Source organism: Oncorhynchus keta, unplaced genomic scaffold (assembly GCF_023373465.1).
Source record: "Oncorhynchus keta strain PuntledgeMale-10-30-2019 unplaced genomic scaffold, Oket_V2 Un_contig_21974_pilon_pilon, whole genome shotgun sequence".
Lineage (NCBI taxonomy): Eukaryota > Metazoa > Chordata > Actinopteri > Salmoniformes > Salmonidae > Oncorhynchus > Oncorhynchus keta.
In genome coordinates, this window is record NW_026282699.1 from 1 (window position 1) to 72,089 (window position 72,089).

The 72,089-nt window shown below is 46.8% G+C and overlaps 3 long non-coding RNA genes and 2 pseudogenes across 10 annotated transcripts; 3 read left to right on the forward strand and 2 right to left on the reverse strand.

The window, feature by feature from the left end:
* Positions 1–1,103: 1,103 nt before the first annotated feature.
* LOC127921308 (ETS-related transcription factor Elf-2-like) lies at positions 1,104–15,859 on the forward strand (annotated as a pseudogene).
* Positions 4,457–5,006, forward strand: LOC127921310 (uncharacterized). The gene is made up of 3 exons (XR_008108676.1): positions 4,457–4,500; positions 4,575–4,706; positions 4,872–5,006. It is a non-coding gene; the product is annotated as an uncharacterized LOC127921310 (long non-coding RNA).
* On the forward strand, positions 13,351–14,276 carry LOC127921309 (uncharacterized). 2 transcript variants are annotated; one of them, XR_008108674.1, is made up of 3 exons: positions 13,351–13,486; positions 13,802–13,927; positions 14,239–14,276. It is a non-coding gene; the product is annotated as an uncharacterized LOC127921309 (long non-coding RNA). The 2 variants fall into 2 exon arrangements; XR_008108675.1 differs by having other exon boundaries at positions 13,403–13,549; positions 13,865–13,927; positions 14,239–14,271.
* Positions 15,860–20,326: 4,467 nt separating the features above from the next.
* Positions 20,327–23,771, reverse strand: LOC127921306 (uncharacterized). 7 transcript variants are annotated; one of them, XR_008108672.1, is made up of 4 exons: positions 23,482–23,771; positions 21,595–23,233; positions 21,183–21,499; positions 20,642–21,083 (listed from the first exon to the last, which is right to left on the reverse strand). It is a non-coding gene; the product is annotated as an uncharacterized LOC127921306 (long non-coding RNA). The 7 variants fall into 7 exon arrangements; XR_008108669.1 differs by having other exon boundaries at positions 21,441–21,499; positions 23,398–23,771; XR_008108668.1 differs by having other exon boundaries at positions 21,295–21,499; positions 23,398–23,771.
* Positions 23,772–24,511: 740 nt separating this feature from the next.
* LOC127921307 (nocturnin-like) lies at positions 24,512–41,309 on the reverse strand (annotated as a pseudogene).
* Between the last annotated feature and the right edge of the window lie 30,780 nt (positions 41,310–72,089).

A 72,089-nucleotide genomic window follows, 5' to 3' on the forward strand; every position in this document is an offset into this window, starting at 1 on the left:
GCAAACAGTTTAAAGCCTGTAGTTAGTTGGACACGGTGGAGTGAAAAACACAACAAACCAAAGCATTTAAGATGTAAAAAGGAAGGTATTTATTTAATTATTTTTGAAGTGTTCTCTTTGGAAAGGAGTGTTGTCCAGCCAAGTAAGCAGACAGACAACGAACGGTGTGTTCTTCTTCCCTCAGCGTTTCTAAAGGAGCCGACCTCTACTGTAACGTCCTAAACTTATTTTAATTTTTTAACTCCTTGTTTTTCTTCCCTTTTTTAAAATTCCGTCATTAGTTGCTGACACGATGACTTGTTGTGCGAGTCGCTGAGTGCTGTCTGGGGCGTAGACTTGGTGTGAGACTCCAGTCAGAAAACTAACCCATTAAAGTGGACGATGACCTAAGTACCTACATGCTCTGGCATCGATATAAACATTTCTGCACTCGGTACCTCAGCAGACTGTTTCATTTTTAGTTACTTTAGTGAGAGATTTTTTTTAAATCAGGTTTTCCTACTTAGACTAAGGTCTTTGCCATAATGCAAATGAAGACACGTTTATATGCTCTTAAAATCTTTATTCCTTGCGCTGAATGTTCATTGTTAGGAATGCAATACATATATTATATTAATGGTGTCTTAAAATGCTCTGTTATGCTTTTTAAAATGTTGAATGCACGTGCCTATTATGGATGAATTGTCCTTTTTTCCTGCTTTGGTTGACGTTCGATCGATGCAAGAGCAGAGCAGAGATGGAAAAGAAAGCGAGACATCTCACTCGCTCCTTTTTTTCCCTCCTTCATATACAGTCAATGGACTAAGCGAATCAGACCCAGCTGCTAATTTATTGGTGCCTATGGGAGAGCCTCCCCTTAAGCAGACAGGAACTTTAAAACATGGTTAACGGCCTGAGTGGGACATCTAAATGTATCCACCATCTTTGGCAAGAGCTCAAGAGAGAGCGGAGGATTTCCTGTGTTTATAGCGCGGAAGGACACCCGTCTGCCGCGGTGTGGGGGTTGTGAAGCGGTCTGGATGAATTTGAGATTTCCTCTGGCGGCGGAGTGATCTGAGCTTTTGGCTGCCTTTGCATTTCAGTGTGAAGTCAATACGAATCTGCAACACGGGAAGAACATGGCGACTTCACTTCATGAGGGCCCGCTAACCAACTCGATCTGCTCATCAGAGCAGGTAACGGAATTTATTTTTAGAACTCGTTCTACCGGCGACCGTTTGACACGTTGTGTGTTTATTTTAGCGACCGCTGCGCCCCCATATCCGTTAAGTAGTTTCGTGAAATAATGGAGGGCAAAGCAGGAAGTGATCACCTTGCTTAGTAACCTGCATGGCGATGTCCGCTTTTCTTCAGTCGTTCTTAAAATGTTTAAAATTACTGTTTGGATTTGAGCACTGGAGGATTAGACCGCAATCTGCACGTAGCAGCGCGTGCATATCGTGATTTATAGTTTCTTCGTCCATGTGTATCATAATAACTAGTTATTCTGGCAGAGGGAGCCCCGCTGAAACCAGGAAGTGGTGTAGATGTGTTGTCTTTCCTACGTCTTTGCCACGCTGTCTGAGTCGGAAGGGCATGTGGATTTATGTTTATTCCGCGTTTATCATGGCTTTAAATACACAATCTGTTTATATCATCTACCTATATTGAATCAGTTATGTTGTGATTTTATCCCTGTATTGAAATTTAGTCTATCGATATATTTTTCCTTGTTGAATAACACATACAGCCAGTTTGTTCAAACATTGAATGACACGGAAGTGAGTGTAAACATTTAGTTGAAAGCTGTATTCTAGTCATTTTGTGACTTTTTCCCCCATCTGTTTTCAGTCATGTACCGTTTTTCTGAGTCCGATTCGGACCGTTATCTAAGTGTGGGCCCAGTGGTTTATCCCGTGAAGTGTGTGGCTTCTAACGGTGCACTCAATGTTGGCTTTTGCGTTTACTCGCTCGCGATTTTTAAGTGCAAATCGTGTCTCGTTTAAGTTCAGTTCGCCATACAAAGGTTATTATTTTTACATTGGCTAGAGTGTGTTGCATTTTCTTCCTTGATTTAACGATAATTTAAAAAATATTTTTGGATCATTTCGATGGCGGAAGCATTGTTATGCATCTAGGCGGGTTGTGGCTTGATTGACAGGTCCATTTGACCAACGGCGCTCGTGAGGCGTTCGAAATCCTCCCACCAGCCAATGAGCGCTGCTTGACGGGTGGGCGTAGATAACTGAGTTATCCAATGGTGTCCGGGGCGGGGAGTGAGTGACGTGGGGATGGAGACCGTCTTCACCGTCTTCGAAGAGAACTGGAGGGAAAGGCTACGCGAGTGTAAACACGGAAGTCATAGGGGACTGCACTACTTTGTGTCGGACTTGCTATTATTGGCTCGGTCAAATAGTACCAGCTTTTTCTTTCTTGCTTGTCGAGAAGTAATGATGAAAATCATATTTATTCACACGCATTTTGTACTTTTGAAATATGCTGACTTTTAGCCTCAATTGCTTTTTACAGATGTTAATTCATTTTCTTAAATACAATGACTGAATAAGGTAGTGCAGCAGTACTATTTCAACCCAAGTCCGTACCCAACCAAATATTCTGATAACCAACCTCGCTTATTATTATTAACCAAACACTCACTGTTGAACGAATCCCTAGAAATATGAAAATGCATAACATTTTATTTCACTTTTACAGTTAAAAGTTTACTTTTTAAATATTTTTTGTGTTAACACTTTGACAGTTAAATGTATAATATGCTTACAGATAAATGCATCTTAGTATGTATGTCAAATGTCTGTGTTTATTTCTAGCCTATGTATCGGTGTCAAAGTATCCCGTCTATGTGGCAGCTCGGCCTATCAGGTGCCTATAGTAGTTCTGCTTGTTTATGTGTGTGTGTGTGTGGGGGGCTACAGTTTGTTTGCGCTTGGGACGACGGGTAGTGTGTGTGTGTCAGGGTCTGAATGAGAGGGATTGGGGTGTCAGTCTGTCTTCCTAAAGATAACCCCTCTCCCCTACCCTGTGCCTGCCTCGTAGCCAAACATGGGCAGGGGTGATGGTAACCAGATACGTGCTTCCCAGAGAGGGACAACAACAGGTGCCCTGGGTTTAGTCCCAAATGGCACCCTATCCACTATATAGTGCACTATTTTTGACCAGGGCCCAGAGCGCTCTGGTCAAAAGTAGTGTACTGTAAATGGAATCCCTGGGCTTAGTCTGTCTCCTAGTTCCTCAGAATGACTGCATACCCCATACTAATAAATTGCATAATTTTTCCTTGTCTCCTTTTTTTTTTTGTGAAACAATTCCTAGCCCAAATGATTTACCATGACCAGATGAGCACAAGGAAACCCTCTAGACCCCTTGTTGTAGACAGCCCGTAATGAGGAAAACAGATTGGGTCATTTTACAAGGGAAAACCTCAGGGCCCAAAGGAAAGGAGGAAACCATGACTTCTAACCAATACTTATTATATGGTTAGTTAGTTATGGGTAGTTAGTTATAGATGGTTAGTTATGGTTAGTTATAGATGGTTAGTTAGTTATGGGTAGTTAGTTATGGTTAGTTAGTTATGGGTAGTTAGTTATAGATGGTTAGTTATGGGTAGTTAGTTATAGATGGTTAGTTATGGTTAGTTAGTTATGGTTAGTTATGGTTAGTTAGTTATGGTTAGTTAGTTATAGATGGTTAGTGGGTAGTTAGTTATGGTTAGTTATAGATGGTTAGTTATAGATGGTTAGTTAGTTATGGTTAGTTAGTTACTTGATGCTCTGTAACATCTGTTTTAAGGTCAGTCTGACACTGTAGGTCATGGTGGTAAAGAGAGACTTTTATTTGCAGCTGATCCTACATCAGTTATGCCATAGTAACTGGAGACGGAACGGTTGCTAGGGGGCGCCAGAGACAGGATGTCAGCTTGAGACTTCAGAAGTCCTGTGTGTTTAGTGTAGTAAACAAGCCATTTGAAGTGTCTCAACCTTTTAGTTTGGTAGTAAACTGTTAATGGTGGAACACCGACAGTGTTTTCACGATTAAAACCAAACCGTGGTAACAGTCTTGAGGTAACCAAACACCACTTTTATTTCCAGTAGGATGCATCAGAACCCCTCTGTACTGTACAAGTGATGAAATGTCTACAGCGGCTGTACAGACCTGCAGCGGTGCTTTTCACCTTTACTAACGTGTGTTTTCTGTGTTTCAGTGGAGGCGTCCGTCCATTACCAACAGTCTGGCACCAGCATCTACTGTTCTGATAAGACCATCGAGGCTGCCGAGGCTCTGCTGCACATGGACTCTGTTACCAGCCTGAGAGGAGACCGCAGCCCAGGTATTCACCATGACATATTCCATCCATAAACAGGTATTCACCATGACATATTCCATCCATAACCAGGTATTCACCATGACATATTCCATCCATAACCAGGTATTCACCATGACATATTCCATCCATAACCAGGTATTCACCATGACATATTCCATCCATAAGCAGCAGCCCAGGTATTCACCATGACATATTCCATCCATAAGCAGCAGCCCAGGTATTCACCATGACATATTCCATCCATAACCAGGTATTCACCATGACATATTCCATCCATAACCAGGTATTCACCATGACATATTCCATCCATAACCAGGTATTCACCATGACATATTCCATCCATAACCAGGTATTCACCATGACATATTCCATCCATAACCAGGTATTCACCATGACATATTCCATCCATAAACAGGTATTCACCATGACATATTCCATCCATAAACAGGTATTCACCATGACATATTCCATCCATAAACAGGTATTCACCATGACATATTCCATCCATAAACAGGTATTCACCATGACATATTCCATCCATAAACAGGTATTCACCATGACATATTCCATCCATAAACAGGTATTCACCATGACATATTCCATCCATAACCAGGTATTCACCATGACATATTCCATCCATAACCAGGTATTCACCATGACATATTCCATCCATAACCAGGTATTCACCATGACATATTCCATCCATAACCAGGTATTCACCATGACATATTCCATCCATAACCAGGTATTCACCATGACATATTCCATCCATAACCAGGTATTCACCATGACATATTCCATCCATAACCAGGTATTCACCATGACATATTCCATCCATAACCAGGTATTCACCATGACATATTCCATCCATAACCAGGTATTCACCATGACATATTCCATCCATAACCAGGTATTCACCATGACATATTCCATCCATAAACAGGTATTCACCATGACATATTCCATCCATAAACAGCAGCCCAGGTATTCACCATGACATATTCCATCCATAAACAGCAGCCCAGGTATTCACCATGACATATTCCATCCATAACCAGGTATTCACCATGACATATTCCATCCATAACCAGGTATTCACCATGACATATTCCATCCATAACCAGGTATTCACCATGACATATTCCATCCATAACCAGGTATTCACCATGACATATTCCATCCATAACCAGGTATTCACCATGACATATTCCATCCATAACCAGGTATTCACCATGACATATTCCATCCATAAGCAGGTATTCACCATGACATATTCCATCCATAACCAGGTATTCACCATGACATATTCCATCCATAACCAGGTATTCACCATGACATATTCCATCCATAACCAGGCATTCACCATTCCATCCATAACCAGGTATTCACCATGACATATTCCATCCATAACCAGGTATTCACCATGACATATTCCATCCATAACCAGGTATTCACCATGACATATTCCATCCATAACCAGGTATTCACCATGACATATTCCATCCATAGACATATTACATCCCAGGTATTCACCATGACATATTCCATCCATAACCAGGTATTCACCATGACATATTCCATCCATAAACAGGTATTCACCAGACATATTCCATCCATAACCAGGTATTCACCATGACATATTCCATCCATAACCAGGTATTCACCATGACATATTCCATCCATAACCAGGTATTCACCATGACATATTCCATCCATAACCAGGTATTCACCATGACATATTCCATCCATAACCAGGTATTCACCATGACATATTCCATCCATAACCAACAGCACCAGGTATTCACCATGACATATTCCATCCATAACCAGGTATTCACCATGACATATTCCATCCATAACCAGGTATTCACCATGACATATTCCATCCATAACCAGGTATTCACCATGACATATTCCATCCATAACCAGGTATTCACCATGACATATTCCATCCATAACCAGGTATTCACCATGACATATTCCATCCATAACCAGGTATTCACCATGACATATTCCATCCATAACCAGGTATTCACCATGACATATTCCATCCATAACCAGGTATTCACCATGACATATTCCATCCATAACCAGGTATTCACCATGACATATTCCACCCATAACCAGGTATTCACCATGACATATTCCATCCATAACCAGGTATTCACCATGACATATTCCACCCATAACCAGGTATTCACCATGACATATTCCACCCATAACCAGGTATTCACCATGACATATTCCATCCATAAACAGGTATTCACCATGACATATTCCATCCATAACCAGGTATTCACCATGACATATTCCATCCATAAACAGGTATTCACCATGACATATTCCATCCATAAACAGCAGCCCAGGTATTCACCATGACATATTCCATCCATAAGCAGCCGAGAGACAAGAACAGAGAGACATCATTGATGTCGTAGATCTCAGATGATTTCATACGAATGTTGGTGTTCACACAACGTCACATCCACCAGAACACACACTGTTTCTCTCTTAACGTTTCCCTCTTGTCCCACTAGATGTGTTCATCCCGGCAGGGTGTGGGACCACCCCAGACTTCATCCACGCGGCGATGCGTCCAGACGTGATGACCGAGACGGTGGTGGAGGTGTCTACGGAAGACTGTATGGACGAGGACATGGAGGTCACCCTCATAGAGGAACCAGACGAGTCAGAGCCTGACCAGCAACCTGTCAGGAAGAAGAAAGGTTAGTGATGAGGACACGGAGGTCACCCTCCTAGAGGAACCTGACCACCAACCTGTCAGGAAGGTTAGTGATGAGGACACGGAGGTCACCCTCCTAGAGGAACCTGACCACCAACCTGTCAGGAAGGTTAGTGATGAGGACACGGAGGTCACCCTCCTAGAGGAACCAGAGCCTGACCACAGACCTGTCAGGAAGGTTAGTGATGAGGACACGGAGGTCACCCTCCTAGAGGAACCAGAGCCTGACCACCGACCTGTCAGGAAGGTTAGTGATGAGGACACGGTCACCCTCCTAGAGGAACCTGACCACCAACCTGTCAGGAAGGTTAGTGATGAGGACACGGAGGTCACCCTCCTAGAGGAACCAGAGCATGACCACAGACCTGTCAGGAAGGTTAGGATGAGGACACGGAGGTCACCCTCCTAGAGGAACCAGAGCCTGACCACCGACCTGTCAGGAAGGTTAGGGATGAGGACACGGAGGTCACCCTCCTAGAGGAACCAGAACCTGACCACCAACCTGTCAAGAAGGTTAGGATGAGGACACGGAGGTCACCCTCCTAGAGGAACCAGAGCCTGACCACCAACCTGTCAGGAAGGTTAGGGATGAGGACACGGAGGTCACCCTCCTAGAGGAACCAGAGCCTGACCACAGACCTGTCAGGAAGGTTAGGGATGAGGACACGGAGGTCACCCTCCTAGAGGAACCAGAGCCTGACCACAGACCTGTCAGGAAGGTTAGGGATGAGGACACGGAGGTCACCCTCCTAGAGGAACCAGAGCCTGACCACAGACCTGTCAGGAAGGATGAGGACACGGAGGTCACCCTCTAGAGGAACCAGAGCCTGACCACCGACCTGTCAGGAAGGTTAGTGATGAGGACACGGAGGTCACCCTCCTAGAGGAACCAGAGCCTGACCACCGACCTGTCAGGAAGGTTAGTGATGAGGACACGGTCACCCTCCTAGAGGAACCTGACCACCCGACCTGTCAGGAAGGTTAGTGATGAGGACACGGAGGTCACCCTCCTAGAGGAACCAGAGCCTGACCACCAACCTGTCAGGAAGGTTAGTGATGAGGACACGGAGGTCACCCTCCTAGAGGAACCAGAGCCTGACCACAGACCTGTCAGGAAGGTTAGTGATGAGGACACGAGGTCACCCTCCTAGAGGAACCAGAGCCTGACCACAGACCTGTCAGGAAGGTTAGTGATGAGGACACGGAGGTCACCCTCCTAGAGGAACCAGAAACTTTCCAGACCTGTCAGGAAGGTTATGCTGTGATGAGGACACGGAGGTCACCCTCCTAGAGGAACCAGAGCCTGACCACAGACCTGTCAGGAAGGTTGTGATGAGGACACGGAGGTCACCCTCCTAGAGGAACCAGAGCCTGACCACCAGACCTGTCAGGAAGGTTAGTGATGAGGACACGGAGGTCACCCTCCTAGAGGAACCAGAGCCTGACCACCAGACCTGTCAGGAAGGTTAGGGATGAGGACACGGAGGTCACCTCCTAGAGGAACCAGAGCCTGACCACAGACCTGTCAGGAAAGGTTAGGGATGAGGACACGGAGGTCACCCTCCCTACCTAGAGGAACCAGAGCATGACCACTGGTTGACCTGTCAGGAAGAAGAAAGTTTAGTGATGAGGACACGGAGGTCACCCTCATCAGAAATGCCATGACCACCGACCTGTCAGGAAAGGAGTGATTTTGAGGACTTTATTGGAGGTCACCCCTAGAGGAACCAGAGCAGACCACCCGACCTGTCAGGAAGAAGAAAGTTTAGTGATGAGGACAAGGGGGTCACACCAAATCCTAGAGGAAACCAGAGCCATAAACCACCACCTGTCAGAAGGTTAGTGATGAGGACACGGAGGTCACCCTCCTAGAGGAACCAGAGCCTGTGACCACCGACCTGTCTGGAACCTCGCCTGTTAGTGATGAGGACATCTGGAGGTCACCCTCCTCTGAGGAACCTGACCCGCCTGTCTCTGTCAGGAAGGTCTAGTGATGAGACACGGGAGGTCACTCTCCTAGAGGAACCAGAGTCTCCTGTCGACCACCTGTCAGGAAGGTTAGTGATGACCCGGACACGGAGGTCACGCCTCCTAGAGGAACCAGAGCTCTGTCGACCACCAACCTGTCAGGAAGGTTAGTGATGACCCGCCTGACACTGGAGGTCACCCTCCTAGAGGAACCAGAGCCTGACCACCGACCTGTCAGGAAGGTTAGTGATGAGGGACACGGAGGTCACCCCTCCTGAGGAACCAGAGCCTGACCACCGACCCGCTCTGTCAGAAAGTTTAGTGATGAGGACACGGAGGTCCCGCCTCCTAGAGGAACCAGAGTCTCTCTGTGACCGACCAACCTGTCAAGAAGGTTAGTGATGAGCACACGGAGGTCTCTCTGTCCTAGAGGAACCAGAGCCTGACCACCAACCTGTCGAGGAAGGTTAGTGATGAGGACACGGAGGTCTCTCCTCCTAGAGCCTGAACCAGAGCCTGGACCACCTGACCTGTCAGGAAGGTTAGTGATGAGGACACGCCTGTCTCTCTGGTCACCCTCCCTCTGTAGAGGAACCAGAGCCTGACCACCGACCTGTCAGGAAGGTTAGTGATGAGGACACGGAGGTCACCCCCTCCTAGAGGAACCAGAGCCTGACCACCGACCTGTCAGGAAGGTTAGGATGAGGACACGGAGGTCACCCTCCTAGAGGAACCAGAGCCTGACCACCGACCTGTCAGGAAGGTTAGTGATGAGGACACGGAGGTCACCCCTCCTAGAGGAACCTGACCACCAACCTGTCAGGAAGGTTAGGGATGAGGACACGGGAGGTCGACCACCAACCTGTCTCTCTGTCCGAACCCGCCTGTCTTAGTGATGACCCGCCTGACACGGAGGTTCCTAGAGGAACCAGAGCCTGACCACAGACCTGTCAGGAAGGTTAGTGATGAGGACACGGTCACCCTCCTCCAGAGAGGAAGGTTCCAGAGACCGGACCCGGTCTCTCTGTCCTAGAGGAACCAGAGTCCTGACCACAGACCTGTCAGGAAGGTTAAGATGACTCTAAGACAGAATAGAATACTGGCTATCCACTGAGAAATCAAGAAACTTTCCATAATACTCCCCAAAGATAATGTCTGTTGATTGGAGATGCTGTCTGTTGATTGGAGATGCTGTCTGTTGATTGGAGATGCTGTCTGTTGAGTGGAGATGCTGTCTGTTGATTGAGATGCTGTCTGTTGATTGAGATGCTGTCTGTTGGATTGGAGATGCTGTCTGTTGGATTGGAGATGCTGTCTGTTGATTGGAGATGCTGTCTGTTGAGTGGAGATGCTGTCTGTTGAGTGGAGATGCTGTCTGTTGGAGTGAAGATGCTGTCTGTTGGATTGGAGATGCTGGCTGTTGGATTGGAGATGCTGGCTGTTGGATTGGAGATGCTGGCTGTTGGATTGGAGATGCTGGCTGTTGGATTGGAGATTGGAGATACTGGCTGTTGATTAAGACATCAAAGTAATGCTAAAGAGCCTAAATGGTTTTAATGATGAAGGTACTATAAAGATGTTGATGGTAAATGGGACTGACTTGTCAGACTGGCTGTATCTTGTAGACAGGATGTTGATGTTAAATAGGACTGGCTGTATCTTGTAGACAGGATGTTGATGTTAAATAGGACTGACTTGTCAGACTGGCGGTATCTTGTAGACAGGATGTTGATATTGAATAGGACTGGCTGTATCTTGTAGACAGGATGTTGATGTTAAATAGGACTGGCTGTATATTGTAGACAGGATGTTGATGTTAAATAGGACTGGCTGTATCTTGTAGACAGGATGTTGATGTTAAATAGGACTGGCTGTATCTTGTAGACAGGATGTTGATGTTAAATAGGACTGGCTGTATCTTGTAGACAGGATGTTGATGTTAAATAGGACTGGCTGTATCTTGTAGACAGGATGTTGATGTTAAATAGGACTGGCTGTATCTTGTAGACAGGATGTTGATGTTAAATAGGACTGGCGGGTATCTTGTAGACAGGATGTTGATGTTAAATTGGACTGGTTGTATCTTTGTAGACAGGATGTTGATGTTAAATAGGACTGGTTGTATCTTGTAGACAGGATGTTGATGATAAATAGGACTGACTTGTCAGACTGGCGGTATCTTGTAGACAGAAAGAGCGCCGTCTATTGGCATATTGGGAGATTGCACGCAATGTGAAATGCTCATGTCTTCGACCCATGTCAATTGATTTGATTGATTTTGAATAACTTTATTGGTCTGTTTGTCTGTGTAGGGGGAGGAAGCCAAAGACCCACCCGCCTGCTGTGTCCAACGGACGCCGGACCTCAGCATCAAGAAAGAAACCCAGAGAAGGAAAAGGTGGGACACACCCAAATATACAGAAAGGACACATCCATAAACCGCCTGTCTCTCTGTCGACCGACCCGCCTGTCTCTCTGTCGACCGACCCGCCTGTCTCTGTCGACCCGACCCGCCTGTCTCTCTGTCCACCCGACCCGCCTGTCTCTGAAACTGTCGACCCGACCCGCCTGTCTCTCTGTCGACCCGACCCCGTCTGTCTCTCTGTCGAGAGACCCGCCTGTCTCTCTGTCGACCCGACCCGCCTGTCTCTCTGTCGACCCGACCCGCCTGTCTCTCTGAAACCCGACCCGCCTGTCTCTCTGTCGACCCGACCCGCCTGTCTCTCTGTCGACCGACCCGCCTGTCTCTCTGTCGACCGACCCGCCTGTCTCTCTGTCGACCGACCCGCCTGTCTCTCTGTCGACCGACCCGCCTGTCTCTCTGTCGACCGACCCGCCTGTCTCTCTGTCGACCGACCCGCCTGTCTCTCTGTCGACCGACCCGCCTGTCTCTCTGTCGACCGACCCGCCTGTCTCTCTGTCGACCGACCCGCCTGTCTCTCTGTCGACCGACCCGCCTGTCTCTCTGTCGACCCGACCCGCCTGTCTCTCTGTCGGCCCACCCGCCTGTCTCTCTGTCGACCCGACCCGCCTGTCTCTCTGTCGACCCGACCCGCCTGTCTCTCTGTCGACCCGACCCGCCTGTCTCTCTGTCGACCCGACCCGCCTGTCTCTCTGTCGACCCGACCCCCGCCTGTCTCTCTGTCGACCCGACCCGCCTGTCTCTCTGTCGACCCGACCCGCCTGTCTCTCTGTCGACCCGACCCGCCTGTCTCTCTGTCCGACCGACCCGCCTGTCTCTGGTCCCCAGGCAGCACCACGTACCTGTGGGAGTTCCTGTTGGACTTGCTTCAGGACAAGAACACGTGTCCCAGGTACATCAAGTGGACTCAGAGGAGAAGGGCATCTTCAAGCTGGTGGACTCCAAGGCCGTGTCCAAGCTCTGGGGCAAACACAAGAACAAACCCTGACATGAACTATGAGACCATGGGGCGGGCTCTGAGGTGAGGGTTTACCCTACAACCGTCTAGCACTTGAAATGGCATTGACTGTGGAAGAGGCTTTAAGCTGAGTTAGGTGTGTAGGTTGTTGGTTTGGATGAGTTCCTCTGCCTCAGGAACATGAGTTAATGTGTAGGTTGTTGGTTTGGAGGAACATGATCCCCTCCCTCTGTCTTCCCCCTACCCCCTCCTCTATTTCCCTCCCTCTGTCTTCCCCCTACCCCCCTCCTCTATTTCCCTCCCTCTGTCTTCCCCCTCTCCCCCTCTCTATTTATCCCCTCCCTCCCTATCTCCCCTCCCTCTGTCTATCCCCTACCCTCCTCTATTTACCTCCCTCCCCTCTTCCCCCTCCTCTTTCCCTATCCCCTCCCTCTCTCTCCCTCCCCTCTCACCCTCCTCTCTCCCTCCCTCTCCTCCCTCTCTACCAGGTACTACTACCAACGTGGTATACTGGCCAAGGTCGAAGGTCAGCGGCTGGTCTACCAGTTCAAGGAGATGCCCAAGAACATCGTTGTCATCGAGGACGATAAGGCCGACTCCAGATCGGGCGATCTTATTGGCTCAGAGAAGTCTTACCACGAGAGAGTCCTGCCCTCGTCGGAGACGATACTGAATGTGGCCGAGCTCGCCACGACGCCCACCATCCTGAGGGGTGGGACTAGAACCGTGGTCCATCCTCCGGTTGCTAAGGGCAACAAGGCGGCGGTGACGGGGGCGGGGGGCGGTGGGGGTTCCGAGGATAGTGACCATTTCCACGGCGCCAGACGGAACCCAGACACAGCATTCTCACACGGCCATCATCCCCACTGCCTCAGGACCCAGGTTAGAGACACACCCTAATACTGACCCTGAAACATACATCATCCCCACTGCCTCAGGACCCAGGTTAGAGACGCACCCTAATACTGACCCTGAAACATACATCATCCCCACTGCCTCAGGACCCAGGTTAGAGACGCACCCTAATACTGACCCTGAAACATACATCATCCCCACTGCCTCAGGACCCAGGTTAGAGACGCACCCTAATACTGACCCTGAAACATACATCATCCCCACTGCCTCAGGACCCAGGTTAGAGACACACCCTAATACTGACCCTGAAACATACATCATCCCCACTGCCTCAGGACCCAGGTTAGAGACGCACCCTAATACTGACCCTGAAACATACATCATCCCCACTGCCTCAGGACCCAGGTTAGAGACGCACCCTAATACTGACCCTGAAACATACATCATCCCCACTGCCTCAGGACCCAGGTTAGAGACACACCCTAATACTGACCCTGAAACATACATCATCCCCACTGCCTCAGGACCCAGGTTAGAGACACACCCTAATACTGACCCTGAAACATACATCATCCCCACTGCCTCAGGACCCAGGTTAGAGACGCACCCTAATACTGACCCTGAAACATACATCATCCCCACTGCCTCAGGACCCAGGTTAGAGACACACCCTAATACTGACCCTGAAACATACATCATCCCCACTGCCTCAGGACCCAGGTTAGAGACACCCTAATACTGACCCTGAAACATACATCATCCCCACTGCCTCAGGACCCAGGTTAGAGACACCCTAATACTGACCCTGAAACATACATCATCCCCACTGCCTCAGGACCCAGGTTAGAGACACACCCTAATACTGACCCTGAAACATACATCATCCCCACTGCCTCAGGACCCAGGTTAGAGACACACCCTAATACTGACCCTGAAACATACATCATCCCCACTGCCTCAGGACCCAGGTTAGAGACGCACCCTAATACTGACCCTGAAACATACACAATTCACTTTGGAGGTTTTATGCTGAATGTAAAAGAGTTTATCTATCGATATCTAGTAAGTTTGTATTTACGAAACTTTGTCACGGACTCCATTTTGTTATCGTTTCCGTCTCCAGGACTGTACGGGTTGCCATGCAAGTGCCTGTAGTCATGACAACGTCACTGGGCCAGAAGATCTCAACGGTTGCCATGCAACAGGCGCCAGGGACGTCGGGAGGCCAAACGACGTACCAATTGGCCAACGCCTCTCCCATCGGCACGGCAACGGGCAACGCGAACTCCCAACCGAAGGTGGGTAACCACGCTAGTTGGTGTGTCAGCTAGCTGCTCTGTAGTGCAGACAGACTGGACAGTTTGACGGCTGAGCTACACAGACACGCCTCATACTAACCAAGTCCACGATTCATAACTACTCTGTAGTGCAGACAGACTGGACAGTTTGACGGCTGAGCAACACAGACACGCCTCATACTAACCAAGTCCACGATTCATAACTACTCTGTAGTGCAGACAGACTGGACAGTTTGACGGCTGAGCTACACAGACACGCCTCATACTAACCAAGTCCACGATTCATAACTACTGTAGTGTAGACAGACTGGACAGTTTGACGGCTGAGCTACACAGACCATCTCTTCTCTCCAGGTTGTGATCCACCTGTATAGATCTAGAATGTGTAGACCTGTTCCTAACCATCTCTCTCCTCTGCAGGTTGTGATCCAGACCATCCCCACTATGGTTCCAGCCACAGCGGAGAACGGAGACAAGATCACGGTCCAACTGGCTAAGATCATCACCATCCCGGCCCACCAGCTGGCCCAGTACCAGCAGCAGACCAAGCCTGGCCTGGGGGCTCCCCGACGGGCAGCATCTCTCCTGGGCGGGACAAACTCCTGGGGGTACGAGCCCTGGCACCTCATGTTACCATGGCTGCAGGGACACAGGTGTCTGTTTTAAAAATTTTTTTTATTGGCCATTTTAAGCTAGACATCGGAAAACACATACTTTAAGACATCACAAGATACTGACATGCAAGTATAAAAGTATTGCATTTGGGCACAGACTTTTTTGTGTATTAATTTGTATTTATTTTTGTTACAAATTCAAACATTAATTCCATAAATGAAGACACAAATTGTATCCCCTGTGACCAAGGTGATGAGGCTGGCCGTTCCCACAACGCTGCATCATCATCATCAACAACAACAGACACATCATATCGTCACGACGACGCAAGGTGGCGGGACCGGGACGGCAGTGGTCACCGTGACGACGACAACAGCCAATCAGAGCGCTCCGGTGGCGGCATCCCATATCATCAGCGGCATCATCAAGAGATCTGGCACGGCGACGAGAGAACAGCAGCAGCAGCAGGCCAAGACGCTGACCGTTAAAACGGTACAGGCCCTCCCCGTCCAGACCACGTTACCGGAAGCACCGGAGATCATCACGGTAGTCGTCTAAATCAGAGGAGCTCCCGCCTGAGATCAAGTCAGAAGATCCGGAGTTTTGAGGCCACAAGTACGGACACACACACACACACACACACACACACACACACACACACACACACACACACACACACACACCTCAACATTGTTTGTACAGTTTTTTGCCCACATAGTTTGTTCTTTTTTTTCTACATGACAGTTTGAGAGACTATAAAGACCCACAACCAGCTCTGATTTACCCTACCACAGGGGGGGTGTCTACCTTCCTACCACAGCCTCATCTCTATGGGGTGTGGGGGGTCTACCTTCCTACCACAGCCTCATCTCTATGGGGGGGGGGGTCTACCTTCCTACCACAGGGTCTACCTTCCTACCACAGCCTCATCTCTATGGGGGTGTGGGGGGTCTACCTTCCTACCACAGCCTCATCTCTATGGGGGGGGGGTGTCTACCTTCCTACCACAGCCTCATCTCTATGGGTCTACCTTCCTACCACAGCCTCATCTCTATGGGGGGTGCCTCATCTCATCTTCCTAGCCTCAATGGCCCCCTATTCCCTATTCCTACCACTACTCATCTGTAGGGAACAGGGTGTCATTTGAGCTGTACCCGATACTGTCGTTTACCCAGCCAACACAGGAACCCAGCACATGACTTCTCAGAAGGGAAGAATCTCCTTCAGAAAAAGGGACCAAGTCCAGTTTAAATCACTACATGTTCTGTTTCTGGCAGATGAGACACTAGCTGACTAAGCTACAACGGACAAATGCAAACTTAAAAAAGGGGTGGGAGAACACTAAACAAAAGGCTAATTATTAAAAACCAAAAAAAAATGTGAACTGAAAAAGGAGAGAGATGGAGGGGGTGGGGGGTTGTATAGAAATGTATCTGTGTACGACCAGCATTTGATTTGCCGAATCACTGTGCAGATTCCCGGTGCGTAAACCAACCACACTAAAGACTGCGGGCTGTTCTAGGATCAGCTCTTACAAGGGGTAAATAAAGAAAGTCAAAGGGACTTGTGTATATATAACTATTATACAGTTTATGGGGAATTGAATTCACAACAAAACAGCCTTAGAATGATCTGTTTTTATTTGTCATTCATTGTTTATGAGATAATTTAGCTTTTTTTTTTTTGTGTGTTACGGTTTCTTGACCTTTTTGAATACCTTGTACCAAGCACAGTGTTATAAAACAATACGACAACAACATTGTTCTCTTATAGTCTGAAGCCCAGGTCAGTGGGTCGGTTACAGGGGTTTGGGGTCAAAACCATTACAATTCAGGAAGTAGACTGAAGTTCTAATTCTCTTCAATGATAAAACAAAAAATTCAAAATTAGCATCGACTGTAATAGAAATGGAATTGACTCCCAACCCCTGGTTGGTTCTAGTAGGCCTTGACCATAGGCTTACTACATCTACATCCCCACGGTAACGGTCTCTAGGGTAACTGCTCGTCAGCCATCTTGGCTCCGCCCCCTCCCTTTCCTTCAGCAGTTTCTGCTTTTCTTAGTCGTATGAAGAGGGAGAAAGCTGTTCGGAACTGAACTAGTTTGTATATTCAACATTTGAAGTATATTCTTTTTTTGTTGTACTCTTGTTTCAAAGTGTATTCAAGTAGATTTTACTGAAATATAAAAAAAACATTTGAATTAAACGACTTTCTGTTTTGTCTTTTGTTTAAATTAAATGATGCTTTTCCAAAGGTGATGTTTCTGCATTTGTGGTAAAAATGCTGTTGTTGGCTCAGACGTGTTAGAGCGCGTCAAAACCGTGAGAGAGGTGATCCACACACCACCGGGAACCCTTCTCTCTGGGACCTGTTCCAACCGACAACTAGTAACCCTTTGGTTGCAGGGATTCTGTTTCTAAACAGGTCCATTCAGGGTTTCTAGAACTAGTTGATGAAGGGAGGCAACAGACTGGCTTCAATGGCTCAGCTGGTTGGTGCATTTGTGACTCTTGTTTCACCACCCGCCTGCAATGTGTGTAGAAATAGTAAAAAAAAACATTTGAAGTTTAGTAGCTCCGTTTTGAACCATTTAATCAGAGTTCTAGGTTCCATCCCCATCAGGAACGTGTGTGGCTCAGACTGTTAGAGTACAGAAGTTTAGTAGCTCCGGAACCATTTAATCAGAGACCTAGGTTCCATCCCCATCAGGAACGTGTGTGTAGACCGAGTACAGAAGTTTAGTAGCATCAGTTGAACGGGAGGCAACAGACCAGTTTTCAGCTAATCAGAGTTCTAGGTTCCATCCCCATCAGGAACGTGTGTGTGTAACGTACAGAAGTTTAGTAGAACCATTTAATCAGAGTTCTAGGTTCCATCCCCATCAGAACGTGTGTGTGTAGACCGAGTACAGAAGTTTAGTAGCTCCGGAACCATTTAATCAGAGTTCTAGGTTCCATCCCCATCAGGAACGTGTGTGTAGACTGAGTACAGAAGTTTAGTAGCTCCGGAACCATTTAATCAGAGTTCTAGGTTCCATCCCCATCAGAACGTGTGTAGACTGAGTACAGAAGTTTAGTAGCTCCGGAACCATTTAATCAGAGTTCTAGGTTCCATCCCCATCAGGAACGTGTGTGTAGACTGAGTACAGAAGTTTAGTAGCTCCGGAACCATTTAATCAGAGTTCTAGGTTCCATCCCCATCAGGAACACACAGCAGAAGGTACTATGTCGTAATTAATGTCCACATTTCACATGCTGGTGATAAATGTAGTTCCACAGCTTACCACCAGGGGACATTGGATGGCATTTCAACTGGTGAGGTAGGAAGTGATTTATAATGTGTAGAACACCACACAGAGACAGAAAAGAAGGGCAGATTGTTTTATTGCACACAGGCTGACAGTTTGAATATAAACTACTGTCCTGGGACTGATGCTCTGTAAATAACTGGGTCAGTTGGTAGTACGTGGCACCATGCCAGGGATATGGTTTAGTTTCCTACTGGGGCCACCGTACACCATGCCAGGGATATGGTTTAGTTTCCTACTGGGGCCACCCTACACCATGCCAGGGATATGGTTTAGTTTCCTACTGGGGCCACCCTACACCATGCCAGGGATATGGTTTAGTTTCCTACTGGGGCCACCGTACACCATGCCAGGGATATGGTTTAGTTTCCTACTGGGGCCACCGTACACCATGCCAGGGATATGGTTTAGTTTCCTACTGGGGCCACCTGTACACCATGCCAGGGATATGGTTTAGTTTCCTACTGGGGTCACCGTACACCATGCCAGGGATATGGTTTAGTTTCCTACTGGGGCCACCTGTACACCATGCCAGGGATATGGTTTAGTTTCCTACTGGGGTCACCGTACACCATGCCAGGGATATGGTTTAGTTTCCTACTGGGGTCACCGTACACCATGCCAGGGATATGGTTTAGTTTCCTACTGGGCCACCGTACACCATGCCAGGGATATGGTTTAGTTTCCTACTGGGGTCACCGTACACCATGCCAGGGATATGGTTTAGTTTCCTACTGGGGCCACCGTACACCATGCCAGGGATATGGTTTAGTTTCCTACTGGGGTCACCGTACACCATGCCAGGGATATGGTTTAGTTTCCTACTGGGGCCACCGTACACCATGCCAGGGATATGGTTTAGTTTCCTACTGGGGCCACCCGTACACCATGCCAGGGATATGGTTTAGTTTCCTACTGGGGCCACCGTACACCATGCCAGGGATATGGTTTAGTTTCCTACTGGGGCCACCGTACACCATGCCAGGGATATGGTTTAGTTTCCTACTGGGGTCACCGTACACCATGCCAGGGATATGGTTTAGTTTCCTACTGGGGCCACCGTACACCATGCCAGGGATATGGTTTAGTTTCCTACTGGGGCCACCATACACCATGCCAGGGATATGGTTTAGTTTCCTACTGGGGTCACCCATACACCATGCCAGGGATATGGTTTAGTTTCCTACTGGGGTCACAGTACACCATGCCAGGGATATGGTTTAGTTTCCTACTGGGGTCACCCATACACCATGCCAGGGATATGGTTTAGTTTCCTACTGGGGCCACCATACACCATGCCAGGGATATGGTTTAGTTTCCTACTGGGGCCACCCATACACCATGCCAGGGATATGGTTTAGTTTCCTACTGGGGCCACCCTACACCATGCCAGGGATATGGTTTAGTTTCCTACTGGGGCCACCGTACACCATGCCAGGGATATGGTTTAGTTTCCTACTGGGGCCACCGTACACCATGCCAGGGATATGGTTTAGTTTCCTACTGGGGCCACCGTACACCATAATAATAATAATAATATATGCCATTTAGCAGACGCTTTTATCCAAAGCGACATGGTTTAGTTTCCTACTGGGGTCACCGTACACCATGCCAGGGATATGGTTTAGTTTCCTGCTGGGGTCACCGTACACCATGCCAGGGATATGGTTTAGTTTCCTGCTGGGGTCACCGTACACCATGCCAGGGATATGGTTTAGTTTCCTGCTGGGGTCACCGTACACCATGCCAGGGATATGGTTTAGTTTCCACCCATACAACGTATAAACACACTACTGGAAGTTTGTTTATATTACAAATTAAATGTGCCACGTTCAGATAGAAATATGCTATTTAGAACAAACGCTCATCTCTGACGTATACAATAAGGAACCACGTTGGCTCTATTTAGTGGTATTTCTATGTGCAACTTTCAATAACGTTTTTGTACCGAACAAGTATCAGTAGGCATTAATGACACACCTGACCAGTATTGGACCAGAAAAGGACATGTGTACATATACACACACAGTAAGAGCAAGATGCCCCTCTGCAGTTGAGGAAATGCTGATGAACATTACAAAACATATATATATACTGGGGCCACCCTCTGCAGTTGAGGAAATGCTGATGGTTTATATATATACCCTCTGCAGTTGAGGAAATGCTGATGAACATTACTATATATATATATATACCCTCTGCAGTTGAGGAAATGCTGATGAACATTACTATATATAATATATACCCTCTGCAGTTGAGGAAATGCTGATGAACATTACTATATATATATATATATATATATACCCTCTGCAGTTGAGGAAATGCTGATGAACATTACTATATATATATATACCCTCTGCAGTTGAGGAAATGCTGATGAACATTCTATATATATATATATACCCTCTGCAGTTGAGGAAATGCTGATGAACATTACTATATATATATATATATACCCTCTGCAGTTGAGGAAATGCTGATGAACATTACTATATATATATATATATATACCCTCTGCAGTTGAGGAAATGCTGATGAACATTACTATATATATATATATACCCTCTGCAGTTGAGGAAATGCTGATGAACCTATATAATATACATACCCTCTGCAGTTGAGGAAATGCTGATGAACATTACTATATATATATATACCCTCCCTCTGCAGTTGAGGAAATGCTGATGAACATTACTATATATATATATATATATATATACACACCCTCTGCAGTTGAGGAAATGCTGATGAACATTACTAAATATATATATACCCTCTGCAGTTGAGGAAATGCTGATGAACATTACTATATATACACCCTCTGCAGTTGAGGAAATGCTGATGAACATTACAATATATATATATATACACCCTCTGCAGTTGAGGAAATGCTGATGAACATTACTAAAATATATACACCCTCTGCAGTTGAGGAAATGCTGATGAACATTACTATATATATATATATATATACCCTCTGCAGTTGAGGAAATGCTGATGAACATTACTATATATATATATATATACCCTCTGCAGTTGAAAATGCTGATGAACATTATATATATATATATATACCCTCTGCTGATGAACATTACAAAACACATATATATATATATATATACACCCTCTGCAGTTGAGGAAATGCTGATGAACATTACTATATATATACATGTACCCTCTGCAGTTGAGGAAATGCTGATGAACATTACTATATATATATATACCCTCTGCAGTTGAGGAAATGCTGATGAACATTACTATATATATATATATATACACACCCTCTGCAGTTGAGGAAATGCTGATGAACATTACTATATATATATATACCCTCTGCAGTTGAGGAAATGCTGATGAACCTTACAAAACATACATATATATATATATACATGTACCCTCTGCAGTTGAGGAAATGCTGATGAACATTACAAAACACACATATATATATATACACACCCTCTGCAGTTGAGGAAATGCTGATGAACATGTTTAACACACCTTTACTTTCCACACATTTTGTTAAAGATTCATTTTAAAATTTAATATTTTTTTAATCAATCTTCACACACAAAACCCCGTAATGACAAAGCAAAAACGGGTTAAGACATTTTTACAAATTAAAAGTATTCAAACTCAGTACTTTGTTGAAGCGATTACAGCCTCAAGTGTTCTTGAGTATGACTCTACAAGCTGGTCACACCTGTACTTGGGAAGGTCCTCTCCAGCTCTGTCAGGTCGGATGGGGAGCGTCGCTGCACAGATATTTTCAGGTCTTTCCAAAGATGTCCGATCAGGTTCAAGTCCGGGCTCTGGCTGGGCCACTCAAGGACAGAGACTTGTCCCGAAGCCACTCCTGCGTTGTCTTGGCTGTGTGCTTAGGATCGTTGTCATGTTGGAAGGTGAACCTTCGCCCCCCCCCCCAGTCTGAGGTCCTGTGTGCTCTGGAGCAGGTTCATCAAGGATCAGTCTGTACTTTGTTAATCTTTGCCTCCATCCTGACTAGTCTCCCTGCCACTGGAAAACATCCCCACAACATGATGCTGCCACCACCATGCTTCACCGTAGGGATGGTGTCAGGTTTCCTCCAGACGTGACACTTGGCATTCAGGCCAAAGAGTTCAACCTTGGTTATCATGGTTAGAGTAGTATTTCTAAAATGTAATCAATTTTAGAATAAGGCTGTAATGTAACCACATTTTGAAGAAAGTCAAGGTGTCTGAATACTTCCCAAAATGCACTGTAATACTTCAGAATATTTAGGCAAGTTAACTCCTAGTTAGCCGGCTAACCCCTTGATCCTGCTCTGTAGGATTACCCCCCTTGAACTGAAGCAGCCCAGGACAAGTAGAGTTGAATAGTAGCAGGTAGGGTGCAATCATCACAGTGTCAGAGACAACAACAGCACCTCTACTGTAGACAGGAACCATAGAGCCTAGTTTCAGCAGTCTGTCCAGTCCAATCATCACAGTGTCAGAGACAACAACAGCACCTCTACTGTAGACAGGAACCATAGAGCCTAGCTTCAGCAGTCTGTCCAGTCCAATCATCACAGTGTCAGAGACAACAACAGCACCTCTACTGTAGACAGGAACCATAGAGCCTAGCTTCAGCAGTCTGTCCAGTCCCATCATCACAGTGTCAGAGACAACAACAGCACCTCTACTGTAGACAGGAACCATAGAGCCTAGCTTCAGCAGTCTGTCCAGTCCAATCATCACAGTGTCAGAGACAACAACAGCACCTCTACTGTAGACAGGAACCATAGAGCCTAGTTTCAGCAGTCTGTCCAGTCCAATCATCACAGTGTCAGAGACAATCACAGTCTCTACTGTAGACAGGAACCATAGAGCCTAGTTTCAGCAGTCTGTCCAGTCCATCATCACAGTGTCAGAGGTACAACAGCACCTCTACTGTAGACAGGAACCATAGAGCCTAGTTTCAGCAGTCTGTCCAGTCCCATCATCACAGTGTCAGAGACAACAACAGCACCTCTACTGTAGACAGGAACCATAGAGCCTAGTTTCAGCAGTCTGTCCAGTCCAATCATCACAGTGTCAGAGACAACAACAGCACCTCTACTGTAGACAGGAACCATAGAGCCTAGTTTCAGCAGTCTGTCCAGTCCAATCATCACAGTGTCAGAGACAACAACAGCACCTCTACTGTAGACAGGAACCATAGAGCCTAGTTTCAGCAGTCTGTCCAGTCCAATCATCACAGTGTCAGAGACAACAACAGCACCTCTACTGTAGACAGGAACCATAGAGCCTAGTTTCAGCAGTCTCCTCCAGTCCAATCATCACAGTGTCCCCTCAACAGCACCTCTACTGTAGACAGGAACCATAGAGCCTAGTTTCAGTCTGCAGTCTGTCCAGTCCATTCCTCTCGGTCTCTCCTTCATTCAGTGTTTTAAATCGATAACATGACTTCTGAAAAGAAAGCGGGTTGTCTCCTCCCTATTTCCCTCCTCCAGTTCTCCAGTCATCACACCCCAGAGAGATGGGTTCGGACTCAGAGGGACAGTGGCGCTTCTATTCCCTCCATCCCTCGTTCTGTCCCTCCATCCCTCGTTCTGTCCCCTCCGTCCCTCGTTCTGTTCTGTCCCCTCCATCCCTCGTTCTGTTCTGTCCCCTCCGTCCCTCGTTCTGTTCTGTCCCCTCCGTCCCTCGTTCTGTTCTGTCCCCTCCGTCCCTCGTTCTGTTCTGTAACCCTCCATCCTCGTTCTGGACAGTGTCCCTCCTCCTTCCCTCGTTCTTCCTCCTATCCCTCCCTCCTCCATCCCTCTGTTCTGTCCCCTCCATCCCTCGTTCTGTTCCCTCCGTCCCCTCATCCCTCGTTCTGTCCCCTCCGTCCCTCGTTCTGTCATCCCTCGTTCATCCCTCGTTCTGTCCCCTCCATCCCTCGTTCTCCCCCTCCATCCCTCGTTCTGTTCCTGTCCCCTCCATCCCTCGTTCTGTCCCCTCCATCCCCGTTCTGTCCCCTCCATCCCTCGTTCTGTCCCTCCATCCCCTCGTCCCTCCAATTGTCAATCAAGAGTCCATATGATCCTCTTCACTCCTCCTGCTGCTTTTTAAAGCTGAAGTCACACACCAGCGAGAGGTGATCGGAGGGGTAGTTGTACGACGGAAGCCTGTTGGGGCCAATCTGTTCCTCTGTAGGCATATCCAACACGGCGTCCACACTGAAAGCTTCTCTAGAGTACCAGATATAATCCAATGTGGTGCAGCACTCTCCCGTCGGCCGGATCTTCCACGTGGTGTAGGCCGGTTCAAAGCCCGTCCCGGCTTAACCGTTTATAGGCGGAGTCAGGATCAACGGTGACGATGCGAAACGCTGGTAGACGTCCTCGGAAGGCACAGCGTTGAAGTCGCCGCAGACGAGGAGAGGGGTGTCTGGGGGAGACGCCGATGGGACCCGGGACCCCGGTGATTGGGTGAGGGTGGCGAGGTTCCGGAGAAGGTCGGAACCCTGGGCACTACGGAGGCATTCCCAGCCGCTCCGGGCTTTGAGGTGCGTCACGGCAACACACAGCCGCCGGCCTGTCACCCTGCAACGCAGCGTCGTGACGACCGCCACCTGTAGGGAAGACAAAATGCATAAAACAGTTAAGGGTTTACGTTCCAGTCTGTATGTTTAACAATCTACACAAACAGTGGCTGTCCAGGAGGAGGGTTGACCTCTGACCTCTCTTGCCTGTTATAAAATAGGATCCTGTCAGAATCCTTAATTCCCTGAGGTAATTGACGTGCTTGGAAATCAGAGTTTCCATCCTATTAGGGCCAGACGTTGTCAGACCAGTGATTTACTTCAAGGAAGGAAGGACCGTTCAACTGGCCTAGTTTTACAGACCTGGTTGGTGGGTGTTAAAAGGGCACACAGCCGGACATTCACACTATCCACCAAGTCCAACCGGGCTTCATCGTAGAACAGAGCACATCCATCCGGACCGTTGTTGCCCTCCACATTCAAACACGGAGACCAGGGCTTGGGGCAGAAGTTGCCGCGGTAACCCAGTCTGGCCAGGATTGGCTGGAAGGTGTCGTAGTAGTGGTCGACTTCCTGTAGACACAGGATGTGAGGTCGGTAGGTGAGGATCTCTTCTAGGATGAGGTATTTACGCTCCGCCCAGTTCAGGGCTTCCAGGGGACAGTTGACGAAACTGTCCATACCTTCACCTAGAGCTGGAGGGAGAGAGAATTCATCTGTCAGTCCATCCATCTCACTGTCCTCGATGCCAATTCAAATGAGCAATAATATACCATTTAATAGCCCTGAATGAGATGAAATGTTCATGACTATTTTTGCTACAATTAAGAACCATATTTACCTTGAGCCAGTATGTTCCACTGCATAACTCTAATGGTCCTCTGGGTGGCATCGTTGTCCACTTCCTCCCTGTCCACCTCTCCCTCCCCGGGGCAGATGAAGGCTCTGAGGAGGCGAGGAGGCCTGTCCCGTAGAGCCTCCTCACACTCCCTCAGCAGCTCCAGGGGGTGCCCCCCCGGGGGAGAATGACACCCCTGTGAGGGGGAGGGGTGCTGGGCCAGCAGGGTGGTAGTGGTGTTGTTGTTGACTAGGGTCTGGGCCAGGGGCGTGGTAGTGGTGTTGTTGTTGACTAGGGTCTGGGCCAGGGAGCTGTAGAGTCTACTGGCACCACTGCCCATTGGACAGACTGGAGACAGAGAGAGACAGAGAGACAGAGACAGAGAGAGAGAGAGACAGAGAGAGAGAGAGAGAGACAGAGAGAGAGACAGAGAGAGAGACAGAGAGAGAGACAGAGAGAGAGAGACAGAGAGACAGAGACAGACAGAGACAGAGAGAGGGTGTAGGGAGATAGAAAACATTGTAGGAGTTGAGTTACAACAATAACATGATATTTCACAGGACACTTTAATCCAATACCAAGTCCCAAACTATTTTAACCACAACTCTCAGTGATCCCCACAACATAGAACCACACAAAGGGCCAACAAGGGTAGCCCAAGGTTGATTCCATCCCAGAAATAGGTGTCAGTCTCTAGGGAGAAGTCCTGCGAACCCTGGGCCTCACTCCCCACGTGCCTGGTTCTGGGCCTCACCCCCCACGTGCCTGGTTCTGGGCCTCACCCCACGTGCCTGGTTCTGGGCCTCACCCCCACGTGCCTGGCCCTGGGCCTCATCCCCACGCGCCTGGTTCTGGGCCTCACCCCCCACGCGCCTGGTTCTGGGCCTCACCCCCACGCGCCTGGCCCGGGCCTCACTCCCCACGCGCCTGGTTCCGGGCCTCACTCCCCACGCGCCTGGTTCCGGGCCTCACTCCCCCCACGCGCCTGGTTCCGGGCCTCACTCCCCACGCGCCTGGTTCGGGCCTCCTCCCCACGCGCCTGGTTCCGGGCCTCACTCCCCACGCGCCTGGTTCCGGGCCTCACTCCCCACGCGCCTGGTTCTGGGCCTCCCTCCCCACGTGCCTGGTTCTGGGCCTCCCTCCCCACGTGCCTGGTTCTGGGCCTCACTCCCCACGTGCCTGGTTCTGGGCCTCACTCCCCACGTGCCTGGTTCCTCACACTGTAACTGGGCCTAGTGTTGTACTGATCCATGTCTACTGCTGTAGCAACACCAGCTTTTCCCTACACACTGATCTTGGGTCAGTTTTCCCTCCAGCCCTTTATGGTTAAGGATTTGGGGAAGCTGATCCTAGATCTGTGCTTAAGGGTGACATTTATCCTCTCTCTCTCTCAATTCAGGGAGGATCCGACTAACCTAATCCCCTTGGTCAATCAGGAGTAAGTTCAAAGGTGAGGTTGGGGTTGTTGCCAGGTGAAGGGGTAAAGGTCACCTATTGACTCGTCATTTGACTTGGAACACAGAACATATTGACAACCAAAGGCCTTTTTGTTTTCGCCCCAGAAAGTGTGTTTCATAGAAAACTATCTGACTAGGACATCTATGGGTGGACTACCGGAACGGTGTGTGTGTTTGCAAGGCAAATTGTGTGGTTCAGTTCATGTGTGGATACAGAAAGACTGCTTGTTAGCTGGTTCTGACTGCCACAGCTGGCTGATGTGCCTTACCTTGTCCTGGGACAACAGTAGCTCTGTGTGCTATGAAGGAGTGTGTGTCTCCTTCCTCCATAGTGTCTCATCTCTGGTTTCAGTGTATATGAGTGTCTCCTTCCTCCATAGTGTGTCTCATCTCTGGTTTCAGTGTATATGTGTGTCTCCTTCCTCCATAGTGTCTCATCTCTGGTTTCAGTGTATATGAGTGTCTCCTTCCTCCATAGTGTCTCATCTCTGGTTTCAGTGTATATGAGTGTCTCCTTCCTCCATAGTGTCTCATCTCTGGTTTCAGTGTATATGTGTGTCTCCTTCCTCCATAGTGTCTCATCTCTGGTTTCAGTGTATATGTGTGTCTCCTTCCTCCATAGTGTCTCATCTCTGGTTTCAGTGTATATGAGTGTCTCCTTCCTCCATAGTGTCTCATCTCTGGTTTCAGTGTATATGTGTGTCTCCTTCCTCCATAGTGTGTCTCATCTCTGGTTTCAGTGTATATGAGTGTCTCCTTCCTCCATAGTGTCTCATCTCTGGTTTCAGTGTATATGTGTGTTTCCTTCCTCCATAGTGTGTCTCATCTCTGGTTTCAGTGTATATGAGTGTCTCCTTCCTCCATAGTGTCTCATCTCTGGTTTCAGTGTATATGAGTGTCTCCTTCCTCCATAGTGTGTCTCATCTCTGGTTTCAGTGTATATGAGTGTCTCCTTCCTCCATAGTGTGTCTCATCTCTGGTTTCAGTGTATATGAGTGTCTCCTTCCTCCATAGTGTCTCATCTCTGGTTTCAGTGTATATGAGTGTCTCCTTCCTCCATAGTGTCTCATCTCTGGTTTCAGTGTATATGTGTGTCTCCTTCCTCCATAGTGTGTCTCATCTCTGGTTTCAGTGTATATGAGTGTCTCCTTCCTCCATAGTGTGTCTCATCTCTGGTTTCAGTGTATATGTGTGTCTCCTTCCTCCATAGTGTCTCATCTCTGGTTTCAGTGTATATGAGTGTCTCCTTCCTCCATAGTGTGTCTCATCTCTGGTTTCAGTGTATATGAGTGTCTCCTTCCTCCATAGTGTGTCTCATCTCTGGTTTCAGTGTATATGAGTGTCTCCTTCCTCCATAGTGTGTCTCATCTCTGGTTTCAGTGTATATGTGTGTCTCCTTCCTCCATAGTGTCTCATCTCTGGTTTCAGTGTATATGAGTGTCTCCTTCCTCCATAGTGTGTCTCATCTCTGGTTTCAGTGTATATGTGTGTCTCCTTCCTCCATAGTGTCTCATCTCTGGTTTCAGTGTATATGTGTGTCTCCTTCCTCCATAGTGTGTCTCATCTCTGGTTTCAGTGTATATGAGTGTCTCCTTCCTCCATAGTGTCTCATCTCTGGTTTCAGTGTATATGTAAGTGTCTCCTTCCTCCATAGTGTCTCATCTCTGGTTTCAGTGTATATGTGTGTCTCCTTCCTCCATAGTGTCTCATCTCTGGTTTCAGTGTATATGTGTGTCTCCTTCCTCCATAGTGTCTCATCTCTGGTTTCAGTGTATATGAGTGTCTCCTTCCTCCATAGTGTGTCTCATCTCTGGTTTCAGTGTATATGAGTGTCTCCTTCCTCCATAGTGTCTCATCTCTGGTTTCAGTGTATATGTGTGTCTCCTTCCTCCATAGTGTCTCATCTCTGGTTTCAGTGTATATGAGTGTCTCCTTCCTCCATAGTGTGTCTCATCTCTGGTTTCAGTGTATATGAGTGTCTCCTTCCTCCATAGTGTGTCTCATCTCTGGTTTCAGTGTATATGTGTGTCTCCTTCCTTCATAGTGTCTCATCTCTGGTTTCAGTGTATATGTGTGTCTCCTTCCTCCATAGTGTGTCTCATCTCTGGTTTCAGTGTATATGAGTGTCTCCTTCCTCCATAGTGTCTCATCTCTGGTTTCAGTGTATATGTGTGTCTCCTTCCTTCATAGTGTCTCATCTCTGGTTTCAGTGTATATGTGTGTCTCCTTCCTCCATAGTGTCTCATCTCTGGTTTCAGTGTATATGTGTGTCTCCTTCCTCCATAGTGTCTCATCTCTGGTTTCAGTGTATATGAGTGTCTCCTTCCTCCATAGTGTGTCTCATCTCTGGTTTCAGTGTATATGAGTGTCTCCTTCCTCCATAGTGTCTCATCTCTGGTTTCAGTGTATATGTGTGTCTCCTTCCTCCATAGTGTGTCTCATCTCTGGTTTCAGTGTATATGAGTGTCTCCTTCCTCCATAGTGTCTCATCTCTGGTTTCAGTGTATATGAGTGTCTCCTTCCTCCATAGTGTGTCTCATCTCTGGTTTCAGTGTATATGTGTGTCTCCTTCCTCCATAGTGTCTCATCTCTGGTTTCAGTGTATATGAGTGTCTCCTTCCTCCATAGTGTCTCATCTCTGGTTTCAGTGTATATGAGTGTCTCCTTCCTCCATAGTGTCTCATCTCTGGTTTCAGTGTATATGTGTGTCTCCTTCCTCCATAGTGTGTCTCATCTCTGGTTTCAGTGTATATGAGTGTCTCCTTCCTCCATAGTGTGTCTCATCTCTGGTTTCAGTGTATATGTGTGTCTCCTTCCTCCATAGTGTGTCTCATCTCTGGTTTCAGTGTATATGTGTGTCTCCTTCCTCCATAGTGTGTCTCATCTCTGGTTTCAGTGTATATGAGTGTCTCCTTCCTCCATAGTGTGTCTCATCTCTGGTTTCAGTGTATATGAGTGTCTCCTTCCTCCATAGTGTGTCTCATCTCTGGTTTCAGTGTATATGAGTGTCTCCTTCCTCCATAGTGTGTCTCATCTCTGGTTTCAGTGTATATGAGTGTCTCCTTCCTCCATAGTGTGTCTCATCTCTGGTTTCAGTGTATATGAGTGTCTCCTTCCTCCATAGTGTCTCATCTCTGGTTTCAGTGTATATGTGTGTCTCCTTCCTCCATAGTGTCTCATCTCTGGTTTCAGTGTATATGAGTGTCTCCTTCCTCCATAGTGTCTCATCTCTGGTTTCAGTGTATATGTGTGTCTCCTTCCTCCATAGTGTGTCTCATCTCTGGTTTCAGTGTATATGAGTGTCTCCTTCCTCCATAGTGTGTCTCATCTCTGGTTTCAGTGTATATGTGTGTATCCTTCCTCCATAGTGTGTCTCATCTCTGGTTTCAGTGTATATGAGTGTCTCCTTCCTCCATAGTGTGCGTTCTTGGCTCCGTCTTGCTCTACTTTCAGTCGGTCAATGTGTGTGTGTGTGTGTGTGTGTGTGTGTGTGTGTGTGTGTGTGTGCTATTTATTTCTCTGCTGTCAGTTTGTGTGCCAGTTCCTCTTTACTCTCAACTAGTCACATGCACCAGTGACCCTACAGCTCAGTTTGTAGTGACTGTGTGTGTGTGAGCGCATGGACAACAGTATGCTGTGAGATAAACATGACTGTCTCTGACCCCTAGTCTCCGACCCCTAGTCTCCGACCCCTAGTCTCCGACCCCCAGTCTCTGACCCCTAGTCTCTGACCCCTAGTCTCTGACCCCCAGTCTCCGACAAATGAACCACATGCATCATATGGATATTTATCAACAGGACCCCTAGTCTCTGACCCCTAGTCTCTGACCCCTAGTCTCTGACCCCTAGTCTCTGACCCCTAGTCTCTGACCCCTAATCTCCGACCCCTAGTCTCTGACCCCTAGTCTCTGACCCCTAGTCTCTGACCCCTAGTCTCCGACCCCTAGTCTCTGACCCCTAGTCTCTGACCCCTAGTCTAAACACATCTGAATCACCACTGCACCTCGTTCTGAACGAAGTCCCTCCATCTAAATGAATGGCAGCTCTGACTCATCACAGAAAGACAACAGAGTTTACATACAGAGAGATGTCTCTAGCGTCCCAGTCCCTTGGTTCACCTGAACAGTGACCAAGACAACTGTGTGCTTCTTAACCAACATAAACAACCTCTGTGTTGACCCACTAGGGGCCCTCGCAAAGTCTGACCTTATTGGGTGAAATAGAACACCCCTCCCCCAACAACTCTGCTCTCAACCAAACAAATATCAGACTACAACTTAAGAAAACATCACAGGACCCTTTGTACCCAAACATGAGGACATCCACAACAATATGAAGGAGAATTCATCTATTGCATGACAACATCACAGGACCTGCTGTACCCAAACATGAGGACATCCACAACAATATGAAGGAGAATTCATCTATTGCATGACAACATCACAGGACCTGCTGTACCCAAACATGAGGACATCCACAACAATATGAAGGAGAATTCATCTATTGCATGACAACATCACAGGACCTGCTGTACCCAAACATGAGGACATCCACAACAATATGAAGGAGAATTCATCTATTGCATGACAACATCCAATCAGTTCAATAAACACCAGTGGTCCTCTTGCAAGTGCAGTGGACTGGTTCTCCCCTTTTAATTCACTGTCAGATAAGCCCCATCTGCAACAAGTCACCTCAGACGTAAGAGAACCTTTCCCAGTACAACGACCAATATAAACCTGCTAACACAAGAGTTGAATAAAGACCCCCAGTCATGCTCACCCATAGTTTCCATCCGTCTCTTGCTTCCGTCTGACTGACAGTCTTGAGAAAGAACCGTCAGTAAAATGTTGCTCAACATCTGATAACGGATGATAAACACTTGGTGTCTCTCGTTGAGTGTGTGAGAGACGTACTCAGTGTGTTTCTGAGTGAGCTCAATGTTCACTACACCTTATAACCCGGAGGGAGGGAGGGAGGGAGGGAGGGCGGGGAGGGAGGGAGGGAGGGAGGGCGGGAAGGGGGAGGGAGGGAGGGAGGGAGGAGGGAGGGGAGGGGAGGGGGGAGGGAGGGGAGGGAGGGAGGGAGGGAGGGGGAGGGAGGGAGGGAGGGGGAGGGAGGGAGGGAGGGAGGGAGGGAGGGAGGGCGGGAGGGAGGAGGGAGGGGGAGGGCGGGGGGAGGGAGGGAGGGCGGGAGGAGGGAGGGCGGGCGGGAGGAGGGAGAACAGAAAGAGGGAAGGGGAGAGAGAGAGAGATTAGGAGGGAGTGAGGAAGTGAGGGCAGCAGTCCATATGAGGCGTCACCACAGATCATGTGCTTGGGGACAGGATATAAAGCTACACAATCTCAACCGCTGATTCACACACACAGGGTGCGTTCTTGTATAAACAGACGTAGGGAGGGTCATTTCACCACACACAGGGTTTGTGGTTTGGTTCATGATAATAGAGTTAGTGGAATCAATGCCAGTCACTAGCCAACAGCCACTTCAGCGTCACACACAGTTCCTCAATACGTCCTGAGACAGAACGGTGACATGAGATGTCCACAGACCCGTTGTATCGGCTCACGTTCCTGACCACAGATGACGTAGGAAAAACACATTCATTCAAGCATTTCAGAAATTAAAATGTTCCACTTCATATTGTCTAACTGTCCTCTCCTCTCCTCTCCTATCATGTCTAACTGTCAGACAGACAGACAGACAGACAGACAGACAGACAGACAGACAGACAGACAGACAGACAGACAGACAGACCAGAGAAGCAGAGGGGATGTCCTCTCTATCATGTCAGAGCAGCAGACAGACGGACAGACAGACAGGACAGGACAAGGACAGGACAGGACAGACAGACAGACAGACGAACAGACAGACAGACAGACAGACACATGGAACACACAGTACACTGCCAGGGTGGAAATGTCAATGTGTCACGCACGGATAAAGTGACACTGTCTGAGTGAACATCTCTCTGAGACGGTCTGTGTGTACTGTGTGTACTATGTGTACTGTGTGTGTGTGTGTGTGTGTGTGAGAGAGTACATACCAGTGTGTCCTTCACTTAAATGCCAGACAACTTTCCACTGGCTTACCTGCTCATGTCATTTCTATACCACTTGGCCCAAATATTAGAAATTAATAGACCAATTAACTCATATATATATTATATATATTACACACACACACAACCAGTTGAAGTCGGAGGTTTACATACACCTTAGCCAAATACGTTTTTCACAATTCCTGATATTTAATCCTAGTAAACATTCCCTGTTTTAGGTCAGTTAGGATCACCACTTTATTTTAAGAATGTGACATTTCAGAATAATAGTAAGAGAGAATTATTTATTTCAGCTTGTATTTCTTTCATCACATTCCCAGTGGGTCAGAAGTTTACATACACTCAATTAGTATTTGGTAGCATTGCCTTTAAATTGTTTAACTTGGGTCAAACGTTTCAGGTAGCCTTCCACAAGCTTCCCACAATAAGTTAGGTGAATTTTGGCTGGTGTAACTGAGTCAGGTTTGTAGGCCTCCTTCCTCACACACGCTTTTCCCATTCTGCCCACATATTTTTGATAGGATTGAGGTCAGGGCTTTGTGATGGCCACTCCAATACATCGACTTTGATGTCCTTAAGCCATTTTGCCACAACTTTGGAAGTATGCTTGGGGTCGTTGTCCATTTGGAAGACCCATTTGCGACCAAGCTTTAACTTCCTGACTGATGTCTTGAGATGTTGCTTCAATATATCCACATCATTTTCCTACCTCTTGATGCCAACTATTTTGTGAGGTGCACCAGTCCCCTCCTGCAGCAGCACCCCACAACATGATGCTGCCACCCCCACAACATGATGCTGCCACCCCCACAACATGATGCTGCCACCCCCACAACATGATGCTGCCACCCCACAACATGGTGCTGCCACCCCCAGACCCATCACAACATGGTGCTGCCACCCCCACAACATGATGCTGCCACCCCCACAACATGATGCTGCCACCCCCACAACATGGTGCTGCCACCCCCACAACATGGTGCTTCACGGTTGGGATGGTTTTCTTCAGCTTGCAAGAATCCCCTTTTTCCTCTAGATATAACTAGACCCATCTAACTAGACTACACCCATCTATACCACTAGACTAGACCCATCTATACCACTAGACTACACCCATCTATACCACTAGACTACACCCATCTATACCACTAGACTACACCCATCAATACCACTAGGACCTAGATATAACTAGACTAGACCCATCTAACTAGACTACACCCATCTATACCACTAGACTACACCCATCTATACCACTAGACAAGACCCATCTATACAACTAGGACCTAGATATAACTAGACTACACCCATAGATATACCACTAGACTACACCCATCTATACCACTAGGACCTAGATATAACTAGACCCATCTAACTAGACTACACCCATCTATACCACTAGACTACACCCATCTATACCACTAGACTACACCCATCTATACCACTAGACTACACCCATCTATACCACTAGGACCTAGATATAACTAGACCCATCTAACTAGACTACACCCATCTATACCACTAGACTAGACCCATCTATACCACTAGACTACACCCATCTATACCACTAGACCCATCTATACCACTAGACTACACCCATCTATACCACTAGGACCTAGATATAACTAGACCCATCTAACTAGACTACACCCATCTATACCACTAGACTACACCCATCTATACCACTAGGACCTAGATATAACTAGACCCATCTAACTAGTCTATACCACTAGACTACACCCATCTATACCACTAGACCCATCTATACCACTAGACTACACCCATCTATACCACTAGGACCTAGATATAACTAGACCCATCTAACTAGACTACACCCATCTATACAACTAGGCCCTAGATATAACTAGACCCATCTAACTAGACTACACCCATCTATACCACTAGACCCATCTATACCACTAGGACCTAGATATAACTAGACGACACCCATCTATACCACTAGACTACACCCATCTATACCACTAGGCCCTAGATATAACTAGACTACACCCATCTATACCACAAGACTACACCCATCTATACAACGAGGCCCTAACTAGATATAACTAGACTACACCCATCTATACCACTAGACTAGACCCATCTATACCACTAGGACCTAGATATAACTAGACTACACCCATCTATACCACTAGACTACACCCATCTATACCACTAGGACCTAGATATAACTAGACTACACCCATCTATACCACTAGGCCCTAGATATAACTAGACCCATCTAACTAGACTACACCCATCTATACCACTAGACCCATCTATACCACTAGGACCTAGATATAACTAGACGACACCCATCTATACCACTAGACTACACCCATCTATACCACTAGGACCTAGATATAACTAGACTACACCCATCTATACCACTAGACTAGACCCATCTATACAACTAGGACCTAGATATAACTAGACCCATCTAACTAGACTACACCCATCTATACCACTAGACTAGACCCATCTATACAACGAGGCCCTAGATATAACTAGACTACACCCATCTATACCACTAGACGAGACCCATCTATACCACTAGGACCTAGATATAACTAGACTACACCCATCTATACCACTAGGCCCTAGATATAACTAGACCCATCTATACCACTAGGACCCTAGATATAGCTAGACTAGACCCATCTATACCACTAGGACCCTAGATATAGCTAGACTAGACCCATCTATACCACTAGGACCCTAGATATAGCTAGACTAGACCCATCTATACCACTAGACTAGACCCATCTATACCACTAGACTAGACCCATCTATACCGCTAGACTAGACCCATCTATACCACTAGGACCTAGATATAGCTAGACTAGACCCATCTATACCACTAGGACCTAGATATAGCTAGACTAGACCCATCTATACCACTAGGACCTAGATATAGCTAGACTAGACCCATCTATACCACTAGGACCTAGATATAGCTAGACTAGACCCATCTATACCACTAGGACCTAGATATAGCTAGACTAGACCCATCTATACCACTAGACTAGACCCATCTATACCACTAGACTAGACCCATCTATACCACTAGACTAGACCCATCTATACCACTAGACTAGACCCATCTATACCACTAGACTAGACCCATCTATACCACTAGACCCTAGATATAACTAGACTACACCCATCTATACCACTAGGCCCTAGATATAGCTAGACTAGACCCATCTATACCACTAGGCCCTAGATATAACTAGACTACACCACTAGACCCATCTATACCACTAGACTAGACCCATCTATACCACTAGGCCCTAGATATAGCTAGACTAGACCCATCTATACCACTAGGCCCTAGATATAGCTAGACTAGACCCATCTATACCACTAGGCCCTAGATATAGCTAGACTAGACCCTTAGGACCAAACATTGGCTGGCTATATAAATGATGGTTAACACTGATACTGCTTGACTGCCCACACAGAACTCAATGTTTTTTGTAATGACACGTGACGTGAGAGTTACTCAACAGTTCCCAAAGCCACTCTACAATCATACAACCTAGAGGTCGTAGCAGGTCCGTCCATCTCACACCAGGTCTCATCCCTACAGAGAACGGGATGCCATTTTAAGAAGGACGACTAAGCTGTTCCATCCATTGTCTACAAAACATTCCGGCTCCGCTGTAGAACTCCAGAATAGAACACAGCTGGGAATGTCTTCTGAAATCACACACACACCACCATTCTACAATCTCGAGGCTAAAATGATGAAGTAAGTTAGTTACGTCAGCCACACCATAAAGGGGCAGAGCCTACAACAGTGTTGCCACTAATGGGTTCCATCTATCCATCTCTAGAAAACCAAATTAAACGTGGCGGTTTCCCGGACACTGATAAAGACTAGTCCTGGACTAAAAAGCACTTTCAATTGGGATTCTCTAATGAGCTTGCTTTTTAATCCAACGCCTAACCACTATCCAGGAAACCACCCCCAAGGGGTATGTCAGAGTTCTGCCGTGAACAGACACAGGTCTGAAAGAGTCTGGTAGCAACACACAGGCCTACACTTCTTAGGAAAGTGTAGGAGCATGGTGAAGGAAGGTGTAGGGCAACAAGTTTGTCAAAGGCCCCAGTGCAGTTTGTCAAAGGCCCAGTGCAGTTTGTCAAAGGCCCCCGTGCAGTTTGTCAAAGGCCCCAGTGCAGTTTGTCAAAGGCCCCAGTGCAGTTTGTCAAAGGCCCCAGTGCAGTTTGTCAAAGGCCCCAGTGCAGTTTGTCAAAGGCCCCAGTGCAGTTTGTCAAAGGCCCCAGTGCAGTTTGTCAAAGGCCCAGTGCAGTTTGTCAAAGGCCCCAGTGCAGTTTGTCAAAGGCCCCAGTGCAGTTTGTCAAAGGCCCCAGTGCAGTTTGTCAAAGGCCCCAGTGCAGTTTGTCAAAGGCCCCAGTGCAGTTTGTCAAAGGCCCCAGTGCAGTTTGTCAAAGGCCCCAGTGCAGTTTGTCAAAGGCCCCAGTGCAGTTTGTCAAAGGCCCCAGTGCAGTTTGTCAAAGGCCCCAGTGCAGTTTGTCAAAGGCCCCAGTGCAGTTTGTCAAAGGCCCAGTGCAGTTTGTCAAAGGCCCAGTGCAGTTTGAAGCTTGGGGGCACTATTTTTATGTTTGAAAATAACCTTCTCAAAGTAAACAGCCTATTTCTCAGGACCAGAAACTAGAATATGCAGATAATTGACAGATTAGGATAGAAAACACTCTAACGTTTCCAAAACTGTCCATTTTTTTTTATGTGAGTTAAATAGAACTGATATTGCAGGCTAAAACCTGAGGAAAATCCAATCAGGAAGTGCCCCTGTTTTTGAAACCTCTCTGTTATTATGCATCCCTATTGCCAGATTCCTTCTTCTATGGCTTCCCTAAGGTTTCAACAGCCTTTAGACATAGTTTCAGGCTTTTATTTTGAAGAATGAGAGTGAACGACCACATTGCGTTAGTGGATAGGTGGGGGCTCTCAGAGTGAGTTGTGCGCAAAAGAGAAAGGCGGCCATTGTTATTCCCGGTCCTAGTAAAAAGCCAACTGTCCCGGTTGATATATTATCGAATATATCATTTGAAAAACACCCTGAGGATTGATTATAAAAAAGTTTGACATGTTTCTGTGGACATTATGGATATAATTTGGAATTTGTCTGCGTTGTCGTGACCGCTTTCTTTCCCGTGGATTCCTGGGCATAACGCACTAAACTAATGGAGGTATTTGGATATAAAAAATATCTTTATGGAACAAAAGGAACATTCGTTGTCTAACTGGGAGTCTCGTGAGTGAAAACATCCGAAGAGCATCAAAGGAAAACGATTAATTTAATTTCTGCTTTTCTGATTTGTGACCAAGTTACCTGATGCTAAGTGTACTTATTGTTTTGTTGAGCGATCGATAAAGTTACACAAATGCTTGTATTGCTTTCGCTGTAAAGCATCATTTCAAAATCTGAGACGACAGGTGGATTAACAAAAGGCTAAGCTGTGTTTTCCTATATTGCACTTGTGATTTCATGAATATATTCTAGTAATATTATTTGACTGTGGCGCTATGCTATTCAGCGTTGCTGATGACAATTATCCCTGATCCGGGATGGATGGTTCAGAGAGGTTAATCCAATTGAGAATCTGTGGTATGACTTAAAAGATTGTTGTACACCAGCGGAACCCATCCAACTTGAAGGAGCTGGAGCAGTTTTGCCTTGAAGAATGGACAGAAATCCCAGTGGCTCGATGTGCCAAGCTTATAGAGACAAACCCCAAGAGACTGTCAGCTGGAAAAGGAGGCTAAACAGAGTATTGACTTTGGGGGAGGCACGCTCCAGTTCAGTTTTTGTCTTATTTCTTTCACAAAAATATTTTGCATCTTCAAAGTGGTAGGCATGTTGTGTGATTTTACAACCCTCCCCCAAAATCTATTTTAATTCCAGGTTATAAGGCAACAAAATAGGAAAAATGTCAAGGGGGGTGAATACTTTGACAAACCACTGTACATCAAACAACATACAACAATCTTACCCACAAGCCCCAGAGAGAGAGATAATAAAACAGTTTGCTTGAGAGTAGAGTGTTATTACATAACTGTTCCAGAGCCATGAAAAAGATTGAGAAAATGAAAGAGAGTTGAGCAACGGACCAACAGTAGAAGAGGTTCAACTTTAAAAACATGGTTAGAATCCTGGTCGACAGGCTACTGTTGAAAACGTTCTTTAAAACATGGTTAGAATCCTGGTAGACAGGGTACTGTTGAAAACGTTCATTAAAACATGGTTAGAATCCTGGTAGACAGGCTACTGTTGAAAACGTTCTTTAAAACATGGTTAGAATCCTGGTAGACAGGCTACTGTTGAAAACGTTCTTTAAAACATGGTTAGAATCCTGGTAGACAGGCTACTGTTGAAAACGTTCTTTAAAACATGGTTAGAATCCTGGTCGACAGGCTACTGTTGAAAACGTTAACTTACCAGACTGGAGCGATCGTATCCTCAGCAGATTCACTGTGTGTGCGTTTCTTACTCCTACCGTGCTGTGTGTGTCCAGTATGTGTGTGTAACCGTGTGGAGAAGCGTGGTAAGCGCTGTGCTTTTCAACAGCGGCACTACAAGGTCATTGGAATGAGTCAGTGTGAAAACATGGGTTCTACTGCCACCAGTGGTGAACTGGAGAAACAGCAACTCTGTAAATGACGTTCAGGTATGTTGGCGCAGGGCCAGAGCAAAAGACTCCACACGCAAAGGTGAGAGAGAACCTTTTCAAATCAGAGGCTGTGCTGGATGGATGTCTGCCGTTTCTCCTTCTCTAACATACCTGACCCATATTTATGAACCCAGCTCCTGGTGTTAGAGTAGGGCTGGAGCAAAAGCCTGCAGTTGCCGTGTGAAAGGCGGAGGAGAGCCTTTGAAGTAATGCAAGCGCTTTGGGGGTTAAATGATTGGAATGACGTTTGGAATTTGTGGAACAAACATGCACATTCCCAACTTGCATACATGGAGGAATTTATGTATATAATATTCTTATAGTTTAAACGAGATTACCTCTGATACAATACCACTGGACATGAATCATAACTTTGTTGCATTTTCTAATGATGCTTTTAGAGTAGTGTCAGACCAAAGAAATGTTACCAGCGTCGCTTCTCTCAACAGCGCAATTAACTATATTTGCTAAGATATCTAAGTTACATCTTTACAAGATGCCCATCTTGAAATCAGTAAGAGAACATTTCAAACTTTAGCATTAAGTCTTGGATCGATAAGAGTAGAGACACCATTTATCTGACTCGTTGAGTGATTGTGCTGTAACATTGTTACAAAACCAACTCACCGGTTCCGGATCCTGCGAAGCGTTGCTGCCTTGTTTGGATCGCAGGTTTCTTCCGTTTATTGTTAAGATTATCAATGTGTGTCTCCGAATAATAAGGAGAACCGGCCCGTGAATTCAGCAACCCCTGGTTCATCACGAGCATGCCGTGGTTGGACGCACAGAAAGCAGGTAACTCTTTAGGCAGCGTCAGTAGACTACTTGACAGTCGTGACGCCGCAGGACTTTGATGATACATGGCGATTGCAGCGTTTGCAGGTGGTGGTTCCGTCTCTTTTTCACCGGGGCTTTGCCCACCTGTGGGGTAATCACTGTTTATCTCCCTGTGTGCGTGCATGTCGCGATCGGATTACCGGTTAAAAGATATTCAAAAACGATGTTAACTTCTCTTTAGTAGTCTTGAGCCTTATGAGATTGGGCAAAAGGCGACACCTAATGTCTCCAGCTTCAGAAAAAGGACGCTTCCCGTCACCCTTTCGTAACTAGGGACTCCGCTTCTCCTTTCATAATAACAGAAAGACCTGCCAAGCAAGTTTGGGTGTCACTTAGTACAGAGGTTCTGTTACCACTTCTGATTCTGAATGAAAAAAATATTCTGAAAGTAGCATTTACTCTCTTTACACTGGCAACCATATAAAACGAATATCGTGGTACTTGTGAAAAGTCAAGGAATACAATTACATTTTAAAATCCCTAAAAATAAATACTGCATGGGTTGTAGTTGAATTTGCTTCCGCCTTGTTAGGCATTTTTAGTACACCGTAAGTACCTTCGTGTCCAATGGAACGTCGCGTTTGCCTTGCAGTGCGTTCTTTGTTGCGTGCACGGTGACGTATGCGTGAAACTGTATGCGTTGACGGCTTGACAGAAATGGTAGCTGAAGGTTGAACTTTTGTTGCACACATATCCAGATGATGCTTCGTACTAATATGCGCTCAGTGTGATCAAGTCCTCTATCGCAGGGTTTCTGAACTCGGTCCTGGGTCCCCTCCTTGGTGCTCGTTTTGGGGTTTTCCCCAGCAATACGCAACTGATTCAAATAACCAACTCATCATCAAGCTTTAATCATTTGAATCAGCTGTGTAGTGCTGGGAAAAAACTAAACGTGCACCCAGGGGGGAAACCCTACTCTATTGGGTACACAGCCTTCTCTCCCTAGTTTACTACCTCTAGCTGTGTGTTTAATTACCCTTGTGCTCCAACACAGCCTCCTCTCCCTAGTTTACTACCTCTAGCTGTGTGTTTAATTACCCTTGTGCTCCAACACAGCCTCCTCTCCCTAGTTTACTACCTCTAGCTGTGTGTTTCACCACCCTTGTGCTCCAACACAGCCTCCTCTCCCTAGTTTACTACCTCTACCTGTGTGTTTAATCACCCTTGTGCTCCAACACAGCCTCCTCTCCCTAGTTTACTACCTCTAGCTGTGTGTTTAATTACCCTTGTGCTCCAACACAGCCTCCTCTCCCTAGTTTACTACCTCTAGCTGTGTGTTTAATTACCCTTGTGCTCCAACACAGCCTCCTCTCCCTAGTTTACTACCTCTAGCTGTGTGTTTCACCACCCTTGTGCTCCAACACAGCCTCCTCTCCCTAGTTTACTACCTCTACCTGTGTGTTTAATCACCCTTGTGCTCCAACACAGCCTCCTCTCCCTAGTTTACTACCTCTAGCTGTGTGTTTAATTACCCTTGTGCTCCAACACAGCCTCCTCTCCCTAGTTTACTACCTCTACCTGTGTGTTTCATCACCCCTGTGCTCCAACACAGCCTCCTCTCCCTAGTTTATTACCTCTAGCTGTGTGTTTAATTACCCTTGTGCTCCAACACAGCCTCCTCTCCCTAGTTTACTACCTCTAGCTGTGTGTTTCACCACCCTTGTGCTCCAACACAGCCTCCTCTCCCTAGTTTACTACCTCTAGCTGTATGTTTCATCACCCTTGTGCTCCAACACAGCCTCCTCTCCCTCTGGTTTACTACCTCTACCTGTGTGTTTCATCACCCTTGTGCTCCAACACAGCCTCCTCTCCCGCTGGTTTACTACCTCTACCTGTATGTTTCATCACCCTTGTGCTCCAACACAGCCTCCTCTCCCTCTGGTTTACTACCTCTACCTGTGTGTTTCATCACCCTTGTGCTCCAACACAGCCTCCTCTCCCGCTGGTTTACTACCTCTACCTGTATGTTTCATCAGCCTTGTGCTCCAACACAGCCTCCTCTCCCTCTGGTTTACTACCTCTACCTGTGTGTTTCATCACCCCTGTGCTCCAACACAGCCTCCTCTCCCTAGTTTACTACCTCTACCTGTGTGTTTCATCACCCTTGTTCTCCAACACAGCATCCTCTCCTCTGGTTTACTACCTCTACCTGTGTGTTTCATCACCCTTGTGCTCCAACACAGCCTCCTCTCCCTCTGGTTTACTACCTCTACCTGTGTGTTTAATCACCCTTGTGCTCCAACACAGCCTCCTCTCCCTCTGGTTTACCACCTCTACCTGTGTGATTAATCACCCTTGTGCTCCAATACAGCCTCCTCTCCCTCTGGTTTACCACCTCTACCTGTGTGATTAATCACCCTTGTGCTCCAATACAGCCTCCTCTCCCTCTGGTTTACCACCTCTACCTGTGTGTTTCATCACCCTTGTGCTCCAACACAGCCTCCTCTCCCTCTGGTTAACTACCTCTACTTGTGTGTTTCATCACCCTTGTGCTCCAACACAGCCTCCTCTCCCTAGTTTACTACCTCTAGCTGTGTGTTTAATCACCCTTGTTCTCCAACACAGCCTCCTCTCCCTCTGGTTAACTACCTCTAGCTGTGTGTTTAATTACCCTTGTGCTCCAACACAGCCTCCTCTCCCTAGTTTACTACCTCTAGCTGTGTGTTTCACCACCCTTGTGCTCCAACACAGCCTCCTCTCCCTCTGGTTTACCACCTCTACCTGTGTGTTTCATCACCCTTGTGCTCCAACACAGCCTCCTCTCCCTCTGGTTAACTACCTCTAGCTGTGTGTTTAATTACCCTTGTGCTCCAACACAGCCTCCTCTCCCTAGTTTACTACCTCTAGCTGTGTGTTTAATCACCCTTGTGCTCCAACACAGCCTCCTCTCCCTAGTTTACTACCTCTACCTGTGTGTTTAATCACCCTTGTGCTCCAACACAGCCTCCTCTCCCTCTGGTTTACTACCTCTACCTGTATGTTTCATCACCCTTGTGCTCCAACACAGCCTCCTCTCCCTCTGGTTTACTACCTCTACCTGTATGTTTCATCACCCTTGTGCTCCAACACAGCCTCCTCTCCTCTGGTTTACTACCTCTACCTGTGTGTTTCATCACCCTTGTGCTCCAACACAGCCTCCTCTCCCGCTGGTTTTACCTCTACCTGTATGTTTCATCACCCTTGTGCTCCAACACAGCCTCCTCTCCCTCTGGTTTACTACCTCTACCTGTGTGTTTCATCACCCCTGTGCTCCAACACAGCCTCCTCTCCCTCTGGTTTACTACCTCTACCTGTGTGTTTCATCATCACCCTTGTGCTCCAACACAGCCTCCTCTCCCTAGTTTACTACCTCTACCTGTGTGTTTCATCACCCTTGTGCTCCAACACAGCCTCCTCTCCCTCTGGTTTACTACCTCTACCTGTGTGTTTCATCACCCCTGTGCTCCAACACTCTCCCTCCCCTCCCTAGTTTACTACCTCTACCTGTGTGTTTAATCACCCTTGTGCTCCAACACAGCCTCCTCTCCCTCTGGTTTACTACCTGTGTGTTTCATCACCTTGTGTGTGTTAATCACCCTTGTTCTCCAACACAGCCTCCTCTCCCTCTGGTTTACTACCTCTACCTGTGTGTTTCATCACCCTTGTGCTCCAACACAGCCTCCTCTCCTCTGGTTTACTACCTCTACCTGTGTGTTTAATCACCCTTGTGCTCCAACACAGCCTCCTCTCCCTCTGGTTTACCACCTCTACCTGTGTGATTAATCACCCTTGTGCTCCAACACAGCCTCCTCTCCCTCTGGTTTACCACCTCTACCTGTGTGTTTCATCACCCTTGTGCTCCAACACAGCCTCCTCTCCCTCTGGTTTACTACTCTACCTGTGTGTTTCATCACCCTTGTGCTCCAACACAGCCTCCTCTCCCCTCTGTGTTCCCTAGTTTACTACCTTCTAGCTTGTGTGTTTCATCACCCTTGTGCTCCAACACAGCCTCCTCTCCCTAGTTTACTACCTCTAGCTGTGTGTTTAATCACCCTTGTTCTCCAACACAGCCTCCTCTCCCTCTGGTTAACTACCTCTAGCTGTGTGTTTAATTACCCTTGTGCTCCAACACAGCCTCCTCTCCCTAGTTTACTACCTCTAGCTGTGTGTTTCACCACCCTTGTGCTCCAACACAGCCTCCTCTCCCTCTGGTTTACCACCTCTACCTGTGTGTTTCATCACCCTTGTGCTCCAACACAGCCTCCTCTCCCTAGTTTACTACCTCTAGCTGTGTGTTTAATCACCCTTGTGCTCCAACACAGCCTCCTCTCCCTAGTTTACTACCTCTACCTGTGTGTTTAATCACCCTTGTGCTCCAACACAGCCTCCTCTCCTCTGGTTTACTACCTCTACCTGTGTGTTTAATCACCCTCTGGTGCTCCAACACAGCCTCCTCTCCTCTGGTTTACTACCTCTACCTGTGTGTTTCATCACCCTTGTGCTCCAACACAGCTCCAACACAGCCTCCTCTCCTCTGGTTTACTACCTCTACCTGTGTGTTTAATCACCCTTGTGCTCCAACACAGCCTCCTCTCCCTCTGGTTTACCACCTCTACCTGTGTGATTAATCACCCCTGTGTTTACTACCTCTACCTGTGTGTTTCATCACCCTTGTGCTCCAACACAGCCTACCCTCTCCCTCTGGTTTACCACCTCTACCTGTGTGTTTCATCACCCTTGTGCTCCAACACAGCCTCCTCTCCCCTAGTTTACTACCTCTAGCTGTGTGTTTAATTACCCTTGTGCTCCAACACAGCCTCCTCTCCCTAGTTTACTACCTCTACCTGTGTGTTTAATCACCCTTGTGCTCCAACACAGCCTCCTCTCCCTCTGGTTTACCACCTCTACCTGTGTGATTAATCACCCTTGTGCTCCAATACAGCCTCCTCTCCCTCTGGTTAACTACCTCTACTTGTGTGTTTCATCACCCTTGTGCTCCAACACAGCCTCCTCTCCCTCTGGTTTACCACCTCTACCTGTGTGTTTCATCACCCTTGTGCTCCAACACAGCCTCCTCTCCCTCTGGTTAACTACCTCTAGCTGTGTGTTTAATTACCCTTGTGCTCCAACACAGCCTCCTCTCCCTAGTTTACTACCTCTAGCTGTGTGTTTAATCACCCTTGTTCTCCAACACAGCCTCCTCTCCCTCTGGTTAACTACCTCTACCTGTATGTTTCATCACCCTTGTGCTCCAACACAGCCTCCTCTCCCTAGTTTACTACCTCTACCTGTATGTTTCATCACCCTTGTGCTCCAACACAGCCTCCTCTCCCTAGTTTACTACCTCTACCTGTATGTTTCATCACCCTTGTGCTCCAACACAGCCTCCTCTCCCTCTGGTTTACCACCTCTACCTGTGTGTTTCATCACCCTTGTGCTCCAACACAGCCTCCTCTCCCTCTGGTTAACTACCTCTAGCTGTGTGTTTAATTACCCTTGTGCTCCAACACAGCCTCCTCTCCCTAGTTTACTACCTCTAGCTGTGTGTTTAATCACCCTTGTTCTCCAACACAGCCTCCTCTCCCTCTGGTTAACTACCTCTAGCTGTGTGTTTAATTACCCTTGTGCTCCAACACAGCCTCCTCTCCCTAGTTTACTACCTCTACCTGTATGTTTCATCACCCTTGTGCTCCAACACAGCCTCCTCTCCCTAGTTTACTGCATGTTGACCTGTATCCTCCAGACAGACTACTGCATGTTGACCTGTATCCTGCAGACAGACTACTGCATGTTGACCTGTATCCTCCAGACAGACTACTGCATGTTGACCTGTATCCTGCAGACAGACTACTGCATGTTGACCTGTGTGTCCTCTAGACAGACTACTCCATGTTGACCTGTATCCTCTAGACAGACTATTCATCACTCTTGTGCATGTTGACCTGTATCCTCCAGACAGACTACTGCAGCTGTGTGACCTGTATCCTCTCCCTAGTTTACTACAGACTACTGCATGTTGTGTATCCTCCCAGACAGACTACTGCATGTTGACCTGTATCCTCTAGACAGACTACTGCATGTGACTTGTATCCTGCAGACAGACCTGCATGTGACCTGTATCCTGCAGACAGACTACTGCATGTTGACCTGTATCCTGCAGACAGACTACTCCATGTTGTTTAGACAGACTACTGCATGTTGACCTGTATCCTCTAGACAGACTACTGCATGTTGACCTGTATCCTGCAGACAGACTACTGCATGTTGACCTGTGTGTCCTCTAGACAGACTACTGCATGTTGACCTGTATCCTCTAGACAGACTACTGCATGTTGATGACTACAGACCTAGACACTGCATGTTGACCTGTATCCTCCAGACAGACTACTGCATGTTGACCTGTGTGTCCTCTAGACAGACTACTGCATGTTGACCTGTATCCTGCAGACAGACTACTGCATGTTGACCTGTATCCTGCAGACAGACTACTGCATGTTGACCTGTATCCTCTAGACAGACTACATGTTGACCTGTATCCTCTAGACAGACTACTGCATGTTGACCTGTATCCTGCAGACAGACTACTGCATGTTGACCTGTATCCTCTAGACAGACTACTGCATGTTGACCTGTATCCTCTAGACAGACTACTGCATGTTGACCTGTATCCTGCAGACAGACTACTGCATGTTGACCTGTGTGTCCTCTAGACAGACTACTGCATGTTGACCTGTATCCTGCAGACAGACTACTGCATGTTGACCTGTATCCTGCAGACAGACTACTGCATGTTGACCTGTATCCTGCAGACAGACTACTGCATGTTGACCTGTGTGTCCTCTAGACAGACTACTGCATGTTGACCTGTATCCTCTAGACAGACTACTGCATGTTGACCTGTATCCTCCAGACAGACTACTGCATGTTGACCTGTGTGTCCTCTAGACAGACTACTGCATGTTGACCTGTATCCTGCAGACAGACTACTGCATGTTGACCTGTGTATCCTCCAGACAGACTACTGCATGTTGACCTGTGTCCTCCAGACAGACTACTGCATGTTGACCTGTATCCTCTAGACAGACTACTGCATGTTGACCTGTATCCTCTAGACAGACTACTGCATGTTGACCTGTATCCTCTAGACAGACTACTGCATGTTGACCTGTATCCTGCAGACAGACTACTGCATGTTGACCTGTATCCTGCAGACAGACTACTGCATGTTGACCTGTATCCTGCAGACAGACTACTGCATGTTGACCTGTATCCTCTAGACAGACTACTGCATGTTGACCTATCCTCTAGACAGACTACTGCATGTGACCTGATCCTGCAGACAGACTATCCTGTTGACCTGTGACAGACTACTGCATGTTGACCTGTATCCTCTAGACAGACTACTGCATGTTGACCTGTATCCTCCAGACAGACTACTGCATGTTGACCTGTGTGTCCTCTAGACAGACTACTGCATGTTGACCTGTATCCTCCAGACAGACTACTGCATGTTGACCTGTATCCTGCAGACAGACTACTGCATGTTGACCTGTATCCTCAGACAGACTACTGCATGTTGACCTGTATCCCAGACAGACTACTGCATGTTGACCTGTATCCTGCAGACAGACTACTGCATGTTGACCTGTGTATCCTCCAGATAGACTACTGCATCTGACTTGGCTTGCCCCAGAGTCCTCCATATCCCTGATCCAGCCTCTGACTGGGCTTGCCCCAGGGTCCTCCATCTCCCTGATCCAGGGTCCTCCATCTCCCTGATCCAGGGCCCTCCATCTCCCTGATCCAGGGTCCTCCATCTCCCTGACCCAGCCTCTGACTGGGCTTGCCCCAGGGTCCTCCATCTCCCTGATCCAGCCTCTGACTGGAGGAAACTCCAGACAGACTACTGCATGTTGACCTGTGTCCTCCAGACAGACTACTGCATGTTGACCTGTATCCTCTAGACAGACTACTGCATCTGACTTGGCTTGCCCCAGAGTCCTCCATATCCCTGATCCAGCCTCTGACTGGGCTTGCCCCAGGTTCCTCCATCTCTGACCCTGATCCAGGGTCCTCCATCTCCCTGATCCAGGGCCCTCCATCTCCCTGATCCAGGGTCCTCCATCTCCCTGACCCAGCCTCTGACTGGGCTTGCCCCAGGGTCCTCCCCATCTCCCTGAACCAGCATCTGACTGGGCTTGGCCCAGGTTCCTCCATCTCCCTGTCCCAGCCTCGGTCTGGGCTTGACCCAGGGTCCTCCATCTCCCTGATCCAGCCTCTGACTGCGTTTGACCCAGGGTCCTCCATCTCCCTGACCCAGCCTCTGACTGGGCTTGACCCAGGGTCCTCCCCATCTCCCTGATCCAGCCTCTGACAGGGCTTGACCCAGGGTCCTCATTCTCCCTGATCCAGCCTCTGACTGGGCTTGACCCAGGGTCCTCCATCTCCCTGATCCAGCCTCTGACTGGGCTTGACCCATGGTCATCCATCTCCCTGACCCAGCCTCTGACTGGGCTTGACCCAGGGTCCTCCTCATCTCCCTGATCCAGCCTCTGACTGGGCTTGACCCAGGGTCCTCATTCTCCCTGACCCAGCCTCTGACAGGGCTTGACCCAGGGTTCTCTATCAAGCTACTGTGTGTTTGTTTACTGTGAGGAGGAGAGGAAGTGGAAGAGGAATAGTGGGGGCGGAGGTGGAGGCAGAGGAGAGGAGGCAGAGGAAGAGAGAAAGCGGAGGAGGAAGAGAGGAGAGGAAGAGAGGAGAGGAGGAGGAGGAAGAGAGGAGGTAGAGAGGAAGAGAGGAGAGGAAGTGGAGGAGGAGAGGAAGAGAGGAGGCAGAGGAGGAGAGGAGGCAGAGGAAGAGAGGAGGCAGAGGAAGAGAGGAGGCAGAGGAAGAGAGGAGGCAGAGAGGAAGAGAGGAGAGGAAGCGGAGGAGGAGGATGACACCAATAAGAAGAGTTTTGTTTGGGCCAAGAAATATGAGCAGTGGACATTAGACTGGTGGAAATCTGTCCTTTGGTCTGATGGGTCCAAATTTGAGATTTTGGGTTCCAACCGACGTGTCTTTGTGAGACGCAGAGTAGGTGAACGGATGATCTCCGAATGTGTGGTTCCCACCGTGAAGCATGGAGGAGGAGGTGTGATTTTGTGGGGGTGATTTATTTAGTATTCAAGGCACACTTAACCAGCATGGCTACCACAGCATTTTGCAGCAATACGCCATCCCATCTGGTTTGCGCTAAGTGGGACTATTATTTGTTTTTCAACAGGACAATGACCCAACACACCTCCAGACTGTGTAAGGGCTATTTGACCAAGAAGGAGAGTGATGGAGTGCTGCATCAGATGACCTGACCTCCACAATCACCCAACTTAACCCAATTGAGATGGTTTTGAATGAGTTGGACCGCAGAGTGAAGGAAAAGCAGCCAACAAGCGCTCAGCATATGTGGGAACTCCTTCAAAACGGATTGAAAAAGCATTTCTCATGATTCTGAGAGAATGCCAAGAGTGTGAAAAGCTATCATCAAGGCAAAGGGTGGCTACTTTGAAATATATAAAATATATTTTGTTTTTGGTTACTACATGATTCCATATGTGTTATTTCATAGTGTTGATGTCTTCACTATCATTCTACAATGTAGAAAATAGTAAAAAATAAAGAACATCCCTTGAATGAGTAGGTGTGTCCTAATTGATACTGTATCACTGCACTACGAAGGATGGAATAACCCCTCTGACATACCACACTGGAGTGTGCAGTATATAGGGAATAGTGTGCCAATTGGGACACAGATAACATTTTGTGACCCTATCCTTTCTAAACTAGAATGTAGCTGTTCACAACGACTTCTACCATGACACACCATCCGGCCAGTCAGCCAGTCAATCAGCCAGTCAGCCAGTCAGTCAGTGTTTTCTAGTCAACAGCTCTTTCTCTCCTCTGCCATCACTGCCACCAAATCTCATTCCTTGTTCTCTTTGTCCTTTCCCACTTTCCAAAACACTCTCACTTTTGTCTGTCTCACCTCCCCATCTCTCCAACCCATGTTCCTCCTCCCTCCCCTCCCTCCCTCCCTCCCTCTCCCTCCTCCCTCCCCCTCCCTCCTCCCTCCCTCCCTCCCTCCCCTCTCCCTCCCTCCCTCCCTCTCCCTCCCTCCCTCCCTCCCATCCCTCCCTCCCCTCCCTCCCTCCTCCCCCTTTCTCTCTCTCAAGGAACTTTTTGTCGTCTGGTCTAAAGCAACTCTTTTATCTAGTTGTGTTTTCTAACTTTACCTCCATCATTTGTCTGTTTGAACCAAAAACAAACAAATCTAAGAGTCAAAGAAATGCATGGAGACAGAGAGAAGAGATCGGGAGAGAATAGATCGGGAGAGAAGAGATCGGGAGAGAAGAGATCGGGAGAGAGATCGGGAGAGAGGGAGAGAAGAGATCGGGAGAGAGAGGGAGAGAAGAGATCGGGAGAGAGACAGAGAGAAGAGATCGGGAGAGAGAGGGAGAGAAGAGATCGGGAGAGAGAGGGAGAGAAGAGATCGGGAGAGAGAGGGAGAGAATAGATCGGAGAGAGAGAGGGAGAGAAGAGATCGGGAGAGAATAGATCTGGAGAGAAGAGATCGGGAGAGAGAGGGAGAGAATAGATCTGGAGAGAGAGGGAGAGAATAGATCTGGAGAGAGAGGGAGAGAAGAGATCGGGAGAGAGACAGAGAGAAGAGATCGGGAGAGAGAGAGGGAGAGAAGAGATCGGGAGAGAGAGGGAGAGAAGAGATCGGGAGAGAGAGGGAGAGAAGAGATCGGGAGAGAGAGGGAGAGAAGAGATCGGGAGAGAGAGGGAGAGAAGAGATCGGGAGAGAGAGAGAGAGAAGAGATCGGGAGAGAGAGGGAGAGAAGAGATCGGGAGAGAGACAGAGAGAAGAGATCGGGAGAGAAGAGATCGGGAGAGAGAGGGAGAGAAGAGATCGGGAGAGAGACAGAGAGAAGAGATCGGGAGAGAGAGAGGGAGAGAAGAGATCGGGAGAGAGAGGGAGAGAAGAGATCGGGAGAGAGAGGGAGAGAAGAGATCGGGAGAGAGAGGGAGAGAAGAGATCGGGAGAGAGAGGGAGAGAGAGGGGGAGGGAGAGAGAGAGAAGGAGAGGGGGAGAGAAGGAGAGAGAGAGAGAGGGGAGAGAGAGAGGGAGAAGAGATTGGGAGAGAAAGGGGGAGGGAGAGAAGGAGGGAGAGGGAGGGAGAGAAGAGATTGGAAGAGAAGGAGAGAGAGGGAGAGGGGGAGAGAGAGGGGGAGGGAGAGAGAGAGAAGAGAGGGGGAGAGAAAGAGAGGGAGGGAGAAGAGATTTGGAGAGAAGGAGAGAGAGAGAGAAGGGAGAAGGAGGGAGGGAGGGAGAGAGAGGGGGAGGGAGAGAAAGAGAAGAGATCGGGAGAGAAGGAGAGAGAAGAGATCGGGAGAGAGAGAGAGAGAGAGAGAAGAAAGAGATCGCGAGAGAAGGAGTGAGGGGGAGAGAGTGAGAGAAGAGATGGATGGAGAGAGAGTGAGTGAGAGAGAGAGAGAAGAGATCGGGAGAGAAGGCGAGAGAGGGAGGGAGAGAGAGAGAGAGAGAGAGAGAGAGAAGAGAGAAGGAGAGAGAGGGAAAGGGAGAGAGAAGAGATCGGGAGAGAAGGAGAGAGAGGGAAAGGGAGAAAGGGAGAGGGCGAGAGAGGGAGGGGGAGAGAAGGGGAGAGGGAGAGGGAGAGAGATGGAAAGAGAGGGAGGGAGAGAGAGAGAGAGGGGAGAAAAAGGTGGGGTAGAGAGGGAGAAAAGGTGAGGTAGAGAGAGGGAGAAAATGTGAGGTAGAGAAAGGGAGAAAAGTTGAGGGAGAAAATGTGGGGTAGAGAGAGGGAGAAAAGGTGAGGTAGAGCGAGGTAGAAAAGTTGAGGGAGAAAAGGTGAGGTAGAGAGAGGGAGAAAAGGTGAGGTAGAGAGGGAGAAAAGGTGAGAGATAGAGGGAGAACAGGTGAGGTAGAGAGAGGGGGAAAAGGTGGGGTAGAGCGAGGGAGAAAAGGTGAGGTAGAGCGAGGTAGAAAAGTTGAGGTAGAATGAGAAAAGTTGAGGGAGAAAGATTGGGGTAGAGCAAGGGAGAAAAGGTGGGGTAGAGAGAGGGAGAAAAGGTGGGGAGAGCGAGGGAGAAAAGGTGGGGTAGAGCGAGGGAGAAAAGGTAGCGAGGGAGAAAAGGTGGGGTAGAAGAGAAAGGTGGGGAGAGAGAGGAAGAAAAGGTGGGGTAGAGCGAGGGAGAAAAGGTGGGGTAGAGCGAGGGAGAAAAGGTGGGGTAGAGAGAGGGAGAAAAGGTGGGGTAGAGCGAGGGAGAAAAGGTGGGGTAGAGCGAGGGGAGAAAAGGTAGCGAGGAAGAAAAGGTAGTGAGGGAGAAAAGGTGGGGTAGAGAGAGGGAGAAAAAGTGAGGTAGAGAGAGGGAGAAAAGGTGAGATTGAGAGAGAGGGAGAAAAGGTGAGGTAGAGAGAGAGGGAGAAAAGGTGAGGTAGAGAGAGAGGGAGAAAAGGTGAGGTAGAGAGAGGGAGAAAAGGTGAGGTAGAGAGGGAGAAAAGGTGAGAGATAGAGGGAGAACAGGTGAGGTAGAGAGAGGGGGAAAAGGTGGGGTAGAGAGAGGGAGAAAAGGTGAGGTAGAGAGGGAGAACAGGTGAGGTAGAGAGAAGGAGAACAGGCGAGGTAGAGAGAAGGAGAACAGGTGAGGTAGAGAGAGAGGGAGAACAGGTGAGAGAGAGGGAGAACAGGTGAGGTAGAGAGAGGGAGAACAGGTGAGGTAGAGAGAGGGAGAACAGGTGAGGTAGAGAAGAGAGGGAGAACAGGTGAGGAGAGGGAGAGAGGGAAACAGGTGAGGTAGAGAGAGAGAGGGAGAACAGGTGAGTTAGAGAGAGAGAGGAGAACAGGTGAGGTAGAGAGAGGGAGAACAGGTGAGGTAGAGAGAGAGGGAGAAAAGGTGGGGAGAGAGGGAGAACAGGTGAGGTAGAGAGAGGGGAGAAAAGGTGAGGTAGAGAGAGGGAGAAAAGGTGGGGTAGAGTGAGGGAGAAAAGGTAGTGAGGAGAAAAGGTGAGGTAGAGAGAGGGAGAACAGGTGAGGTAGAGAGAAGTAGAACAGGTGAGGTAGAGAGAGGGAGAACAGGTGAGGTAGAGAGAGAGGGAGAACAGATGAGGTAGAGAGAAGGAAAACAGGTGAGGTGGAGAGAGAGGGAGAACAGGTGAGGTAGAGAGAAGGAGAAAAGGTGAGGTAGAGAGAGGGAGAAAAGGTGAGGTAGAGAGAGAGGGAGAACAGGTGAGGTAGAGAGAAGGAGAACAGGTGAGGTAGAGAGAGAGGGAGAACAGGTGAGGTAGAGAGAAGGAGAAAATGTGAGGTAGAGAGAGGGAGAACAGGTGAGGTAGAGAGAGGGAGAACAGGTGAGGTAGATAGAGAGGGAGAACAGGTGAGGTAGAGAGAGAGGGAGAACAGGTGAGGTAGAGAGAGGGAGAACAGGTGAGGTAGAGAGAGGGAGAACAGGTGAGGTAGAGAGAGGGAGAACAGGTGAGGTAGAGAGAGAGGGAGAACATGTGAGGTAGAGAGAGGGAGAAAAGGTGAGGTAGAGAGAGGGAGAAAAGGTGAGGTAGAGAGAGAGGGAGAACAGGTGAGGAGAGAGAGGGAGAACAGGTGAGGTAGAGAGAGAGAGAGGGAGAAAAGGTGAGGTAGAGAGAGAGAGGGAGAACAGGTGAGGTAGAGAGAGAGAGGGAGAACAGGTGAGGTAGAGAGAGGGAGAACAGGTGAGGTAGAGAGAGGTAGAAAGAGGAAGCAGATTAATATAACTAGAAGAACTAATCTCCATAGTCTCCAGAACATTTCAATAATATCTTCTGCTGTCTCTCACCTTATTGCTCATTAAAGGTGCTGACCGTCCAGTGAGAGTTAAAGGTGCAATATGCAGAAATTATTCCCTCATTCCCTGGATGCAGAAATTCTAACAGTTCGTCAAAATGTCACCTTTATCTGACCAAACAAGCAGCCAGAGTGTGGAGATCATCGTACCAGCTAAACCACCGTGAGATATAATTTCAATAACCCCCAAAATAGCTGTTTGAAGCTGGTGTACAAAACCCAAAGGAAAACGCGCAAGAAGGAAAGCATAGAAATAGCGCGCATAGAACATATCTACCACTTCTTATACTTGCTTTTCAATGAGAAGGACAGATCTATAACTCACATTTCTACGTGGGTTTGGTCAGGTTGCCTCATAAAGGGACACACTACAGCTTTAAAGGCTCTACCTGTTCAGTAATGAAATATCTTATAGCCGGCTGTCTAGACTGTATTTTTACACACCAGGATATCCCTCTATCTCATTCTCATTCCACATTATTAATGTGTGGATAGACCATGAGATGGCTCCGAGTAGGAGTGTTGATCTAGGATCAGAATGAGACTATATGGACAGTTGGGACCTGATCCCAGATCAGCTCTGCGATGTTTTACTAACGGTGTCAGAATAACAATGGAATTGTATCGGTTTTATGTAAAAAAATAAAATCCAGACGTTTTGATGAAATAGCTTGAAGCGGCAGGTAGCCTAGTGGTTAGAGAGGCAGGTAGTCTAGTGGTTAGAGAGACAGGTAGCCTAGTGGTTAGAGAGACAGGTAGCCTAGTGGTTAGAGAGGCAGGTAGCCTAGTGGTTAGAGAGGCAGGTAGTCTAGTGGTTAGAGAGACAGGTAGTCTAGTGGTTAGAGAGACAGGTAGTCTAGTGGTTAGAGAGGCAGGTAGTCTAGTGGTTAGAGAGACAGGTAGTCTAGTGGTTAGAGAGACAGGTAGTCTAGTGGTTAGAGAGGCAGGTAGTCTAGTGGTTAGAGAGGCAGGTAGTCTAGTGGTTAGAGAGACAGGTAGTCTAGTGGTTAGAGAGACAGGTAGTCTAGTGGTTAGAGAGGCAGGTAGTCTAGTGGTTAGAGAGACAGGTAGTCTAGTGGTTAGAGAGACAGGTAGTCTAGTGGTTAGAGAGACAGGTAGTCTAGTGGTTAGAGAGACAGGTAGTCTAGTGGTTAGAGAGACAGGTAGTCTAGTGGTTAGAGAGACAGGTGGCCAGTGGTTGGAGAGGCAGGTAGTCTAGTGGTTAGAGAGACAGGTAGCCTAGTGGTTAGAGAGGCAGGTAGCCTAGTGGTTAGAGAGACAGGTAGCCTAGTGGTTAGAGAGGCAGGTAGCCTAGTGGTTAGAGAGACAGGTAGCCTAGTGGTTAGAGAGACAGATAGCCTAGTGGTTAGAGAGGCAGGTAGTCTAGTGTTTAGAGAGGCAGGTAGCCTAGTGGTTAGAGAGACAGGTAACCTAGTGGTTAGAGAGGCAGGTAGTCTAGTGGTTAGAGAGGCAGGTAGTCTCGTGGTTAGAGAGACAGGTAGCCTAGTGGTTAGAGAGGCAGGTAGCCTTGTGGTTAGAGAGACAGGTAACCTAGTGGTTAGAGAGGCAGGTAGCCTTGTGGTTAGAGAGGCAGGTAGCCTTGTGGTTAGAGACGCAGGTAGCCTAGTGGTTAGAGAGACAGGTAGCCTAGTGGTTAGAGAGACAGGTAACCTAGTGGTTAGAGAGGCAGGTAGCCTTGTGGTTAGAGAGGCAGGTAGCCTTGTGGTTAGAGACGCAGGTAGCCTAGTGGTTAGAGAGACAGGTAGCCTAGTGGTTATAGAGACAGGTAGCCTAGTGGTTAGAGAGACAGGTAAGACTAGTGGTGAGAGTGTTGTGCAAGTGACCGAAAGGTTTCTGGATCAAAAGCTGACAAGGTACAAATCTGTCATTCCCCACCTGAACAAGGCAGTTAACCCACTGTTCCCTGAACAAGGCAGTTAACCCACTGTTCCCTTGAACAAGGCAGTTAACCCACTGTTCCCTGAACAAGGCAGTTAACCCACTGTTCCCTTGAACAAGGCAGTTAACACACTGTTCCCCTGAACAAGGCAGTTAACCCACTGTTCCCTTGAACAAGGCAGTTAACCCACTGTTCCCTGAACAAGGCAGTTAACCCACTGTTCCCCCGGGCAATGAAGGCGTGGATGTGGATTATAACAGCCCCCAGTACCTCTCTGATTCAGAGGGGGTTGGGTTAAATACGGAAGACACATTTCAGTTGAAGGCATTCAGTTGTACACCTGACTAGGTAACCCTCCCCCCCACCCCAAACAAGAGAAAGCTTGGGCTAAGATGAGAATAGTGCTAGTTCCTTAGTTGGCCACATAGGGGCACTCTTTACCTGTTTGTTTTAAAGGGAAAGGGGGATGGAGGGAGAAGGAGGAGAGATGGAGAGACTAAAAGAGGAGAGAGAGAGAGAGAGAGAGGGAGGGTGGAGAGGGAGAGAGAGAGGGAGGGTGGAGAGGGAGAGAGAGGGGGTGGAGAGGGAGAAAGAGAGAAGGGGGAGATGGAGAGAGCGAGAGAGAGGGGGAGGGTGGAGAGGGAGAGAGAGAGAGAGAGGGAGGGTGGAGAGAGAGAGAGCGAGGGGAGGGTAGAGAGGGGAGAGAGAGGGGGTGGAGAGGAGAGAGAGAGGGAGGGTGGAGAGGGAACGAGAGGGGGGTGGAGAGGGAGAAAGAGAGAAGGGGGAGATGGAGAGAGCGAGAGAGAGGGGAGGGGTGGAGAGAGAGAGAGAGAGAGAGAGAGGGAGGGTGGAGAGAGAGAGAGAGAGCGAGGGGAGGGTAGAGAGGGAGAGAGAGGGGGGTGGAGAGAGAGGGGGATGGTGGAGAGAGAGAGTGGAGAGAGAGAGGGAGAGAGAGGGGAGGGTAGAGAGTGAGTGGGAGGGTGGAGAGAGAGAAAGAGAGAGAGAGAGAGGGAGGTTCTGTCTGAGTACAGAACCCTCAACAGTTGGTGAATTCATGCAGGAAAGTGCGTTGGTGGTCAATCTTGCTGTTGTCTGTGTGTTGTCCAGTGTGTGTGACATATGTGCGTCTGGATTCGTGTCTGTGTGTTGCTGTCTCTCCCTCTGAGCCTCTGTGCTGCTCATACAACCAGTTTCATTGTAATCTGATTTCTCAAGGAGAAGAGGGCCTTCACACTGTGTATGTGTGTGTCTGTATGCTGCCTGTGTGTGTGTGTGTGTGTGATTTCTCAAGGTGAAGAGGGCCTTCACACTGTGTATGTGTGTGTCTGTATGCTGCCTGTGTGTGTGTGTCTGTGTGTGTGTGGGTGTGTGTGGGTGTGTGTCTGTGTGTGTGTGTGTGTGTGTGTGTGTGTGTGTGTGTGTGTGTGTGTGTGTGTGTGTGTGTGTGTGTGTGTCTGTGTGTTATCCAGTGTGTGTGTCTCTGTGTGTGTGTGTGTGTCTCTGTGTGTGTCTCTGTGTGTGTGTGTGTGTGTGTGTCTGTGTCTCTGTGTGTGTTTGTGTGTCTCTGTGTGTGTGTGTGTGTGTGTGTGTCTGTGTCTCTGTGTGTGTTTGTGTCTGTGTCTCTCTCTGTGTGTGTGTGTGTGTGTGTGTGTGTGTGTGTGTGTGTGTGTGTGTGTGTGTGTGTGTGTGTGTGTGTGTGTGTCTCTGTGTGTGTGTCTCTGTTGCTAGATCGAATCCCTGAGTTGACAAGGTAAAATCAGTCGTTCTGCCCCTGAACAAGGCAGTTAACCCTCTGTTCCTAAGCCGTCATTGTAAATACGAATTTGTTCTGAACCGACTTGCCTAGTGAATTAAAGGTAAAATGATGTAACGGCATGACAACGGGCCTCAGGATGTTCTCATGGCGTCTCATTCAAAGTGCCGTCGATGAAAAGAGCAGTCTTGTCCAGCGGTGGTCATCAGAGGAGAGCATTAGTCCACTGGAGTCAGTAATGATGCTGTTAAGATCCTGGATGTTCCAGCCTTCGGTTTGGACTTTCCCCACGTCGAGCTCGTTAGCACGTAGGGCGCACTGATTCCTGTCACCTCGTTAGTGGGAAGGTGTTTCACCTGTGCTGGTTGCCATCTCGTTAGTGGGAAGGTGTTTCAAGAGAAGAGCTCTTGTTGTCTTGGGAGATGTGGCGGGTCGTCACTCTTAGTTGTGATCCTTCATTGGAGGACAAACAAGCCTTTATCGGGTTTTGTTTTGCTTCCTGTTTTTAAGTTTGGGTTTTTCTTTTGTTTGACTCTTAGTGGGCAAATGTAGCGGTGTCTTATTGTTACTGTCTTTTAGGTTCTGTCTCTCAGTGGACACCCCCATAGTGTCTCTCAGTGGACACCCCATAGTGTCTCTCAGTGGACACCCCCATAGTGTCTCTCAGTGGACACCCCATAGTGTCTCTCAGTGGACACCCCCATAGTGTCTCTCAGTGGACACCCCCATAGTGTCTCTCAGTGGACACCCCCATAGTGTCTCTCAGTGGACTCCCCCATACTGTCTCTCAGAACTCCCCCATAGTGTCTCTCAGTGGACACCCCCATAGTGTCTCTCAGTGGACACCCCCATAGTGTCTCTCAGTGGACACCCCCGTAGTGTCTCTCAGTGGACACCCCGTAGTGTTTTTCAGTGGACACCCCCATAGTGTCTCTCAGTGGACACCCCCATAGTGTCTCTCAGTGGACACCCCCATAGTGTCTCTCAGTGGACTCCCCATAGTATCTCTCAGAACCCCCATAGTGTCTCTCAGTGGACACCCCCATAGTGTCTCTCAGTGGACACCCCCATAGTGTCTCTCAGTGGACACCCCCGTAGTGTCTCTCAGTGGACACCCCGTAGTGTTTTTCAGTGGACACCCCCATAGTGTCTCTCAGTGGACACCCCCATAGTGTCTCTCAGTGGACACCCCCATAGTGTCTCTCAGTGGACACCCCCATAGTGTCTCTCAGTGGACACCCCCATAGTGTACCTCAGTGGACACCCCCATAGTGTCTCTCAGTGGACACCCCCGTAGTGTCTCTCAGTGGACACCCCATAGTGTCTCTCAGTGGACACCCCCATAGTGTCTCTCAGTGGACACCCCCATAGTGTCTCTCAGTGGACACCCCCATAGTGTCTCTCAGTGGACACCCCATAGTGTCTCTCAGTGGACTCCCCCATAGTGTCTCTCAGTGGACACCCCCATAGTGTCTCTCAGTGGACTCCCCCATAGTGTCTCTCAGTGGACTCCCCCATAGTGTCTCTCAGTGGACTCCCCCATAGTGTCTCTCAGTGGACACCCCCATAGTGTCTCTCAGTGGACTCCCCCATAGTGTCTCTCAGTGGACTCCCCCATAGTGTCTCTCAGTGGACACCCCCATAGTGTCTCTCAGTGGACACCCCCATAGTGTCTCTCAGTGGACACCCCCATAGTGTCTCTCAGTGGACACCCCCATAGTGTCTCTCAGTGGACACCCCCATAGTGTCTCTCAGTGGACACCCCGTAGTATCTCTCAGTGGACACCCCCATGGTGTCTCTCAGTGGACACCCCATAGTGTCTCTCAGTGGACACCCCCATAGTGTCTCTCAGTGGACTCCCCATAGTGTCTCTCAGTGGCCACCCCATAGTGTCTCTCAGTGGACACCCCCATAGTGTCTCTCAGTGGACACCCCCATAGTGTCTCTCAGTGGACTCCCCATAGTGTCTCTCAGTGGACACCCCCATAGTGTCTCTCAGTGGACACCCCCATAGTGTCTCTCAGTGGACTCCCCCCATAGTGTCTCTCAGTGGACACCCCATAGTGTCTCTCAGTGGACTCCCCATAGTGTCTCTCAGTGGACTCCCCATAGTGTCTCTCAGTGGACCCCCATGAGTGTCTCTCAGTGGACACCCCCATAGTGTCTCTCAGTGGACACCCCCATAGTGTCTCTCAGTGGACACCCCCATAGTGTCTCTCAGTGGACACCCCCATAGTGTCTCTCAGTGGACACCCCCATAGTGTCTCTCAGTGGACACCCCCATAGTGTCTCTCAGTGGACACCCCCATAGTGTCTCTCAGTGGACTCCCCCATAGTGTCTCTCAGTGGACACCCCCATAGTGTCTCTCAGTGGACACCCCCATAGTGTCTCTCAGTGGACACCCCCATAGTGTCTCTCAGTGAACTCCCCCATAGTGTCTCTCAGAACTCCTCCTAAATCTCCACCTGTTTCGTTTTGTTTGTTGGTCAGAGACTCTGTTCCCTTTTCTATTTGAGCAACATTTTTTGGTTTTCATGTTGGGGAACGTAACAAGGATGACGAGCATGCAGATGGTTTTCATGTCGGGGAACGTAACAAGGATGACGAGCACGCAGATGGTTTTCATGTCGGGAACGAACAAGGATGACGAGCATGCAGATGGATGTCGGGAACGTAACAAGGATGACGAGCACGCAGATGGTTTTCATGTTGGGGAACGTAACAAGGATGTCTAGCATGCAGATGGTTTTCATGTTGGGGAACGTAACAAGGATGACGAGAACGCAGATGGTTATCATGTTGGGGGAACGTAACAAGGATGACGAGCACGCAGATGGTTTTCATGTCAGGGAACGTAACAAGGATGACGAGCACGCAGATGGTTTTCATGTTGGGGAACGTAACAAGGATGACGAGACGCAGATGGTTTTTCATGTCGGGAACGTAACAAGGATGACGAGCACGCAGATGGTTTTCATGTTGGGGAACGTAACAAGGATGACGAGCACGCAGATGGTTTTCATGTTGGGGAACGTAACAAGGATGACGAGCACGCAGATGGTTTTCATGTTGGGGAACGTAACAAGGATGACGAGCACGCAGATGGTTTTCATGTTGGGGAACGTAACAAGGATGACGAGCACGCAGATGGTTTTCATGTCGGGGAACGTAACAAGGATGACGAGCACGCAGATGGTTTTCATGTCGGGGAACGTAACAAGGATGACGAGCACGCAGATGGTTTTCATGTCGGGGAACGTAACAAGGATGACGAGCATGCAGATGGTTTTCATGTTGGGGAACGTAACAAGGATGACGAGCACGCAGATGGTTTTCATGTCGGGGAACGTAACAAGGATGACGAGCACGCAGATGGTTTTCATGTTGGGGAACGTAACAAGGATGACGAGCACGCAGATGGTTTTCATGTCGGGAACAACAAGGATGACTAGCACACAGATGGTTTTCATGTTGGGGAATGTAACAAGGATGACGAGCACGCAGATGGTTTTCATGTCGGGAACGTAACAAGGATGACGAGCACGCAGATGGTTTTCATGTTGGGGAACGTAACAAGGATGACGAGCACGCAGATGGTTTTCATGTTGGGGAACGTAACAAGGATGACGAGCACGCAGATGGTTTTCATGTCGGGGAACGTAACAAGGACGACGCAGCACGCAGATGGTTTTCATGTCGGGAACGTAACAAGGATGACGAGCACGCAGATGGTTTTCATGTTGGGGAACTCAAGGATGACTCACGCAGATGGTTTTCATGTTGGGGAACGTAACAAGGATGACGAGCACGCAGATGGTTTTCATGTTGGGAACGTAACAAGGATGACGAGCACGCAGATGGTTTTCATGTTGGGAACGTAACAAGGATGACTCTCCCAGATGGTTTTCATGTCGGGGAATGTAACAAGGATGACGAGCACGCAGATGGTTTTCATGTCGGGAATGTAACAAGGATGACGAGCACGCAGATGGTTTTCATGTCGGGGAACGTAACAAGGATTTCGAGCACACAGATGGTTTTCATGTTGGGTGTAACAAGGATGACGAGCACGCAGATGGTTTTCATGTTGGGGAACGTAACAAGGATGACGAGCATGCAGATGGTTTTCATGTTGGGGAACGTAACAAGGATGACGAGCACGCAGATGGTTTTCTGTCGGGAACAAGGATGACGAACGCAGATGGTTTTCATGTCGGGAACGTAACAAGGATGACGAGCACGCAGATGGTTTTCATGTCGGGGAACGAACAAGGATGACGAGCACGCAGATGGTTTTCATGTTGGGGAACGTAAGGATGACGAGCATGCAGATGGTTTTCATGTTGGGGAACGTAACAAGGATGACGAGCACTCAGATGGTTTTCATGTCGGGAACGTAATAAGGATGACGAATTCACGCAGATGGTTTCATGTCGGGAACGTCTCAAGGATGACGAGCACGCAGATGGTTTTCATGTCGGGAACGTAACAAGGATGACGAGCACGCAGATGGTTTTCATGTCGGGAACGTAACAAGGATGACGAGCATGCAGATGGTTTTCATGGGGAACGTAACAAGGATGACGAGCACGCAGATGGTTTTCATGTCGGGGAACGTAACAAGGATGACGAGCACGCAGATGGTTTTCATGTCGGGAACGTAACAAGGATGACGAAGCACGCAGATGGTTTTCATGTCGGGAACGTAACAAGGATGACGAGCACGCAGATGGTTTTCATGTCGGGAAACGTAACAAGGATGACGAGCATGCAGATGGTTTTCATGTTGGGAACGTAACAAGGATGACAGCACGCAGATGGTTTTCATGTCGGGAACGTAACAAGGATGACGAGCACGCAGATGGTTTTCATGTTGGGGAACGTAACAAGGATGACGAGCATGCAGATGGTTTTCATGTCGGGAACGTAACAAGGATGACGAGCACGCAGATGGTTTTCATGTTGGGGAAACGTAACAAGGATGACGAGCACGCAGATGGTTTTCATGTTGGGGAACGTAACAAGGATGACGAGCACGCAGATGGTTTTCATGTTGGGAACGTAACAAGGATGACGAGCATGCAGATGGTTTTCATGTCGGGAACGTAACAAGGATGACGAGCTCGCAGATGGTTTCTGACAGTTTGTGCAGAAATGCTTTGGTTGTGCAGCTGTTTGGGCGGCTGGTCTCAGACCAGTATGAACACATATCCACTCACTCCTGTAAGTCTCTGGATGAGAGCGTCTGCTCAATGACTCACATGTTGATTTCTAATTCTTTTTGGGTCTGTGTAATCTGAGGGAAATATGTGTCTCTAATATGGTCATACATTGGGCAGGAGGTTAGGAAGTGCAGCTCAGTTTCACCTCATTTTGTGGGCAGTGAGCACATAGCCTGTCTTCTCTTGAGAGCCATGTCTGCCTACGGCGGCCTTTCTCAATAGCAAGGCTATGCTCACTTTTTGCCTCTCTCTCTCTCTCTCTCTCTCTCTCTCTCTCTCTCTCTCTCTCTCTCTCTCTCTCTCTCTCTCTCTCTCTCTCTCTCTCTCTCTCTCTCTCTCTCTCTCTCTCTCTCTCTCAGACCAGATCTTTCTGCTTTCATGACGCAAGTCGAGGTTAATTTACAGAAATCTCTGTAGCCGCGGGCTGTTTGGAGGGTTAAAGGGGCAACCAGGGATTTGAAACAACAACAATGTGACTGAGTTAAGAAGACAATGTGGCTGTTGATTTTCCCAACATCAACAGTTGTTTAGGCTGCAGTTGTTTGTTGCGATTGTCCCCTGACTGTGGTGTTTGAATGACAGGGCTGCTGACAGAGAATGGTGTTGTGTCATTAGTTGGACTGTGTGTGGTCTCTGACGCACATCTATCCACTGAGAGCAGGAGGAGAGGGGAAACACAGACAAGAAAGGACATTTTGTTAGCATCTCCATGGCCGTCTCTGTCTCTGTCTGTATCTCTCTCTATTCACTACATCTGTCTGTCTCTGTCTCTGTCTGTATCTCTCTCTCTATTCACTACATCTGTCTGTCTCTGTCTCTGTCTGTATCTCTCTCTATTCACTACATCTGTCTGTCTCTGTCTCTGTCTGTATCTCTCTCTCTATTCACTACATCTGTCTGTCTCTGTCTCTGTCTGTATCTCTCTCTCTATTCACTACATCTGTCTGTCTCTGTCTCTGTCTGTATCTCTCTCTATTCACTACATCTGTCTGTCTGTCTGTCTGTCTGTCTGTCTGTCTGTCTGTCTGTCCGTCCGTCTGTCCGTCCGTCCGTCCGTCCGTCCGTCCGTGATTTTGGTGGGCATTCTATGTTCTTTTTCTATGGTTTTGTATTTCTTTGTTTTGGCCCGGTGTGGTTCTCAATCAGGGACAGCTGTCTATCGTTGTCTCTGATTGGGAACCATACTTAGGTAGCTTTTTCCCCACAGGGTTTTTGTGGTAGTTAATGTCTGGTTAGTGTTTTGCACCTTTCAGGACTGTTTCGGTTCTTTCCTTTGTTATTTTTGTTATAGTGTTCAGTTTAAAATATTAAAACGTGAACACTTACGACGCTGCGCTTTGGTCCGATGATTCCTCTTCTTCAGACGACGAATACCGTTACAGAACTACCCACCACAGACGGACCAAGCAGCGTGGTAACGAGGAGCAGAGGGTTCAGGACTCCTGGACTTTGGAGGAGATACTGGACTGACAGGGACCCTGGAGACAGGCTGGGGAATATCGCTGACCGCAAGAAGAACTGGAATAGCTGAGAGGCGGCGATATGAGGCAAAGCAGCGCAGCAGGCACGAGAGGCAGCCACCAAAAAAGTTTTTTGGGGGGAGATTGGCGGAGTCAGGCGATAGACCTGAGCCACTCCCCGTGGCAGCGTGGTACTGGTCAGGCACCGTGTTATGCGGTGAAGCGCACGGTGTCTCCAGTGCGTGCTCATAGCCCGGAGTGCTATATGCCAGCCCCCCACAAGTGCCATGCGAGAGTGGGCATCCAGCCAGGGCGGATTGTGCCAGCTCAGCGCGTTTGGTCTCCGGTGAGCCGTTTCGGCCCAGACATCCTGCGCCGGCTCTGCGTACTGTGTCTCCGGGGCGCTGGGAGGGCTCAGTTTGTCCTATGCCTGCGCTCTGTCTGTCTGTCTGTCTGTCTGTCTGTCTGTCTGTCTGTCTGTCTGTCTGTCTGTATCTCTCTACTCACTACATATCTTTGTCTGTCTGTCTCTCTCAGTCTGTTTGTCTCTATCGCTATCTCTGTCTGTGTGTCTCTATCGCTATCTCTGTCTGTCTGTCTCTCTCAGTCTGTCTGTCTCTATCGCTATCTCTGTCTGTGTGTCTATCTCTGTCTCTATCTCTGTCTGTCTGTCTCTATCGCTATCTCTGTCTGTGTGTCTCTATCTCTGTCTGTCTCTCTATCGCTATCTCTGTCTGTCTGTCTCTATCTCTGTCTCTATTCACAACTAACTGGGAATAAACAAGATGATAGATGAAAGAGAGAGATTAGTTCCATTAACAGTAATTCACCTGACTAAGATGATAGATGAAAGAGAGAGATTAGTTCCATTAACAGTAATTCACCTGACTAAGATGATAGATGAAAGAGAGAGATTAGTTCCATTAACAGTAATTCTCCTGACTAAGATGATAGATGAAAGAGAGAGATTAGTTCCATTAACAGTAATTCTCCTGACTAAGATGATAGATGAAAGAGAGAGATTAGTTCCATTAACAGTAATTCTTCTGTCCAAGATGATAGATGAAAGAGAGAGATTAGTTCCATTAACAGTAATTCTCCTGACTAAGATGATAGATGAAAGAGAGAGATTAGTTCCATTAACAGTAATTCTCCTGACTAAGATGATAGATGAAAGAGAGATTAGTTCCATTAACAGTAATTCTCCTGACTAAGATGATAGATGAAAGAGAGAGATTAGTTCCATTAACAGTAATTCCCCTGACTAAGATGATAGATGAAAGAGAGAGATTAGTTCCATTAACAGTAATTCTCCTGACTAAGATGATAGATGAAAGAGAGAGATTAGTTCCATTAACAGTAATTCTCCTGACTAAGATGATAGATGAAAGAGAGAGATTAGTTCCATTAACAGTAATTCTCCTGACTAAGATGATAGATGAAAGAGAGAGATTAGTTCCATTAACAGTAATTCTCCTGACTAAGATGATAGATGAGAGAGAGATTAGTTCCATTAACAGTAATTCCTCTGACTAAGATGATAGATGAAAGAGAGAGATTAGTTCCATAAACAGTAATTCTCCTGACTAAGATGATAGATGAAAGAGAGATGAAAGATATAGATTAGTTCCATTAACAGTAATTCTCCTGACTAAGATGATAGATGAGAGAGATTAGTTCCATTAACAGTAATTCTCCTGACTAAGATGATAGATGAGAGAGAGATTAGTTCCATTAACAGTAATTCTCCTGACTAAGATGATAGATGAGAGAGAGATTAGTTCCATTAACAGTAATTCTCCTGACTAAGATGATAGATGAGAGAGAGATTAGTTCCATTAACAGTAATTCTCCTGACTAAGATGATAGATGAGAGAGAGATTAGTTCCATTAACAGTAATTCTCCTGACTAAGATGATAGATGAGAGAGAGATTAGTTCCATTAACAGTAATTCTCCTGACTAAGATGATAGATGAGAGAGATTAGTTCCATTAACAGTAATTCTCCTGACTAAGATGATAGATGAGAGATTAGTTCCATTAACAGTAATTCTCCTGACTAAGATGAGAGATTAGTTCCATTAACAGTAATTCTCCTGACTAAAATGATAGATGAAAGAGAGATTAGTTCCATTAACAGTAATTCTTCTGACCAAGATGATAGATGAAAAGAGAGATGAAAGAGAGATTAGTTCCATTAACAGTAATTCTTCTGACCTAGATGATAGATGAAAAGAGATGAGAGAGATTAGTTCCATTAACAGTAATTCACCTGACTAAGATGATAGATGAGAGAGAGATTAGTTCCATTAACAGTAATTCACCTGACTAAGATGATAGATGAAAGAGAGATTAGTTCCATTAACAGTAATTCTCTGACGAAGATGATAGATGAAAGAGATGAGAGAGATTAGTTCCATTAACAGTAATTCTCCTGACTAAGATGATAGATGAAAAGAGATGAGAGAGATTAGTTCCATTAACAGTAATTCTCCTGACTAAGATGATAGATGAAAGAGAGAGATTAGTTCCATTAACAGTAATTCTTCTGACCAAGATGATAGATGAAAGAGAGATGAAAGAGAGAGATTAGTTCCATTAACAGTAATTCTCCTGACTAAGATGATAGATGAGAGAGAGATTAGTTCCATTAACAGTAATTATCTTGACTAAGATGATAGATGAAAAGAGAGATTAGTTCCATTAACAGTAATTCTCCTGACTAAGATGATAGATGAAAGAGAGAGATTAGTTCCATTAACAGTAATTCTCCTGACTAAGATGATAGATGAAAGAGAGAGATTAGTTCCATTAACAGTAATTCACCTGACTAAGATGATAGATGAGAGAGAGATTAGTTCCATTAACAGTAATTATCTTGACTAAGATGATAGATGAAAGAGAGAGATTAGTTCCATTAACAGTAATTCTTCTGACCAAGATGATAGATGAAAGAGAGAGATTAGTTCCATTAACAGTAATTCACCTGACTAAGATGATAGATGAGAGAGAGATTAGTTCCATTAACAGTAATTCTTCTGACCAAGATGATAGATGAGAGAGATTAGTTCCATTAACAGTAATTCTCCTGACTAAGATGATAGATGAAGATGAGAGAGATTAGTTCCATTAACAGTAATTCACCTGACTAAGATGATAGATGAGAGATTAGTTCCATTAACAGTAATTCTCCTGAGTAAGATGATAGATGAAAGAGAGAGATTAGTTCCATTAACAGTAATTATCTTGACTAAGATGATAGATGAAAGAGAGAGATTAGTTCCATTAACAGTAATTCTTCTGACCAAGATGATAGATGAAAGAGAGAGATTAGTTCCATTAACAGTAATTCTTCTGACCAAGATGATAGATGAAAGAGAGAGATTAGTTCCATTAACAGTAATTCTCCTGACTAAGATGATAGATGAAAGAGAGAGATTACTTCCATTAACATTAATTCTTCTGTCCAAGATGATAGATGAAAGAGAGAGATTAGTTCCATTAACAGTAATTCTCCTGACTAAGATGAGAGATGAAAGAGGATTAGTTCCATTAACAGTAATTCTCCTGACTAAGATGATAGATGAAGATGAGAGAGATTAGTTCCATTAACAGTAATTCTCTGACTAAGATGATAGATGAAAGAGAGAGATTAGTTCCATTAACAGTAATTCTCCTGACTAAGATGATAGATGAAAGAGAGAGATTACTTCCATTAACATTAATTCTTCTGTCCAAGATGATAGATGAAAGAGAGAGATTAGTTCCATTAACAGTAATTCTCCTGACTAAGATGAGAGATGAAAGAGAGAGATTAGTTCCATTAACAGTAATTCTCCTGACTAAGATGATAGATGAAAGAGAGAGATTAGTTCCATTAACAGTAATTCTCCTGACGAAGATGATAGATGAAAAGAGAGAGAGATTAGTTCCATTAACAGTAATTCTCCTGACTAAGATGATAGATGAAAGAGAGAGATTAGTTCCATTAACAGTAATTCTCCTGACGAAGATGATAGATGAAAGAGAGATGAGAGATTAGTTCCATTAACAGTAATTCTCCTGACTAAGATGATAGATGAAAGAGAGATGAGAGAGATTAGTTCCATTAACAGTAATTCACCTGACGAAGATGATAGATGAAAAGAGAGATTAGTTCCATTAACAGTAATTCTCCTGACTAAGATGATAGATGAAAAGAGAGATTAGTTCCATTAACAGTAATTCTCCTGACTAAGATGAGAGATTAGTTCCATTAACAGTAATTCCTCTGACCAAGATGATAGATGAAAGAGAGAGACTAGTTCCATTAACAGTAATTCCTCTGACCAAGATGATAGATGAAAGAGAGAGATTAGTTCCATTAACAGTAATTCTCCTGACTAAGATGATAGATGAAAAGAGAGATTAGTTCCATTAACAGTAATTCTCCTGACTAAGATGATAGATGAAAGAGAGAGAGAGATTAGTTCCATTAACAGTAATTCTCCTGACTAAGATGATAGATGAAAAGAGAGATGAGAGAGATTAGTTCCATTAACAGTAATTCTCCTGACTAAAATGATAGATGAAAGAGAGAGATTAGTTCCATTAACAGTAATTCTCCTGACTAAGATGATAGATGAAAGAGAGAGATTAGTTCCATTAACAGTAATTCTCCTGACTAAGATGATAGATGAAAGAGAGAGATTAGTTCCATTAACAGTAATTATCTTGACTAAGATGATAGATGAAAGAGAGAGATTAGTTCCATTAACAGTAATTCTCCTGACTAAGATGATAGATGAAAGAGAGAGATTAGTTCCATTAACAGTAATTCTCCTGACTAAGATGATAGATGAAAGAGAGAGATTAGTTCCATTAACAGTAATTCACCTGACTAAGATGATAGATGAAAGAGAGAGATTAGTTCCATTAACAGTAATTCTCCTGACTAAGATGATAGATGAAAGAGAGAGATTAGTTCCATTAACAGTAATTCTTCTGACCAAGATGATAGATGAAAGAGAGAGATTAGTTCCATTAACAGTAATTCACCTGACTAAGATGATAGATGAGAGAGAGATTAGTTCCATTAACAGTAATTCTTCTGACCAAGATGATAGATGAGAGAGAGATTAGTTCCATTAACAGTAATTCTCCTGACTAAGATGATAGATGAAAAGAGAGAGAGATTAGTTCCATTAACAGTAATTCACCTGACTAAGATGATAGATGAAAGAGAGAGATTAGTTCCATTAACAGTAATTCTCCTGAGTAAGATGATAGATGAAAGAGAGATTAGTTCCATTAACAGTAATTATCTTGACTAAGATGATAGATGAAAGAGAGAGATTAGTTCCATTAACAGTAATTCTTCTGACCAAGATGATAGATGAAAGAGAGATTAGTTCCATTAACAGTAATTCTTCTGACCAAGATGATAGATGAAAGAGAGAGATTAGTTCCATTAACAGTAATTCTCTGACTAAGATGATAGATGAAAGAGAGAGATTACTTCCATTAACATTAATTCTTCTGTCCAAGATGATAGATGAAAGAGAGAGATTAGTTCCATTAACAGTAATTCTCCTGACTAAGATGAGAGATGAAAGAGAGAGATTAGTTCCATTAACAGTAATTCTCCTGACTAAGATGATAGATGAGAGAGAGAGAGATTAGTTCCATTAACAGTAATTCTCCTGACTAAGATGATAGATGAAAGAGAGAGATTAGTTCCATTAACAGTAATTCTCCTGACTAAGATGATAGATGAAAGAAGAGATTACTTCCATTAACATTAATTCTTCTGTCCAAGATGATAGATGAAAGAGAGAGATTAGTTCCATTAACAGTAATTCTCCTGACTAAGATGAGAGATGAAAGAGAGAGATTAGTTCCATTAACAGTAATTCTCCTGACTAAGATGATAGATGAAAGAGAGAGATTAGTTCCATTAACAGTAATTCTCCTGACGAAGATGATAGATGAAAGAGATGAGAGAGATTAGTTCCATTAACAGTAATTCTCCTGACTAAGATGATAGATGAAAGAGAGAGATTAGTTCCATTAACAGTAATTCTCCTGACAAGATGATAGATGAAAGAGAGATGAGAGATTAGTTCCATTAACAGTAATTCTCCTGACTAAGATGATAGATGAAAGAAGAGAGAGATTAGTTCCATTAACAGTAATTCACCTGACCAAGATGATAGATGAAAGAGAGAGATTAGTTCCATTAACAGTAATTCTCCTGACTAAGATGATAGATGAAAAGAGAGATTAGTTCCATTAACAGTAATTCTCTGACTAAGATGAGAGATTAGTTCCATTAACAGTAATTCCTCTGACCAAGATGATAGATGAAAGAGAGAGATTAGTTCCATTAACAGTAATTCCTCTGACCAAGATGATAGATGAAAAGAGAGATTAGTTCCATTAACAGTAATTCTCCTGACTAAGATGATAGATGAAAGAGAGATTAGTTCCATTAACAGTAATTCTCCTGACTAAGATGATAGATGAAAAGATGAGAGAGATTAGTTCCATTAACAGTAATTCTCCTGACTAAGATGATAGATGAAAGAGAGAGATTAGTTCCATTAACAGTAATTCTCCTGACTAAGATGATAGATGAAAGAGAGATTACTTCCATTAACATTAATTCTTCTGTCCAAGATGATAGATGAAAAGAGAGATTAGTTCCATTAACAGTAATTCTCCTGACTAAGATGATAGATGAAAGAGAGAGATTAGTTCCATTAACAGTAATTCTCCTGACTAAGATGATAGATGAAAGAGAGAGATTAGTTCCATTAACAGTAATTCACCTGACTAAGATGATAGATGAAAGAGAGAGATTAGTTCCATTAACAGTAATTCTCCTGACTAAGATGATAGATGAAAGAGAGAGATTAGTTCCATTAACAGTAATTCTCCTGACCAAGATGATAGATGAAAAAGAGAGAGATTAGTTCCATTAACAGTAATTCTCCTGACTAAGATGATAGATGAAAGAGAGATGAGATTAGTTCCATTAACAGT